General features: G+C 40.7%; 3 protein-coding genes across 4 annotated transcripts in view; 2 read left to right on the top strand and 1 right to left on the bottom strand.

Annotated features, from left to right (window-relative positions):
• The first annotated feature begins 10,463 nt into the window (after nt 1–10,463).
• CD274 (CD274 molecule) lies at nt 10,464–27,358 on the top strand. Of its 2 annotated transcripts, XM_035029158.1 has the most exons (7): nt 10,465–10,557; nt 13,817–13,882; nt 14,194–14,535; nt 21,029–21,319; nt 23,215–23,319; nt 24,915–24,974; nt 26,027–26,643. In XM_035029158.1, the coding sequence occupies exons 2-7, from the start codon at nt 13,831–13,833 to the stop codon at nt 26,047–26,049; spliced, it is 873 nt and encodes a 290-aa protein (XP_034885049.1). In that variant the 5' UTR covers nt 10,465–10,557; nt 13,817–13,830; the 3' UTR covers nt 26,050–26,643. The 2 variants fall into 2 exon arrangements, with proteins under 2 accessions (XP_034885050.1, XP_034885049.1); XM_035029159.1 differs by lacking the exon at nt 21,029–21,319 and having other exon boundaries at nt 10,464–10,557; nt 26,027–27,358.
• Nucleotides 27,359–39,835: 12,477 nt separating this feature from the next.
• LOC118026254 (NADH dehydrogenase [ubiquinone] 1 beta subcomplex subunit 9-like) lies at nt 39,836–40,476 on the bottom strand. The gene is given in 1 exon segment (XM_035028993.1): nt 39,836–40,476. A coding segment is annotated over 1 exon segment (540 nt). The 5' UTR covers nt 40,473–40,476; the 3' UTR covers nt 39,836–39,932.
• A 23,056-nt stretch (nt 40,477–63,532) lies between these two features.
• Nucleotides 63,533–72,089, top strand: part of PDCD1LG2 (programmed cell death 1 ligand 2) — a 57,015-nt gene continuing 48,458 nt past the window's right edge. Inside the window, exon 1 of the mRNA XM_035029160.1 lies at nt 63,533–63,767. Coding sequence (XP_034885051.1) covers nt 63,749–63,767 — 19 coding nt within the window. The 5' untranslated portion in view covers nt 63,533–63,748. The remainder of the gene's footprint in view (nt 63,768–72,089) is intronic.

The following is a 72,089-nucleotide window of genomic DNA, read 5'->3' on the forward strand; positions in this document are numbered from 1 at the left end:
TGTGCTTTGGAAAAATGTCTATTCAGGTCATTTGCCCATTTTTTAATCGGATTGTTTATTTTTTTGGAGTTAAGTTTTATAAGTTCTTTATATATTTTGGATATTAAGCCCTTATTAAATGTATCATTTGCAAATATCTTCTCCCATTTTATAGGTTGCCTTTTTATTTTGTTGATGGTTTCCCTTGCTGTGCAAAAGCTTTTTATTTTGGTGTAGTCCCAATAGTTTATGTTTGCTTTTGTTTCCCCTGCCTAAGGAGACATATGTAGGAAAATGTTGTTAAGGCTAATGTCAAAGAAATCACTGCCTATGTTTTGTTCTAGGAGTTTTATTGTTTCACGTCACATTTAGGCCTATAATCCATTTTGAGTTTGTGTGTGGTGTAAGAAAGTGGCTCAGTTTCATTCTTTTGCATGTTGCTGTCCAGTTTCCCAGCACCATTTATTGAAGAGACTTTCATTTCCCCATTGTATATTCTTGCCTCCTTTGTTGTAGATTAATTGCCTTACAAATGTGGGTGTATTTCTGGGCTCTCTAGCCTGTCCCACTGATCTATGCATCGATTCTTATGCAGCTCCATACTGTTACTACTTATACTACAGTTCTGAAGTATATCTTGAAAACTGGGATCGTAATACCTCCGGCTTTGTTCTGCTTTCTCATTTCAAGTTCTTTTCTTTTGTGGTTCCATATAAATCTTAGTATTCATTTCTTCTAGTTCTGTATAAAACACTCTGGGTATTTTGATAGAGATTATATTGAATTTGTAGAATGCTTTGGGTAGTATGGACATTTTAACAATATTAATTCTTCTAATCCATGAGCATGGAATATATTTCCATTTGTTTGTGTTGTCTTCAGTTTCTTTCATCAGTGATTTATAGTTTTCAGAGTGCAGGTCTTTCACCTCCTTGGTTAAGTTTATTACTAGCTATTTTATTCTTTTTGGTACAATTATAAATGGAATTGTTTCCTTAATTTCTCTTTTTGCTACTTATTAGTGTATAAAAATGCCACTGATTTCTGTATGTTAACTTTGTATCCTACAACTTTACTGAATTTAGTAGTTCTAATAGTTTTTTGTGGAGTCTTTAGGGCTTTCTATGTACAGTATCGTATCATCTGCAAATAGTGACAGTTTATCATCTTCCTCACTAATTTGGAAGCTTTTTATTTCTTTTTCTTGTCTGATTGTTATGGCTAGGACTTCCAGTATTGTGTGAATAAAAGTGGAAAGAGTGTGCATCCTAGTCTTATTCCTGATCTTAGAGGAAAAGTTCTCAGTTTTTCACCACTGAGTGTGATGTTAGCCGTGGGTTTTTAATATATGGCCGTTATTATGTTAAGGTATGTTCCCTCTAAACCCACTTTGTTGCGTTTTCAGAGTTATAAACATTTTAATGGCTTTTCTATTTGCAAAATAGGTTTAATGTTGAAGGTGGACTTTTTTTTTCTGGTTGAATCTAAACACAGTTTAAAGATTATTTATTTGGGAGAGAGAGAGATGGAGAGAACATGTGGATGGGGAGGGGCAGGGGGAGAGTTGGAAAGAGGGTCTTTTTTTTTTAACTTTTTTAATTAACTTTTCATTTTGAAATAATTTTAGACTTACAGAAAATATTTTACATAGTATAATTATTGAAACAATTGAATCAACACTGACTGAATACAATCAACTAATCTATTGGAATTACCCACTAGCATTCTTTTCCTGGTTCCAGGTTTCAATCTGGGATCCCAGATTTCATTTATTTGCCATGTTTTCTTAGTCTTTTCCAATTTGTAACAGTTCCTCAGTCTTTCTTTGTTTTTCATTACCTTGACACTGTTGAGTATTAGCCAGTTATTTTGTGGAATGTCCCTTGGTTTTGGTTAGTCTGTTATTTCTTCATGATTAAAGTTATGTACTTTTTACTAAACTACCCTAAAAGTAATCGATGCCCTTCTCAATGCTTCATATCAGGAGGTACACAATGAAGATGTGTCTTATTACAGGTGATGTTTACATTAATGACTTGATTAAGACAGTGTCTTTTGTGCTTTTCCAGTGTAAAATTACTATTTTTCTCTTTGGAATTAATAAAATTCTTATGGAGAAATACTATAAAAATGCAATTTCCTATTTCTTATTCTTTAATCCACTAATTTACTGTCCATTATTGCTTCTTTTTATTTTTTATTATTAACATATTGTGTATTATTTGTTTCAGGGTACAGGTCTGTGATTCATCTGTCTTACACAGCACACAGTGCTCACCACAACACATACCCTCCCCAGTGTCCATCACCCAGCCACCCCATCCTCCCACCCCCCTCCACTCCAGCAAACCTCAGTTTGTTTCCTGAGATTAAGAGTCTCTTATGGTTTGTCTCCCTCTCTAGTTTCGTCTTGTTTCATTTTTTTCTCCTCTGCCCCATGATCTTCTGTTTTGTTTCTTAAATTCCACATATGAGTGAGATGATATGGTAATTGTCTTTCCCTGATTGACTTATTTCACTTAGCATAATACCCTCTAGTTCCATCCATTTTGGTGCAAGTGGCAAAATTTCATTTTTGATGGCTGTGTAATATTCCATTGTGTGTGCGTGTGTGTGTGTGTGCATATCGATATGTATATATTGATATATGTATGTATGTGTGTGTGTGTGTGTATATATATATATACATATATACATATATATATATATCACATCTTCTTTATCCATTCATCTTTTGATGGACATCTTGGCTCTTTCCACAGTTTGGTTATTGTGGACATTGCTGCTATAAACATCGGGGTGCACGTACCCCTTCGGATCCCTGCATTTGTATCTTTGGGGTAAATACCCAGTAGTGCAATTTCTGGGTCATAGGGTAGCTCTATTTTCAACTTTTTGAGGAACCTCCATACTGTTTTCCAGAGTGGCTGCACCAGCTTGCATTCCCACCAACAGTGTAGGAGGGTTCCCCTTTCTCCACATCCCCGCCAACATCTGTTGTTTCCTGACTTGTTAATTTTAGCCATTCTAACTGGTGTGAGGTGGTATCTCATTGAGGTTTTGATTAGGATTTCCCTGATGCCGAGTGATGTTGAACACTTTTTCATGTGTCTGTTGGCCATTTGGATGTCTTCTCTGGAGAAATGTCTGTTTAGGTCTTCTGACCATTTCTTGATTGGATTATTCTTTGGGAGTTGAGTTTGATAAGTTCTTTATATATTTTGGATACTAGCCCTTTATCTGATATGTCATTTACAAATATCTTCTCCCATTCTGTCGGTTGTCTTTTGGTTTTGTTGACTGTTTCCTTTGCTGTGCAAAAGCCTTTTATCTTGATGTACATAGCAGTACTTTCTCAAGAAACAAGAAAGGCCTCAAATACACAACCTAACCCTACACCTAAAGAAACTGGAGAAAGAGCAGCAAATAAAGCCTAAATCTAGCAGGAGAAGAGAAATAATAAAGATCAGAGCAGAAATCAATGTAATAGAAACCAAAAGAACCGTAGAACAGATCAACAAATCTAGGAGCTGGTTCTTTGAAAGAATTATTAAGATTGATAAACCCCCGGCCAGACTTATCAAAAAGAAAAGAGAAAGGACCCAAATAAATAAAATCATGAATGAAAGAGGAGAGATCACAACCAACACTGAAGAAAAACCAACCTTCTAGGCTTGCCCTGATGCTCTCAGCACTGACCATTTAAACTGTATGCTTACATTATATTCTTGTATGTATGATATCATTCACAATTTTAAAATATAAGTGAACAAAGTGACCATGAGAATATATACCTTGGGAATTGAGAGAAATCTAGGTATAGATTTTGAACATACTTTATAGAATGTGGGATAAGAGGATTAAAAGAAATTATTTCAGTATCAAATGACATATAACTTTAAGGGATAGTGCATTATTTCTAACTGTATGAATTTGTGAATGTATGTGTGTATGTTTTTACACACATAAATAGGTGCTTTTAATCATTTTTCATTACAGCATAATGATTTTCATGTTGTTACATAGCATTCATATGTCCATTTTTAAAAGGTGTACGATTTTCTGCAAGTATGCATACAGTTTTCACTGTTGGATTTTTTTTTTTTTTTGCTATTGTCAATAACACTGTGATGGCCAATTTCATATATATAACTTTTTAATATGTTGATTTTAAATATTGGGTTAAGTAGTATAAATATGTTAGAATTGATGTAGTGATGTAAAATCAATCAGTCTCCCCCAGGACAGTAAAATTATTCAGTATTTCCTTGTACATGAAAAACAAAATTTTTGAAAATTCAAGATATGCATAGTAGTATTTCCTTTTAACAGAGACGATTTCACAAGGAGTGTGAATTTCTCCATTAATCTGGGAACTAGGTTTAGCCAAGAACCTCAGTCTGTGAAGGAGGGCAAGTAGTTGGGCAGTGTGGGCTGAGGCTAGAAGCTCTTCAATATTAAGCTATTCTGGAATTGTTCCCCATGCTGCTGGGAACACAGTCTAAATTTTAACCTAACCCTTCAATCATGGAGTGTGCTTGGAGCTTGGGCACAATTTGAACCAGCAGAACATCAGTGAGCTTTGTACACTCTCCCACTTCCCCCAGCCCCTGGCAAACCCTAATCTGCTTTCTTTCTCAACAGATTTGCCTATTCTAGATTTCATGTAAATGGAGTCATACAATATGTTGGTCTTCTGCATCTGGCTTATTCTACATAGCATAAGGTTTTCAGGGTTCATCCAAGTTGTGGCATATATCAGTACTTCATTCCTTTCTATGGCTGAATAATATTCAAATGTATGGTTAAAAATACAAATAAAAAATAAAAACCACATTTTGTTTATCCATTCAAAATTGATGGACATTGATATTATTCCCACTTGTTGCTGTTATGAGTAATGCTGCTATGAACATCATGTGTATGTTTTTGTACATATGTGTTCAGTTCTTGGGTATAAACGTAGGAGTGGAATTACTGGGTCATATGGTGCCTCTATGTTTCACTTTTTGAGGTTGAACAAATACACAGTGCCACCAGCAGTGAATAAGGATACTAATCTCACTGCACACTTATATAGTAGTTAAGAGCATAGACCCTGGAGCCAGAGGGCCTGGGTTTGAATCTTGGCTGTGCCACCTCCTAATTGTGAAAGCTTAAACAAGTTACTTAAGCATTATGCCTCAGTATCCACATCTCTCAAATAGGGGCAATAATAGTACCCTCCTCACAGGATAACACTTAAATGTGCTAATATATGTCAATTACCAAGACAGTGTCTAACATGTAAAAAATGCTATATGTTTTACTATTACTCTATTAATCTTTACTATAATTATTACATTTTGTTTTGTTAATTTGATAGTTGAAGAAAGTGATGATATAGTTTGCTGAGGTTTGCCACTGAAATGGAGTAATCAGAGATGACAGTTATTTAAGGGGGCAGCAAAGTCAAGGGAAGCTTTTTTGAGCGGGGGGGCAGTTATATTTCAGAGTGCAACGTGAATAAAGCCGAGGCTTCACATGGTTCAGTCCAAGCATGTAATAGCTTTCTAAGGAAACATAAACTGACAGCTGAAATATTGAAAAATAATACTTAAGCTTTCTTAAGGAGTCCCTGCAAATGCTCTGCACAGCATATTTAGCAGACTCCAAAATCTTCTCTAGATATTTCTCTCATACCCAATTTTTTCCACTACAATATCTATTTATATTTCTCCTCCTTCTCAACTATGAGGTCTCCATACCATTAGACTACAGCCCTGTTAACTTCCTTCTCATGCAGCTCACATGACCCTGTTCTCCACCTGTGACTCTCAGCCTTCTGCAACCCTGAGAAATTCAGCATGAATGTTTTTTTTTTTTTTAATTGAGAACAGTTTCTGAACTCTGATGAGTAAAATGACCCACTTTAGTATCTATTCCCTTTCCTTTTCAGCTCTCCACAAGAAGGGTACAACATATGTTTGTGCTAACTTAGTCTTTGAATCACCACCTAGACCAGAAAACAGAAATCAGTTATTCCTTCAAAGGAAGAGCTTCAGAGACTTTTAGACATTTAAGACTCATTGTTCTCAGTTTAAATCTAAGTGTGAATATAAAATAATACTTCTGGAGGCAATTCCACAAGAGACATTTGAACTAAATCATGTCCTTAAATCAAGTGAAATGAACTCGAAGAGGGCTGTTTCATTTTTTTTTTTTAGATTTTATTTATTTATTTGAGAGAGAGAATGGGATAAAGCATGAGAGGGGGGAGGGTCAGAGGGAGAAGCAGACGCCCTGCTGAGCAGGGAGCCTGATGCGGGACTCGATCCCGGGACTCCAGGATCATGACCTGAGCTGAAGGCAGTCGCTTAACCAGCTGAGCCACTCAGGCGCCCGAGGGCTGTTTCATTTGTACAGCATTCACTTAGGTTATTTAGTTCTAGGATATTAAGTCAATAAAATATTTCCTAGTAGACTCTAATAGGGTATCTCTCAATTGTAAACTTTATTTTCAGTGGCCTTCAGTTCATTTATTGAGATTCCTTAGAATTAAATTATCTACCATAGGGTCCCAAAGCTCCACAGCATTTTTTCAAGTCACAATTATTTATGTCTGGGTTTATGAATTCCTGAGGGCAGGGGACATTGTTGGAGGTCTCATCTTTGCTTTAAAGTGCCCACAGCGTGGGAGCTGCCCTTTGAAGGCTGGAGCTCTTCACCTAGCCAGCTCTTCGCCAGAGCTCAGGACAGGAAGGAGGGAGACAAATACAGTGCAAGTGAGAGAAGCCGCTGAGTGTGGGCATCAGGTGAAGACAGCTGTGGCTCTCTGGTCATCCATGCATGTAAATTACTCCTATAAACAGTTGTATTGTATTACCAGGGCAAAGTGTTCTCCATGAAATCTGTTCGGTACGAATCTACAGATTGTGAATAGATGGCGAAGGTGGAACCAACAGAAGGCCAGAGCTGGTGGATGGGGACACAGAGAGAAATGGGCATAAAATAGGGCAGTGGTTTACAGTCCTACACAATCAAAGACAGAATGTGGAGACAAATTTGGATATTGTCTTTGTACATAGTAATAGAATGCATTTTTAAACATTCAATGCAAACAAAGCATGTTGTTGATATTTTTAAAGTATCTTCATTTTACCCTGTTTTTGATGATCAAGAAAGTTAACTGGAAGTTGCTCCTTTACCAGGAAATCGCTAACAACATTTCAAGCCCAGTTGTAAGAAGCTGGAATCTGTCCTCCTTTTAAGATCAGGACAAACAAAGATCATCTTTCTTTTTTTTTTTTTTTTAAGATTTTATTTATTTATTTGACAGAGAGAGACACAGTGAGAGAGGGAACACAAGCAGGGGGAGTGGGAGAGGGAGAAGCAGGCTTCCTGCCAAGCAGGGAGCCCGATGCGGGGCTCAATCCCAGGACTCTGGGATCATGACCTGAGCCAAAGGCAGACGCTTAACGACTGAGCCACCCAGCCGCCCCAAAGATCATCTTTCTTATTTTAGGGGGCAAAAGTGGAAGTGGGATAACCAGAGGTAGAGTGAAGGGTGGTATTGATACCAATTAACAAAATTAGATACAGGAAGGGGAGTTATGACTACACTTGCAAAGAACTCTTGCTCAATTTTTCCTTAAACATCATGCCATCAGTTTTTAAAGCTTTAGTGTGCACATGAGCCACCCAGGGATGGTGTTGAAATGTAGACTCCCAGGACCAGCCCCCAGACAACTGGATTCAACAGGTCTGTGTCAGAAACCTGAATTCTGTATTTAAACACCTACCCCAAGTCAACCATGATTCAAGTGAACCTTGGAAACAGCATGTCTGAGAAAGGACACATTTGCAATGATGAGTTTTTTCCTCTAAAAATGAACAGAGTAAGAGGGGCATGAATAGGAAATAGCAATGGTGAAGATGATCTGGGCATCACTCTCTACCTCTGGCTTCCCACTGGTCCTCTCCTATCTTAGGACTTCTCCATCTACTTTGCCCAAATCGCAAAATCGGGATTGTTTTGATTTTCGTATTTTTTAAGGTTTTTAATCTTAATTTCATTGTAGTTATATACAGATTTTCATGTATTTTTTGAAGTGGTAAAATCTCTTTTTTTCTAAACATGTCCTGTTTTTCTATCTCCAGAGGATATCAAAAACTTCATTAAGAAGCTTGATAAACTGGGGCGCCTGGGTGGCTCAGATAGTTAATCGTCCGCCTTTGGCTCAGGTCATGATCCCAGGGTCTTGGGATCCAGCCCCTCATCAGGCTCCCTGCCTGCTCAGTGGGGAGCCTGCTTCTCCCTCTCCTTCTACTGCTCCCTCTGCTGTGCTCTCTTGCTCTCTCTTTCAAATAAATAAATAAAATCTTTTTTTAAAAAAAGCTTGATAAACTATGGGAAAATGAATGGCTGAAGGGTGCAGACAGGTGGGTAGGATGAACAAAATCAGCAATCATCAGATTACTAATATGCAAATCAAATATGTAAAGCAGCAAGCTGAGTAAATACCTCCCATTACCATCATCAACTTCAAAGAAAGGCAAATTCCATTCACTCTCTGTCTTCTCTGTTGATCATTATGTAGACCCCGGACATTGCTTTGATAAAACAAACATACAAAAAACTAAACACTTGCTCAGTTTTAAAAATTATTCATAGATCATAGAGGCCATCTAAGAGGATATTACTTAGTCCTGGCTACTACTCAGTAAATTGGTTGCTCAGGATAACTCAGCTAGTCAGTGGCAGGTGGCTCTAGAGTCAGTTTTTTCTGACTTGATAGTCATGACCACACTTGTAGGTCATGAAATCTATGTCCTGGGTCTTAACTATCATTTTTAGAAAAATGAAAGATTAAGTAGAAAATACCAGAGGGACTAAAGTTGGGATAACACTTGTATTCCACTATGTGGCCTTAAAAAGAGATTTGAGGGGTGCCTGGGTGGCTCAGTCGGTTAAGCGTCTGCCTTTGGCTCAGATCATGATCCCAGGGGTCCTGGATCAAGCCCCACACAGCAGGCTCCCTCTCCCTCTGCCTCTCCCCCTGGCTCATGCTCTCTCCCTCTCTCTCAAATAAATAAAATCTTAAAAGAGAGAGAGATTTGAAAGAGGGAGCATCTCAGCTGAATCCAAGTCTATTACAACTTTATTGAGGCTAAAGAGAATTTCATGCTCTCTACCAGATTTTTAAGGCAGTATCATCCTCAGTATTTTTACAAGTAAAAAAAAAATATATGTGATATTCTGAGAATGTGAAAATTCTTACTTGGGAAGCAAATGCCATCACCAAGCCAATGGACATCTCAATATTCATTTGTGTTATGCAGTATTTTGAATTGCAGCTGAAATGAATAAGGAAAGTCAAACGATGAAGACTTCAGTTTGTCAATTTAAATTAGAAAGAGAAGGAGGAGGAGAAGAAGGAAGGAGAAGGAGGGAGAAAGAGAAGAAGGAAGGAGAAAGAGAGGGAAGCACCTAGAAGTCCAACAGTGGGGAATGCTTCAGTAAATTATGCCATCACCTTTGTGTGACTCACATGGTTTCTGCCTGGGTCATCTATTGATCTGGAGTTATCACTGGCAGGGTTTTCTTAATCTTCACCTGGAATGTGCTAACCTAATCTGGATCCCAAAGATGGCAAGATAGCAGGGGTCCAGAGCATTCTTAAAAGGTGTAAGTGGTGATAGGAAGTTCTTTTAATGACAAAGCAATTGAAGTTTCATTATGTCGAGGAACTTTGAGGAAGTCCTCAAAATCCACGTATTAAAAATAATTTCCTATTATAGACACACCTACTTTCTAGAATAAAAACCAAAGCCATGCGGACCTGTCATCATATTTTATATATATTGTAGAATTATATCAAGTTATGTCAAGATGTTCCCTCACCTTGTAAAAAGGTTTTTATCAGAGGGGGGCACCTGATGGCAGAATTTAAGGTGTCTGGATCCTGAAGATAAAACTGTCTGTCTGAAATCCTTATGGTAATTTACTTTACACGTCTGAAGTTGGTTTGTTTTAAACCTTTGTTTTTAAAAATATGAGGTGTTGGGAGCACCTGTGCGGTTCACTCAGTTAAGCGTCTGCCTTCGGCTCGGGTCATGATCTTGGGGGGTCCTGGGGTCGAGCCCCGCATCGGGCTCCCTGCTCGGCGGGGAGCCTGCGTCTCCCTCTCCCTCTGCCGCCGCTCCCCCCGCTTGTGTTCTTTCCTTATCAAGTAAATAAATAAATCTTAAAAATAGATGTTGTTTCCTTTAATCCTTGAAGCTTTTCTTTTTAAAAGTTGATTTACAAGAAACCGGAACGGTAAGTTTCACTTTCTGTTTCGTTAATTTTTTTTCCAAGAGTGCGGAATCCGCTAATTCCCCCACTTTAAAGCTGGGCGACGAGGAGGGAAGCAACCAACCCCCCGGCGGGGCTGACCGGGGCAGGGGGCGGGGCGGGCAGGGGGCGGGGCGGGCAGGGGGCGGGGACATCGGCCCCTCCCCCCGCCGGCTCATTAGCGTGTCCCGGGGCCGCTGCCCTGGCCGCCCGGACCCAGCGCGCCGAGCGTCCGCACCCGCCGCCGGTCCCCCCGCCAGCAGGTAGGGAGCGTCCGTCCCTCGAGCGGTGCCTCTGGCCACCTCGGGTGGCCCTTTAAAAAGCAGCTGGTCTGAAGACCTTCTCTTTGGGATGGAGAGAAGAGAAGGGCCAGGGAAAGCGCGATGGTTTCACGCGGCGGTGGAGCCCGTACCTGCTGGGGCTAATATGGACAGCTGAGGCGTTTGACCCTTCTTGGGGGGCGGGGGGATTCGGTTTCGCTTACTATCAGTTTAGTCGGTATATGTTTCCGCGCGTTCATGAATATGGTGCTGAGGTATGTAGCTGGGTCTAGAGGGAAATTCCTAGGCTGGAGGTCGAGCACCTGGGTCCTAGTCCCCCCTTAGCTGCTCCCTGGCAGTTTGCTCTGAGTAAATCATCACACCTGCAGCAGCTCCTAAGGCGCCCTCCTGCTGTAAGTAAGAGCCAGGATACCCCAACCCTATATGTATGATAAGCCAAACATGTATTAGAATTGTTTTTCAAAGATTCATAGGGGGAAGGACCAGAAGAAAAATGTATACTTGGAATGCTCGCAGTGGTTGCAAGGTTTCTCGGCCGTGGCACAATTGACCCCTAGGCCTAGATAAATCCCTGCTGCGGTGGCTGTCCTACGCATTGTCGGACGGTTAGCAGCAACATGGCCTTTACCCACTAGAAAGTAGAAATCCTCGCTCCCACCCCACTGCATTTTGAGAACCCAAACTATTTCTGGGCGTTAGCAAATGTTTCCTGGGTTAAAGTAATGGAATAGTGGGTGATTTTCCCCTCCTTTTCTCATTTTCTATATTGTGTTTCTATTATTTAAATAATGAAGAAAGACATAAAAATAAACAAATATCATTCTACCTCAACTCTGATGTGTGAGTTTCTAGGGTTCTTTCCATTCTACCACTCTGTCTCCCAAACGTTCTGCAGCTTAGAAGGTGAAATGGTTCACTAAATTTGTTTATTTTTTTTCTACTAAGAGGAAAACGTATCTATTTATTTGAAAATGTGGACACAGAAAAACAACAAAGAAATCATTAACAATCTCCTTTCCCTTTTTTTCTTTTTCTCCCATCCTTTCTTCCTTTTAAAAATTATTTTAAAAATGGGGCATCTGGGTGGCTCTGTCAGTTTAGCATCAGACTCTTGGTTTAGGCTCAGGTCACGATCTCAGGGTCGTGGGGTCGAGCTTCTTTTGGGGCTCCTCGCTCAGCATGGAGGCTGCTTGGGATCTTCTCTCCATCTCCCTCTGCCTCTCTCCCTGCTATCTCTCTCATAAATAAATAAATCTTTAAAAAAGTATAAAAAAGTGAAAACCTGCCTATCATCCCTCTGATTTCACTCCTGGAGATAATCACTATCAGCATGTTGGTATGGATTTTTCTGGACATTTCCTATGTCTAAACACACAGATGTTTCTTCCTTTGTTTTTAAACTAAAGTAGATTTCTACATGTACAACTCTGCAACTTTCTACATCTTTGCAAAATCAATACAATTCTGTCCTTAGTGGTATTACATTGTAGGACTATAACAACATTTATTTAACTAGTTAGGCTATCTGGAATATTCCCAGTTTGTGGCTAGAATTATCAATGTCATCACTTCACATGTATTGTTTATATATATGTTTTTGTTTTTGTAGGATACATTTCTAGGAGAGGAAGTGAAAGCTCATATATCATATACATTTAAAATTTTAATGGAGATTATCAAATTGCCTTCCAAAAAAGGCTATGTAACTTCACATTCCTACCATTCCTACCTACCCCCCAGTGAGAAAACCCATTTGTTCATATCTTTACAAACACTAAATATTAGGAATCTTTATAATTTTGGTTAAGCTAATAAGTGAAAAATAGTACCTAATGTTTTAAACTTACACTTTTTAAAAAATTGAGATTGAGCATCCTTTCCGATGTGTAGATGTCGTTTGTATTTCTTATTCTCTGAACTGTATGCTAGAACCTTTTGCTCATTTTCTGTTGGGTTGTGTGTGGTGTTCTTATTGATTTTTTAGGAGCTATTTATATATTAGGAGCATAAATCTTCTGTCTTATATGTGTAGCATAGATTAATTGATCATTGGTGAGTTTTTATATGTATACAAGGGGTCAAAGAGACCTTAAGAGGGAAAACTGACTTCTCGAAGTGTGTAAATATATGTATAACACAAGAGGGAAATGTGTTAATAAACAAACTGAGGGTTTTCGGGGGGGTGGGAGGATGGGTTAGCTTGGTGATGTGTATCAAAGAGGGCACGTACTGCATGGAGCACTGGGTGTTATATGCAAACAATGAATCATGGAACACTACATCAAAAACTAATGATGTGATGTATGGTGATTAACATAACAATAAAATTTTTTTTAAAAAAATAAACAAATTTGCTGAAATGCAGTATAAATCTTTATTTACTCCCCTACTTGAATATAAGGTCCAAAATGAGAGCGATTTTTCTTTCTTGTTCACTGCTGTATTCCTAGTACCTAAAACAGTGCCTGGGACAGAAGAGGTGCTCAATCAATGTTTGCTGAGTTAAAGAATTGGTGGAATTTCAAGCAGAATGACAAAATGAAGAATAGAATCTAGGCAGATACCCCTAAAAGAGTAGCTGTAAGTCATTCACATCTTAGTCTGAATTGGTCAAATTCAACTGTTTCTCCTTCTCACTCCTGCTACTAGTGGAATCAGTTTATTGAGAGAATAGGATTTATAACTTGGAATAAGCCAAGGACAGAAGAGTAGATTTCTGAAGGATGGCACCTGCGAGATAAGGGACATAGCTGGGATGGTGATACGGAAGGCTTGAGTAGTTAAAGATAGGATGAAAATATTCAGAGGCAAGGGTGGAATAAAAGCATTAAAAGGTGGGAGATATGAAGTCAGGTTGTCCTTGCTTTGAAATTTTGCACAGTGCAGGTTTGGATTTCTAGATATGTCCCACTGCAGAAAAAACATGAAATAGTTGAGAGGATTTTAGTGCAATATTTTCTTCTTGGCCTCTTTCGAGTGTTCATTATAAGTTTTTTTTCAGGCCTTGTAATTACATTTAAAGATTCTCATCATAGTAACTTTTTTCCACTTGGTTTTATAGGACTGTGGGTTATAAGTAAGGTATTAAACTTCTAAATTCCATGCTGCATTTCCACACTAACCAATCAGTCATTTTTCTGGTTATCAGAAGACTATTTCATTTAGAACTGCCAAGACCCATGATGCCTGGATGTTCAATTATTGAATAAAGCATTTTTCTTTTTGCACTTTCCATAATTAGGTCACTCGAGAAAGATGAAGATATTTAGCATCTTTGCATTCATGGCCTACTGCCATTTGCTGAAAGGTAAGACACCAGATCCTTTCATTAGGTTCTGTATTTTAAATATTTTAACCATAAGTTAAAAGCTACAATAATTATTTAAGATGGATGTAACTTTTTTTGTAGAGAAAACATTGTTTTTCCTTCTGTATCTCATAAACCCATTTCATTGGACAAAGATATAGGGAATATGGTCAAACTGAAAGAAAGAAAATTAACCCATTATCTACTTGTCCATTACCTGCTATCCATTTCCCAGGGGTAATTACTGAAACTATCTGTAAATTTTTTGAGGAGTTTCCCATCTTCTGAAAATTGGTCATCTTTCTCTTCAGCATTTACGATCACAGTGTCCAAGGACCTGTATGTGGTGGAGTATGGCGGCAATGTGACCATGGAGTGCAAATTCCCGATAGAAAAGCAGTTAAACCTGCTTGCACTAATTGTTTACTGGGAAATGGAGGATAAGAAAATTATTCAGTTTGTGAACGGGAAAGAAGACCTGCAAGTTCAGCACAGCAGCTACAGCCGGAGGGCCCAGCTGCTGAAGGACCAGCTCTTCTTGGGGAAGGCTGCGCTTCAGATCACAGACGTGAAGTTGCAGGATGCCGGGGTTTACTGCTGCTTGATTGGCTACGGCGGTGCTGACTACAAGCGGATTACTTTGAAAGTTCATGGTAAGAGTACATACAGGGGAAGAGGCCCAGTCTTTATGAAAACCATAACCCAGTGCTGAGCACTTTTCCTTCTTGGAAGTCCACCTTGCTCTCCACAGTGGCAATCTGCACATTCATTCATTCATACACCCCTCCAATGAGCATTTTTCAAACACTTCCTCTTTGGTAGTCCCTGGAGATCCAGAGCTGGACATGGTAGGACCATATTCCACAGTATGTTCGGTTCTCCTAAAAATAAATTCCTAGTCTTTACTTTTTTATTCTTATGAAAGTGATACATGTACTTGCAAATCATTCAGACACTATGGAAGGGAATAACATGAATTACAAAAGTGTCCTTCCCCCTTCACTGCCGCCCTCCATGGCATGTCAAGATAGTAGCCACTGTTTGTGTGTCCCTCCAGGAATTTTTTCATTCAACTATAATTTTTTTTAAATTTTATTAAGTCTGCCATCATTTTCCTGCTTTTATACCTCTCTATGTCAAATCCAAATTAATATAGTAAAAACAAACCCCACTGTGAGGTTCACATTCAAAAAGTCTTGAAGTCAATCTATAAAGGCAAAAAATAATATCAAACATAAAGGAAACTTCTTTAGAGACAGTATAAGCTGTGCTCACTGGGCATATATTCATCTTGAAAATCTACACTGCTGTCATCTTGGAGTGTTGTAGAGGAACTGTGAGTATCAAATTCCCAGGTACTGACCCACAAATATGTCATCAGGTCACCTGCGTTCAAAGTTTTGTGTTGCTACTAGATAAGAAAAGGAAAACACCTTAGCTGACCCCCTCTACTTTCACTGTTAAGACTCATAGAATTGAGAGATGAAAGGATCCTAAGTAAGAGCAGCTAATCCAAACTCCTGAAGAACAGAAATCCCCCTAAGGGATCTTCTGCTCACATACTTTCCACAGTGACACCCGGTCACTTGGACCTCCCTTCCATAGCCTTTTGAAATTATTTTCTGAAACTGAGCTGATATCTACCCTCTCTAGTCATAGTTTTGAGATTATCTGCCTGCTTATTTTGTTTACATGATGACCTTTGAATTTGTGATCAGAATCCAGTCATCACTCCTTGTTCTTTCCATTCTGGCTTAACTACCTTCAATCTGAAGATCAATATTACAAGTAGAAGAAGTTTACATTTATCATAAAGGGTTAAAGGATCATTGTAAACTCAGTCAAAATTACAGAGCAACTGGGAGAAATGCATCTCTTTTAATGGCACATTACTGGGTTTCTGATTCTGGATCAATTAATGCTACTGTGGTCAAGAAGATGTCACTTGTATTGGGAAGTAGACTTAATTTTCATTATATTTTGCCATATACTTCTCCACAACAGTGATATTTATGAAAGCAAGCTGGTGGAATCCCAGTTTGGGATTTTCAACTTTTCTCCAGCCCATCAGCAAATATCAGGCACTGACTGTGTTTCATGACCTTAAAGAAATCATCAACACTTAGCTCCATGAATGACTAGCATTGCTGGATCTGGGCTGGGGAGGAAGAACATAAGCCTGGCAGTCAGGTGAAAGGAAGTATAGAGTGTAGGTTTCTGCTTCCAGAAGTGAGGGTCTCTCATCAGCCTTTAGGGAGTATGCGAAGAGTAGGACAGCTGTCCTGTAACAAGGAGGGGTGTTCTTTCAGGTCCTCTGGGCTCTGTAATGTCCACTGTTGATCTGTGATGTCCTTTGTTATGGCTCAACACAGTAGGAAACATTTTGGCACTGAAGGTTTTTCCAAGAAGGGGTTCCTGATAGAGCAAAGCGGATGACCAGCCAGATTTGAGGATCTGATTTGTTTTGACCATTTCGTTTTATATTATAAATTACTAAATTGGCATCCTAGTCCCAGTCCATTTTGTGGTCATTTGCACACAGTGGTCTTGGGTGTTGAGTTGAGCTACCCCGAGAGCAAGCCAGCCACCAGGCTTCACTTGCATTGAGGCAGTGTCACCAATGGAAATAGTCCTCTTGCATGAGCTTCACAACTCAAGGAAGTACAATTCCTGAGTCACCGCTCTATGCAAATGATTTCACAGTAACACTTCTCTTCCCATCACGGCAAACGTGGCAGCACAGCTTCCCCACAGGGAGTTTACTCACCATGGGATTTTATAGGTGAAGCATTTCAAAACTGAAATGTGTTAAGAGTTTAGTTTTGGATTAACTCAATTATTATTATCACTGTGGGTATTATTGCACCTTTTGTGTTTATCAGTTTAAATATCATACTCTCAGGCATCTGACTTCCAATTGAGAATGCTATTTTTCCTTAATCATCAAACATAATAGTGAGGAAAATGAAATACCCATTTATACTTTAAAGACCTTAGATGGAATTAGGCAACTGAAAGAACAAAGTATTGCATAGCTATCCTGATAAAGCTAATTTGTTCATATGAACCCAGGATTAACTGCCATCATTCCCCACCAACACCATCTCTCCCTGATTCACCAGCCAGCCTTTAGACTTTTTTCTATAGTGTTCTTCCCCATCTAATGTATCATGTAACCTATTCCTCCCCATCTAACACATATAAGTGCACCTGTTTTATTATCGCTCTCCTCTTTCTTGAATATGTACTCCACAACGGCAGAGATTTTGGTCTGTTTTATTCACTGCTCTATCCCTAGGACTTGGCATTCAGGAGGAGTTTGACAAGAGCACACAAAAAATATTTGTTGAATGAATGAATGAAATAGTTCCTCAAATAGGATAGGGGAAAATTTTTGAAACATGAACAGGTTTGAATATGTGAAAACTTATTTCAAAGTCTGTTCATGAGGAATTGCCAGTACTTTCTGAAGACTATTACATGAGTACACTTCAGTGTTGGTAGTAAGAAGAGGAGGAGGGGCAGCTCTAGTAGTAATCATAGTAGTAATTAACACTTATGTAGTACTTATTATGTGCCAGGCCCTGTCCTAAGCATTTTGCCTATACTAACTCACTTAATCCTCAGTGACTCTATGGGGTAGGGGCTTCATTATCTCCAAGATGTATGTTTTCACATTTTACTATCTCTGTATCTAAGTGTGTCTTTCAATAGATGGCATCTTAGATTCAATGATGTGTGTGGTGTTATTCTCATTTTATGAAGGATTAAATTGAGGCCCAAAGAAATTAAGTAATTTACCCAAGTTCACTCAGCCATTAAGTGGTAAAGCCAGGTTCTGAACCCAGGTAATCTAGTTCTGAAGTCTGTGCCCATAACAACCAGGTTTTACTCCCAGTATTTATACCTCCAGAGTGTGTATGAAGTTGTATATTGACTTCAAAACTACAGTGAGCTTTTCTTGGTCTTGATGTGACCATTGGATTAGCACATGTGTACTCTACATCTAGTAAACCGGGAGTCTGCAAATGTTTTTGATAACCTGCTCCATCAGTAAAGCATGTTAGCTAATACGTGTGTATTTGTGTATGTGTATAGTTACAAAGGATATACTTGTGCTAATGTAAAGGATATAGCATAAGAAATTGACATTTTTAAAAGGTAAAAGAAGTTGAACATGACTAACTTCATATGGTTCAACCTAATGCATTGTACATTCTATAAATGTATAAAGATAGAAATAAAAATTTAATCGTATTTTAATGCCTTGCTAATTATGATGATTCACTATCAGTAGCTAATACTTCAAGGTGAAATTCATTGTTAACAAAGGTGGATGGTCTTGACAATCTTGAGTTTTTGGTTTGGTTTTTGTCTTTAGTTTCAGGTGTACAGTATAGGGATTCAGCACTTCACACAACAGCCAGTGCTCCTCATAAGTGCCTTTCTGAATCCCCATCACCTATTCAACCCATCCCTCCCCCCACCTCCCTTCTGGTAACCATCAGTTTGTACTCTATAGTGAAGTCTGTTGCTTCATTTACCTCTCTCTCTCTTTTTTTCCCCATGCTTATTTGTTTTGTTTCTTAAATTCCACTGAGTGAAATCATATGGTTTTTGTCTTTCTTTGACTATTTCAATTAGTATTGTACTCTATAGCTCCATCCACATCTTTGCAAATAAAAAAGATTTCATTCTTTTTTATGACTGAGTAATATTTCCAGTGTATGTGTGTCTCTTTGTGTGTGTGTTTATATGCACATACATACCACATTTTCTTTATCCATTCATCAGTCAACAGACAAATGGGCTGTTTCCATAATTTGGCTATTGTAAGAAAACAGTATGGAGGTTCCTCAAAAAGTTAAAATAGAACTACCCTGTGATCCAGCAATTGCCCTACTAGGCATTTACCCAAACGATACAAAAATACTAATTCAAAGGGATACATGCACCGCAGTGTTTATAGCAGCATTATCTACAATCTGGAGGGTTTTTAAACCAATACCTTATCAGGTCCAACTAGGTACTTATTGTTTTAACTTCATAAAGTGGTGGTAAAAATTGTCCCTCCTGCCACTTCCTTGTGGTTTGTGCTTGAAGTATTAGTATTACATCCTCAGTTTCGTTGTGGGAAAATTTTTAATCAGTTCATTTTGTAAGCAGGTGAGTCTAGTTAAAATTAAATAAGAGAATCTGGAAATCTGTAATAAGCCCAAAGGAGTCACTATTCTCCCTTTGGTGTTATAAAACTTCCCTCTTCCCCTAAGACCCTCATGTGGCATACGAAGTGAGGCCCAGCGTCAATTCGTAAAGTTTATTAAGCTTAGATTATTTCTTAATTATTATGATAAAAATATATAAGTGGAAGCTCTAATGTTTTCTTCCAATATCCCAACACATGTGCTCTACTTTAGAGACTAGAACAGTGGATATCTAATCAATGAGTAGAACTATTCCACTCGTTTCTTGGGCCCTGAGAAGTATACCACATTTATACATACGCTTAGGCATGAAGCAACGTTCTCCTTTATTATTCTGTTAAAATTATAAGAGTAAAAAAGCGAACATTTTACCTTTAATACTTTACCATTATCTGTGATTTTAGTCTTGAAAACTAAATTGCCCAGAAATCAAGCTCTGTGCTATGTGAACCAGACCCTGTTATGGTAATACTATTTCAGGAAGTATAATCGGTGGATTTATTTTTTTAAAGGATTCTTAAATATAACAGATACAAGGTTGAGGACTCAAGTACTCATGAGAATCATTATGTGTTTTGAAATTGTAATTATGTTGATTTCCAGTGTTTCTATTGGTGGTTTCATTGATTTAAGAGCACAAAAATATCACATAGTTATTTCAGTCTTGTTTGATTCTTAGTGTTTTGTATTAAATCTCTGTGAATATATCTTGTCACAAAGCCATTGTTATACGTTTTGTAAAGGAATGGAGAGTCAGGGCTCTGGGTGGATCACTGGTGGTTACACTAAAGTAGTAGGAGTAAAATAAAGATTATACCAATAGAATAATGACACGTTACCATGCTTGTCATGAATAAACATTAATAAAGATCTTAGGGGATGTAAATGCATTAAATAATCTACTAAAATAGTACACATGGTATCTTAATCTTAAAAGGGTCCCAAACCAATGAGCTAAATTTTAATCGATGATCTAAAATTTAAACTAACTTTCTTGAGTATAATAATTATTTAAATGATTTATTCAAATAGCCAGCATAAAAAGTTCAAAAAATAAGTATCATAATGTGGTATTCTGGATGAGATCCTAGAATAGAAAAAGGACATTAGGGAAAAAAGTGAAATGGAATGAAATGTGAAGTTTAGCTAATAGTAATGTACTAACATTGGTTCCTTAGTTATGACAAATGCACCATGGTAATATAAGATGTTAACAGTAGGAGGGAACTGGGTGATAGGTATGTGGGGACTTTCTACTATGTTTGCCATTTTTCTGTAAATCTAAAGCTATTTTGAGGTAAAAAATAAATTTAAACTTTAAAAAGTATTATCCAGGAGCACATACCAGTTTTTATAATGATACTATATTCTTTTCATACTTAATTTCTGATCATTGACTTACAGTTGGAAAAGTGAATGCCACATGAAAATCAGATTTTCTGTTTATTAAATAAAGTCTAAGAAAACCATGCTGGCCAGCTGGAGAGGGTCATGTTATGAAGGCAGCATTACAACAACAAAAAGAAAATATCCAGGAGTAAATTTAAGAAGAAATGGGTTGGCCCTATGCAAAAACTATAAAGCATTATGAGAAAGATACAAAGACTTGATTAAATGGACAGACATATTTTATATTTGGATAGAAAGACTATTGGTTTAAAGATGACAATTCTCTTTAATCTGTGCATTTACTTGGAGCCCAATAAAAATAGCAATATGATTTTAGGTAGCTGTTCCTTTGAGCTCAAACGTAGCCCAACTATGAACGGGCGAGTTGAAGCAGAGCTAACAGGGGTTCCTCACTGCTGAGACATCTGAACATCAAACTTATTTCTCTGAGAACCCACCTGAATTGATACTTTTCCTAATGTAGACAACACCAAGCCACATATCTAGTTTTGTCCTAAGTGAAAGCCCTGACTTCTTTTTGCTCATGACCTAGCCCCATACCGCAAAATCAACCAAAGAATTTCTGTGGATCCTGTCACCTCTGAACATGAACTAATGTGTCAGGCTGAGGGTTTCCCTGAGGCTGAAGTCATCTGGACAAGCAGTGACCATCAAGTCCTGAGTGGCAAAACCACCATCACTAATTCCAACAGGGAGGAGAAGCTTTTCAATGTGACCAGCACACTGAGAATCAACACAACAACTTACGAGATTTTCTACTGCACTTTTCGAAGATCAGGTCCTGAGGGAAACAGAAACAATACTGCTAAGTTGGTCATTCCAGGTAATATTCTGAATGTCTCTATTCAAATGTGCCTACTGCTGTCCTATGGCCTCAGCATGGTGCCTGTTCATTGTAGGCATCCATCATTCATTAAATAAGTGAATGCATATATAACACTCTATTTACAAAATGCTTCCTCCTCTCCATTCATCCAAGTCATATTGCTATTTAATAAACATTCAGCAGATATTTATCGAATAAGCCCTATATGCCAGGCAGCAGGGGCTCATAGAAGAGTAAGACACTGTTCACACTCTCTGGGAAATAGATAAGAAACAGATAAGACAATCCGATCCCATGTAGGAAATGGTCTGAGGAAGACTCAGCTCAGGCAGTGTTTCAGGAATCCAGATCCCAGCACATCAGAGCTGCTCCTCTTTCCAGGGTTTCTGTGGTAACAAGCAAATGGATCATACCCCATCTGTCCACCCCACCCCCAAGATAGTCTATGACATTTCAACACAAGGTGGTCTATCTCCTTAGTGTGTAAGACATAAGGTTGTGGTCCCTGCCTAAGCTCCTCAACTTCTGTGTGCTTCACTTTCCCTAGTTATAACAGTTATAAACTCTCAGGCAAGGTTACCATAGGGGCGAATGAGCTACAGCATATGAAAATGATTTGAGGCTCTTGCCCTTACAGACTCAATTATTTTTTTTCTTACTACCCTATAGGAGTGGGTACGGTGGGATGCATAGTCTGATGAGAGGCTGAGACCTTTAGAGAAAGTGAGGCAGGAGAGCATGATGTTAACATAAACCCAGAGGTGTTCTGAAAAGCACTTCTCAATGCCCCCTCTTCTAGCAGATGTTGCCAGTATAGCTTCAGCTACTTCAGAAAAAACAACTAAGAACTCGGGTGGAAAAGTCAACCAATAGGAAAAGGCAATACAGGATGGTCCCGTGAATGAGAAGAGTACAAAAAAAAAAAAAAAGTCGAGAAACTTTAAGAGATGCGCTTACTGGGTTATGAGTCACTTCGGTAGCTAGGGCTGCGTTCATGGGTTCTTGCCATTTAAAAGTTGCTTTATGACAACTTATCTATGGGAAGACTTAGGGTTATTCACCTAACTGCTTGGGGTCTCTTTCCTCATCTATCACCTCAGATTTTTTTTAACATCTTGCATGTCTAAACTGAACTTATTTTGAGATTGAAATAAAATAGATACAAACAGGCTTTGTAAACTGTAAGCTACTAGAGGAAGGCTGACCACTGTTGTGGCTTTAAAGCTTGAACGATGTCGTCAGGGATCATGACCAATGGAGGGAGGAGGGACTTAGCAGTCTCTGAGCATCGTGTGCTAGGGGACCCCTTTTCTTCCTTCATGGAACCACAGACAGATTGGTGAGAAGTATCCAGAATTAGATGTCCCGAGATGTTCAAACTGAGAAAGAAAAGATAGCAAGCAATGGCCCTGAATCGTGGCCACATACATGAGGAGGTGGAAGCTCTTGGGCAGTGCCAGTTGGCCTTCCTGTCCCATCTTTACCATGTACAACAGGCTGCTAGCTTCTAGATTAAAGAATGCAAGGGAGGTCACCGAGCCTCCCATTTAGTACTGAGCGGCAACTACCTGTGTGTGTGTGATAAGCACTTCATAAACATTGGCCTCCCAATAAATTTATTATCATTTCCATTTTGTAGGCAGGTGAAAGGATTTGCCTGAGATCTCAAAGCTAGTGAGTGGCAGCAGAATGAAACCCCAACCCATCTGTCCAAAGCCTGGGCTGCTTCCACTTTTCTGGGCTGCTCCGTTTTCCTGCCAGCATCCCACCATTCCAGCCACTCACTGTAACCCAAAGCTAACCGAAATTCAACTTCAAGGATGATTATTCTCTTGACCCCTTCCCATCAAAATTTCATCTTTAGTTTCTTTTTGTTTTCTTTTGTTTTTCAGAACCCCCTCCAGTTCCACCAAATGAGAGGACTCACTTCGTGGTTCTGGGAGCTGTCCTGGTGTTTCTTGCTGTAACTCTGGCAGTCATCTGTCTCAAGAGAAATGGTATCTCCTTTATTGCAGTGGTCTCCACTGGGCATATGGGGCAATGTACAGGGCTGCTCCTGTTCTCACGGCGGCACTTATAGGCAGCGCCAGGGGTGCTCAGCCTTCTGTAATGTGTCCCAGGTAGCAGGGAACTCTCCTCCCCAGAATGCTGGTGGCACAATCAGGAAACACGGGTTTATAAAATGCTGCCTTCCTATTAGCATTCTCTTCCGTTTATGCAAAGTGGGCTTCAGCTACACTGCCATGTGAAACTGTGTCTCATCTCTTACTCCAGTCATACTCGTTTCATTGTCCTGCAGCATAGCTTGCCTTGGAAGGTGGCAGTGAACACTTGTGGGAGCATTTCCAAGGGGGTGACAGTTGGATCATAGCTGCAGGGAAACCTGATTGGCCTTTGCAAGGTGGCACAAAGACATTCCACTATTCAATAGCAATGACAGTGAAGCTGAGCAGGATTGCTGGGTGAAGATCATGTGTGTGGGGTGAGAGGTGCGAGAATGGGTATGTACAGAGGGTGAAGAAGACCAAACTTCGTACAGTTTCTTTCCATCATGCAAATAACCACAGACTTAGAGTAAGGGACAAAAAGCTAAAATGCCTGTCGGCTTCAGTTGAATTTGAGTCTTGCATTAGTTGCACTGTTATATTGAGCTGGTTTCCGGGCACCCTGAGGAATAAAAATAGTTTTTGTCTGTAGAGCAGTGATGCTTTTACCATAGAGTATTTTACAAGATTTCTGTCAGAGGGTGCTATATAGTTTTCAAAGCAATTTGCATGTGTTTATTTCTCTTTTTGCCCATGGGAACAATTAAAACACAGGAAAATGCATCTATTCAAATAATTTCCTCCCATTTTAAGATGATTCAAAGTAGACATTTCCCCAGTACTTTGAGAAGTATACCAGGGGATCCAGTGATGATCTGTATGTAGAGTTATCTGAGGTCAAATAGGGAAGTGGAAGATGGAAGGGAATTCCAATGGTGGTTGAAAAATTCCCCACAGCCCCTTAAAAGGATGGGTGGATCTGGGAAAGTGGTGTAATTGAGTAGAGGTCAGCTATTTCTAAAGAATAGGTATTTAACAGAACTGAGACAATTAGCCAGAATAGAAAGCTCAAGGTCCAATGATAATGATGATCCTGAGATGGAGTTGATTTGTCCAAGGAGGTAACTCTTGCCAACTTGCATTTTGAATATTTCCCATGAAAAGTAATTAGTCATCATTAGGAGTGGCTAGAAAACTGATGTATAATAAAGTGCCTCAGTATATGGTCTATCTTTGAGGGAAGGATGGAGAAAAGACCATGCGACTCTTGATCTTGGGGTCGTGACTTCGAGCCCTACGTTGGGTGTAGAGATTACTAAAAAAATAGATAAACTTAAAAAATAAAATAAAATCTAGGAGCAAAAGCATATGCCCTAAATTGTTGAATTGACCTCAGGGCTTGGAACCCATGGAATAAATTCAGAAGTCTACCAGATTTCCTAGGGGATTAAAAATGTTTCATAGGAACTTGGAATTTAAACTTGAGTCACTATGTGGGATGTAGAGTTGTATTACATGGGAATAAAAATGACCTTTTTTTCCTCAAGGGAAAATGATGGATGTGGAAGAATGTGGCATCCGAGATAGGAACTCAAAGAAACAAGATGGTAAGAATATTAGCAGGGGTTAGGAAGTTGAAAGAAAAAGAAACAAAAAGTTAAAGTAATAACAAGGAGAAAGCTATCAGCCATAATCTCTCCTCACTTTAAAGAATGCTGGCTATTGGAGCTACTGACCCCTCTTTGCCTCACAATTCTAATATAAGAACTCTCCCTGTAGTCCAAGGAGATTTAGAGATGGCCCTGGAGTGTAGAGTGGTGAGCATCTTTGGGGATGGAGCAGGAGGCATCTTCTCTCTGCTAGATTTATAGCTCTGCATCCTAACACCTCCCTGCAAAAGGGGACCAAGTTGACTTATGTGGGTGAGTAACAGAGAGAGAGAGAGAGAGAAAGAGAGTTAAAACTTGAGTAGTAGGCACTATGTTAACTGCTTCATATGCAGTGCCTCGTTTAATCTCCCCCCAACAAAATCAAAGAGAGAAATACTAGGATATTTCCCATCTTACAGTAGAAAACACCAGAGAGTCAAGAAAATATATCAAATTGCCCAAGGACTCATACCTGACAGAAATCAGGCTTTGGAGTCCACTAGCCTGACCATAAAACTTTACTCTTAACTTATCCACTTAAATTCATTTCACCAAAAATGTCTCCATTTATAAAAGGTCAGAAAGACCTTACCAACCTGATTGAACTAAGAATAAAGTTATATTAAGATTTCTAATTCTTTTTAATACAGTTAGAAACCAAACTTCACAACAAGCCCTAATTTAAAGTAATCTAAGTAGTTTGGATGAGCTCAGGCAGGTTTCATTATGTGGTCAATTCCATTCAACTGTTTTATAAAACTAAATAGTGAATGTTGTTTGGAGTATCCTAGGGTGACCAACCATCTCTCTTGATTTGCCCATAATCAAGGGGTTTTTCAGGACATGGGACTCTTGGTTTTAAACCAGAACAAACCCGGGCAAACCAGATGGTTGGTTACACTTTATTATATAAAGATAATTGGACATAAATATAATCTGCGTCTCTCTCATTGCAAATATATTCTATCATCTAGCAAATATGAGTTATGTTTGTCATTATTATTCTCCAGATATACAATTTGAAGAGACATAAACCAGCATTGAAACTCCTGATCTTAAAGCAGGGATTCTCAGCCTGTGGTTTGAGTTTGGCAGAGCTATGCATGACCAGAGCAGTGCAGTGGGCCAGGCGAGCTGCAGATGCTCTAGGACTTACCAGATCCAATCACTCAACAGCGGAAGCTGGGAGAGAAGAGGAGGAGAACAAAGCAAGAAGGAGCAGAGCGGGTAGCCTGAAAGGAGACCTTGGTACTTCAAAATGACTGGGAGACTCATGGGTGCCTACGGGAGAGAGGAGGGACGCTTCTGAAAGATGAGCCCCCACACAAATCGTCCATCGCTCATCCTAGGAAAACAAGTTGAGATTCCCTGATTTAATGGTCAGTTCCTGCAGAAGTGCCCTTTGCCTTCACTCAACGTCTCTGTCGTCTGTATGACTGAGAGTCCCAGTGTTGCAACAGTATTTAAGTATGTTATTTCTATTTATTTTGAGTCTTTGGAGTCTTGTCACGTGAGTGTGGTTGTGAATGATTTCTTTTGAAGATATATTGTAGAAGAAGTTAAAATGTTGTCACAAAACTGAACTTACTGCTTAGTGAATTGTGCATGTTCAGTAAAATGTGTAGTAGTTATAAGGTGCGTGGTATCCTCCACAGCCACCAGGACGTAAGAAGCGTAGAGAACAGGCCCGTGGTTTGTATAGGATATTACCTTGTTTAACCCACCAGTACTTTGGTTGCCTCGAATAATCTTATTCTCGGACCCTAAGGTAAGATATGTTACTGCAGTATCTGTTCCATTTTAAGTATCAGTGTTAACAACGATGTGATATCCTACACACAGAATCTCACTTAATGCCTAGGCTAGCAGTGTTGTGGTAAGCACTCTTTTCAAACCCGTTTCACAGCTGAGGGAGCAAGAGAGCTAAAGTAACTGGCCTGAGTCCGTAAGTAGCAGACCTCAGATTTCCACAGCTGTCACCCACAGTCCTTTTAGAATAAAGTCTAGAGCTGTGTTTTGCTTTAGGAAATTCATTCAGAAAACATTTAGGAAGCACCCATGTGCCGGGCAGTGATTGAGCAAGACAAAGAACCTCTCTTCTAGGAGCTCATAGTATCATGGGGAGATTGATAAGGAAATTCATTATTACAGTTTAATGCAGTGTCATAGCATAAGGTATTGGAGGAGAATGACGACATGAAGAGGAGAGTCTAGAAAGGCTGCCAAAGGGAGGGCATGCCCTGGACAGCCCGTCAGTGTGTTCCCTGGAAGGTGAAAGTACATTTTTTTTTTTTTTAAGATTTTATTTATTTGACAGAGACACAGTGAGAGAGGGAACACAAGCAGGGGGAGTGGGAGAGGGAGAAGCAGGCTTCCCACCGAGCAGGGAGCCCGATGCGGGGCCCGATCCCAGAACCCTGGGATCATGACCTGAGCCGAAGGCAGACGCTTAACGACTGAGCCACCCAGGCGCCCCTGAAAATACATTTTAATCAAAGTGATTTTAGTTTATGGGGGTAAGTCGGTATTTTTAAAAATTGTGGAAAATAACTCTTGAGTTCCTTTTCTATCATTATATTTATGTCTGATTTATTTGCCTTTGCCATGCAATCTGATGCTTATGTATATGGTGTTGGTATTGTTCAGCAGTTCTCTCTTTTTTTATTTAAGTGCTGCTAAAGTTTGAATTCAAAGCTTTCCATGATTCAAAATTCAGAAGGTCCGAGAGGAGACATTAAAAAGTCCCCATTCCATCCTCCTAGCCATTGGATTTCCTTTCCAGAAGCAGCCACTCTTGTCTTTTGTTTTTGTAGTCTTCTAAAGATAGTCTATGAATATATGTAGATATATATATATAAAGTATATTTTTTATTCACATAAGTGGTAACACACTATTCGCCTGCTGTGCACTTTGCTATTTTTATTTAATGTATTATATCTTATGGGACCATTGGAACAAATGTGAAGTTCCCAGGGGCCAGGCCCTGTGCCTTGTTTATTTCTAGATCAGCATTTCCATAGCCTGTTAGTATCTTTTATAAGACTTAGTACATGCTAAATATGTACTTCATCGACATTTGGACAACCAGCATTTGTTGACTGATTGCTCTATGACTGAGTTTGGATTTGGTTTATTTTGCATTTCCCAAAGTGAGACCGTTGGGTTCTCCAGGGTACACTGGGTCAGCCTACTCCTAAAGGATGACTTTATTACTAATTCTGCATGATAGAATCATGTCTGGAACTTGTGTTTTTTCCTATCTGTTTTCTCTTGAGTAGAAGAACTAGACTTTGATTTTGCAGGTGTAAAAAGACAGGGGTGGGCTTTTTGTTTTTGTTTTTTTGGAAATTCCAGTAATGTACCTTGACTCTCGCCTCTGCTAGAAAAGGCCATGAGCTGTGCCTGAACCCCTTAGTCTGACCAGTTCTCATCACTACATAGATCTAAGATGTTGCATTTCAAAGGCTTTGAGGTTCCCATGCCTCCCAGCGTATTCCTGCTCTCTTGGCCAAACGTTCACCTGGTTTATCGACAAAGAAAACCTTTGTTTTGCCACATGTCAAGGCTGAAGAACCAGAATCTCCAACAGAACTCTTTCTGTTATCTTTTCGTACATGTTTATCTGTACAGCATCCCTTGTTTGTATGACAATATCCTTTGTGTGACGTATAAGGAGCATTCTGGCTGAGCAGGAACAGTCTATTCACTCCATTCCTAAATGTTAATGCCCTCTTACGGTGTTGGATTTGTAAGGCACTTTATCTCCTTGTCTTGTGTTTCACTCTAAATGACATATGCAGAGAGGATATTTAGTTCTGCATTTTAATTGTCATTGTTTACACCTGCATTAATTTAATAAAATATTATTTATTTTGTTCCTTGGTGCACCAGCATGTCCACTGTCTTGTTTTCTGGGCTTTATAAAACCACACCCAGTTTAATGTCCCAGTGGAAAAAGTACTGGGAATGTCTGCAGCTACCTTCCTAGTTCTTTACTTCATGGTTGCTGTTTATGCAGCATACTCTTAGTTCTGTGCGAATACCAAAAAAATATTTTCGGTAAATACCGGAAAAAGTATTTTCTTCAAAAGAATGTATTGAAAACTTTCCTTCCCTCTTACTCTATAGCTTCTTTTAGGACAACACCAATAAAAAAGTCAAAATCGTGTTGTACAAATTGGAGATCTGAAGGAGGGAGGGTGAGAGAGAAGGAGTGGTCCCCAAGACAGCTCTGAGGAAACAAAGGGACTTTCCTCTGAGAGAGGACTGTTCTCAGATCAGTAAGCATGGATATGCAAGCTAATGCGTATAAAGCTGGATGTATTCCAGTCTTCACATTCTGAAAAGGAAGTGAGATGTCTAGCATGAAGTCAAGAAGAGCATTAAGGCCTGGTCTCGGGTGGGACCATAAAAAGATGTATAGTTTTAAGACAAACATGACAACATTTATCATTCATGGAAGTGTAGGACTCTTAATTGCTGAGTCATCAAGCTCACTTTAAAGAGACTTGTGATCATGTCTCTGAATAAGACACTCAAAAGGTGATGATGACTATTCCTAAGAATATATGTTGGATTCTAGATGTTTTTAAAGAATATCAGTATCTTTGTAGAAAAGATACTTACTGCCTAACTGAAGACATGCTACATATATTCAAGAAGAATTAAGTAATAATTCAAGTGCTAGAGAATATGAGAGTTTAAGGAAAATGTCTCAGGACAGTGAGAAGAGAGGACAGCCAATGTTATAAAGTAGGGGAAGGGGGAAATCCCAGGTGCTAGGAGACTCACCAATGAGGCCAGATTCAGCATGGACCTGGGAGAATGGAGAAGACACCTACCTCTGATGGTGTGTTTTTAGTCCATGCAGGCTGCTATAACAAACTACCACAGAGCAGGTGGCTTATAAACAACAAATTTATTTCTGACCTTTCTGGGGACTGGGAAGTCCAAGATCAAGGTGCCAGCATGGTTGTATTCTGGTCAGGATCCTCCTCCTGGTTTGTAACTGGCACCTTCTAGCTGTGCCCTCCCATGGCGAAAAGGGCAAGGGATCTCTGTGGGGTCTCTTTCCCATTCATGAGAACACTAATCCCATTCATGAGAGTTTCACCCTCATAATGTAAGAACCTTCCAAAGGCCCTATCATCTTAATACCATCATCTTTGGGGGTTAGGATTTCAGGATGTGAATTTGGGGGGGACACAAACATTGAGACCATAGCATGTGAAGAGCAGCTTTTTAAATCATATTTATTGGGATGCCTGGGTGGTTCAGTCAGTTAAGCATCTGCCTTCGGCTCAGGTCATGATCCCAGGGTCCTGGGATCAAGCCCTGCATTAGGCTCTCTGCTCAGCGGGAAGCCTGCTTCTCCCTCTCCCACTCCCCCTGCTTGTGTTCCCTCTCTCGCTGTGTCTCTCTCTGTCAAATAAATAAATAAAATCTTTAAAAAAAAATAAAATAAATCTTTATTATTTATTTATTTATTTATTTATTACAGGATAAATGTAATGATAGAAGAAAATCTGTGATCCCTTACATTTTAGTGAAAATGTAAATTGGTGCATCCTCTGAAAAGAATAATTTGGCGATATCTATCAAAACTATACATGATCCAGGAATTCCACTTACAGAAATTCCCCCTACAGTTACAGTCTCACATGTGAAAAAGGACATATGTGTAAGGATTTTCATTGCAGCTTTGTTTATAATAGCAAAACACTGGAAATAACCCAAATGTCCATCAATAGGGAACTGCTTAAATGAATGGGGCGGCAGAATCCAAACAAGAGAATACTATATTAGACAGCCACATAAACAGATAAGGAACTTCTTTCAGTACTGATATGAAACAGATCTCTGAGATACATTTATTGTTAAATTAAAAAAGAAGGTATAGAAGAGTGCAGTGTGTTCACTTTGCACATTATATTAATGTATACAACGTTTATACTATGGACACTTTGCTAGGTACTTCGTATGTATAAAATGTATACTTAATTTGTATATTATATATATATATATATATATATAGTATATTATATCCTTCCAGATATAAATTTTGCATTTTTTGAAAGGGAAAAAATGTAGATACACATTTGCTTGTACATGCAAAAAATGTATATCTGAAAGGATGCATAAGAAGCTGGTTTTTTTTTTTTTTAAGATTTTATTTATTTATTTGAGAGAAAACATGAGCAGTGGGGAGGAGCAGAGGGAGAAGCAGACTCTCTACTGAGCAGGGAGCTCAATGTGGGACTCAATCCCAGGACCCTGAGATCATGACCTGAGCCGAAGGCTGATACTTAACTGACTGAGCCACCCAGGTGCCCACATAAGAAGCTATTTAGACTGGTAGCTTTTGGAGTGGCATATTGGGTTCCTAGTAGGAGACTTTTACTGGTAGGACCTTTGACTTTTGAATCCTGTGAACATGTTACCTATTCCAAATAAATTATAATTTTTAAAGTCTGAGCACAATTATTTGCCTTACAGGAACTTTCAACTACTTGTAAGGAAATGATAACTCATTAATGTATAAGACCAAATATAAACATCAGAGGTGAGGGAGTTTAAACAACTGAATTCAACCACCACTGGATTTTTAATCTGGACTTGAACCCAACTGGACTGAATTATTTTTTTTCATTTACCTTTTCCCTATTTTTCACTGGTTTCACTCCCAATATAGCCTCAACTATGGGGAAGCATGATCAGTTTATTTATGGACTCTGATTTATGCACTGTGGATTTGGATCCACATGATAATAAATGATACTATTATAAAAAATGAATAGACCAAATCAACTCTTGTTTATGGTGCTATAGATATGAAATATGCTTCCATAGATATGAAATAACGAAAACATTTGGACCTTGGGGAAACTTGCTAGAATGATCCTAACATATGTATCCAGTCTGAGAACGAGTTTTAACCCAAGTGAAGTTTTTGCATAACTGCAAGGTGAAAGTTTTGGCCAGCATTTTTGGGATTATTGGTGACTATCAAAATCCCCCAAACTTAGGCTTCCCCTTTCAGCATCTTGGCTTCTCCATGGGAAGCTTTGGCTATCTGCCCGAAGATCAAGCAGCCCGTCTTTGACAAGACACAAAAGCTGTTTTCACCTCAATGCTCTGCAGCTGTGAAAAATGAAAAAAAAAAAAAAAGAAAGAAAAGAAAAAGGCAAGATCACGGAGAAGTTACTCAAGAGACAACAAAATTTACATAAGTGAAACTGATTAGAAGAACTTTTTTGGCTGTGAGAATTAAAAAGCCACGTCAAGCCTGAATAATGAAAAAAAACCTGCTATCCACAACAACAAATGACTGACAGTAGCCTCTGTCAACCAGTCCTCTTAGCAAGGTTGGAATAAGTTACAAATGCTAACATATATGAGATCAAACAAAATGGTCTCCTTCTAGGACATTGAAGAGGCTCAGGGACTTTAAAACTGGATTAAAATGATTCAGGCATCTAGGAGAAAACTGAAAAACAAGGATAAAAACAACAAACCCTGTTTGTACCCACCACTGTTCTAAAAGTTGCTTCATTCTGGGTGACTATGGAAGGTAAAAAAAAAAAAAAAAATCTAGCTGTACAGAGAAATGTACACATTTTTGGGAAGAGTGAGAGGTTGCTTTAGAGACCTGGAGTCAGACCCAAGTTCCAGTCTTATTAACTCTATGACTTTGGGTATGTAGTTTAACTTCAGTGAACCTGTTTCCTTGGGTAAAGTGGAGTGAGGTCTAAATGAGACTCTGTCTCTAATGTGCTTAGTAGAAGGCAAGGTGAAATCAGTTTGTGTATTGATATTATCAATGCCAAGAAATGATTTATTAAATTAAGGTCCAAGAGCTATGAATCTAACCAGACTGGTATTGTTATGGATGACTTTCAAACCATTTTTTAAATCGAAATTAATTTTCCAGGACACCTGGGTGGCTCAGTCGGTTAAGCATCTGTCCTGGGATTGAACCCCTAGGGCTTCCTGTTCAGTGGGGAGTCTGCTCTCCCTCTCCCTCTCCCTCTGCCCCTCCCCCCACTGGTGCTCTCTTTCTCTCTCTCTCTCTCTCTCTCAAAATCTTTAAAAATAAAAAAATCAAGATTAATTTTGTATTTATTATTAAAATTTTATTTTTTAGTTAAAAAATTTAAAGTTGAAATGTTTAATTTTCCTTCTACAAAGTAAAATAACTGAATTAAAGTTGTGCTGGGTTGAAGGTCTAAGTTGGTCATCTTAATAATTTTGGAATTTTTCATTATGTTAAAATTAACTAGAATTTCTTGTCTTTTTCAATTTGCACATTTAAAATTCTGGCACTGATCCCTTTTTGATTCATCTGGGTTTCTCATGTCAGTAAATGCTGAGCTACCATAAAACAGAAATTATTTACATAGGATAATGTAACTTATTTAGGGACCATTTAGAAAATGTTTATTTGGATAGCTGTGTTTTGTTTTGTTTTTAGAGAAAGATGCTTCACACCTTGGTAATTTCAGAACAGACTGTTCTCTAGTGGAGAGCAATTCCTCTTTTTACACCTCAAGTCAAATATTTCTGTCTATTCTTCAGTCAAATTGAAAACAAAAGATAGCAAAACAATGACCCTGTGGTTGGTTTCTCACTAAACAGAACTGAGCACACTGCGAGAACTTGTCCTCTTTATTTGAACAAACATTCATTCAGGGCCTACTGTATCTGCTAGACTTTATGGAGAATGCAGAGAAGACCCCAAGATCCACGCTGTCCTTAAAAACACAAGGACTGGGGGCGCCTGGGTGGCTCAGTTGGTTAGGCGACTGCCTTCGGCTCAGGTCATGATCCTGGAGTCCCGGGATCGAGTCCCGCATCGGGCTCCCTGCTCAGCGGGGAGCCTGCTTCTCCCTCTGACCCTCCCCCTTCTCATGTGCTCTCTCTCATTCTCTCTCTCTCAAATAAATAAATAAAATCTTTAAAACAAAACAAAACAAAACACAAGGACTGAAAATACTATCCTATGGGCGTAGCTCCTCCTCCTCCCAAAATAAAACAAAAGATACAAGTAACAGTGTTAGAAAAGTCACTGAAGCACCAGAAAATAATTAAAGCAGTCTGAACTCAACCTTTTATTTTTTTTATTTTTTAAGATTTTATTTATTTGACAGAGAGAGAAAGCACAAGTAGGCAGAGCGGCAGGCAGAGGCAGAGGGAGAAGCAGGCTCCCGGCTGAGCAGGGAGCCCAATGTGGGGCTCGATCCCAGGACCCTGGGATCATGACCTGAGCCGAAGGCAGCTGCCTAACCCACTGAGCCACCCAGGCGCCCCTGAACTCAACCTTTATACTCTCCACCACTGAAGTCGTATTTTATCAAAGCTTTGCAGTTATTTCATGTGTTGTGGTGCCTCATTGATCCTAACCCAAATGTGATATTTCTGTGGTTTCATCGGTTCTAGTGCCATATCCGAGCACGAGAACATATGAAAGAGATTTAATAAAAGTATTAAGATTTTAAGAAATATTTACTGCATCTTGGGCAGTATTCCCCGTGCTTTGTGTGCATTGATTCAATTGGTCTTCCTAAAAAACTCTGTGAGGAAAGTACTGTTATCACCTCTTCTTGACGGTTGAAGAAATGGAGGAACCAAAAAAGTTTAGATAACTTGACCAAAATCTTGCGTCTAGTAAGCTCTGGCCACAGGATTCAAACACACGTTGGCTTTGGAACCATGCTGTTTAAACTCTGTCCTACGCTACACCTGAGGAATTTATTGAGTCATGTTAATGAAGAGGTTGCAAAGATTGATAGACTATTGGAGCAACATAGTACATCGACACCTACCGCGGCCGGACAATTCCAGAAGCAGTCTGACCTTTGTTTGCCTGCACGTTTTTGTTTTTCCAGGCAACGGGGGCTAATCCGACTAGTGTTGCTGTAGATATTCTAGTATATGTCTTTGATGAATCCTTGAACTTATTTCTGTTCCTGGTAAGTTCCATTGCTGAATCAATCATATATGCATCCATACAAGAGAATTTCTGGGGCACAGTGTGGAAATGTTGGAAAATGTACCAATTTGCATTCCCCGGTCAGTGTATGGGAACTCCAGTTGCTCCACATTCTGGTGGATCTGTAGACGTATCAAATTATGGTTTTAATTAACATTGTCCTGGTGGCTAATGGAGTTGAGCGCCTTTCCATACGTTTATCAGCCTTGTGGCAGTAAACTCATGAAGTGCCTTTTTAAGTGTTTTGTTCACTTTTTATTAGGTTGTCCATCATTGATTTGTAGGAATTCTTATCAGATTCTACATATAAGTCCTTTGTCAGATATATTCTCACACTGTGTTGTCTGTTCTTTCTCTTAATGGGGTCTTTTGATGAACAAAAAGCTGTTAATTTTACATAGTCCTATTTACCAGTTTTTCTCTTTATTTTTTTGTGGGTCCCATTTAAGCAAACTTTGCTTGCTCCAAGGTCATGCAGACCTCTTTCCATATTTTATTCTAAAATGCTTATTTTTCACATTTAGATCTGCAGTCCTTCTGAAATTAATTTGTTTGCTTATCATGTGAGGTAGGGGGTCAAAGTACATTTTTTAAAAATCATATGGATAATCAGTTGTCCCTAAACCAGTTATTGAAAAGATTTCCCTCACTATATTGCTGTGTCATTTTTTATCATAAACCAGTTGACTATCTATATCTGTGTATGTATTTATCTATCCCTGGACTCTTCTGTTATGTTGATCGACTCATTTGTTTTGTTTTTGGAGGTTTTTTTTGGTCTAGAAAATGTTGTTAAAGCAGTATTAATGAGTTTGAAATTTGCCTCTTGGGACTAGGACAACACTTGAGGTTGTGATTTCTCATCTTCTCATCTGCAGTCCTGGCCGTGCTGTGGATGGCACCAAGGCTCCCATCCTGGGGGAATTTACATAATGAAAAGATACTGCGTCTCTTTCTCCTACTGTCTTCCCTTCCCACTTTCACCCCAAATCTTTATTGTCTCTTTCTCTCTGAATGTGTTTGTCTCTTTATAAGTATAAAAGCATACTCACCACTTACTTTTTTATTGGATATCTTCTCTTCCTTGTGCATTATTTTAAAAGCAGATGAATATAGGATTTAATATATTTTTTAAAAATAAGGAAATTAAGTTACACTTATCTATGTATACTTAAATGAATTTTTTTCTACTATGAATTTCTAATTTTAGAAAAATATTTTGCTCTCTCACCCTGAAAAAAATGGGTATTTGAATTCTACAAGGAAGTGATTTTATTCCAATCTGACAATCACTATAAAATGATATATCCTTCCTATATAACTTAAACATCTGTAGTAAAAAATAAATATTGCACATAACTACATTCATGGAATGTTTGTTCACAGCTACAATATTGTAGGATCAAATAAACTTTATCTCATATTCTCATGTTTGGAGTAGAGTCATGTAGCAATATGCAAAGCAAATTCCCTGTTGGGATGTCTGTTGGCCTCATGGGGCAATAACGTGACTAAAACAAAGACAGCGAGCCATGCCCATCATTTCCCCATTTCTATTAATGCATTTTAGGTTCCCAGTCACCAGAACTAAAATACCAGGACCACATTTACTCCTCCCCTTTCCCCATAGCGGAGCTTCAATATTGATCTAATTCCCTTTCACAGATCTCTTGTTCCAACCATGTCTTTTGTGAACTCACTGTTACTCTTGGCCTTTACATCAGGATGTTCATATTGGCTGAAGCAATAGGAAGATCATTATCTTAAATAACAAGAAATATATAGGTAGAATGGCTCTGCCTCTGTTACCTGCAATTCTCTTGGCCCCACTCTACTGGGTGGTTGATTCTATACCCAAGCGTATATCAAGACTAGCTGTGGTATAGTTCCACACCCTGGTCACATGCCCACCCCGAAACCAGTTGTTGGCAGGCATTTACCCAGGAGTCAGGGATGAGATCATCTTTCTCTGGGTCACATGAGGATAGATGCCTTAGCAAAGTCAGGGCCTTGCCACCATGGAAGATGGGGGTTTGAATGACGGCAGACAACCAACAGTGTCTGCTCCGGACCCTAACCACTTCAGTTTGAATAACTGCAGCTTCCTCCTAATCATGCTCCCTGCCTTTTGTTTTTAGTCCCCATTTTCTCAACATGTAGAAGAAAGCCACTATAATTCTCCTTCAACATATTTCTGTCATCCTAGCACTTTCTTAGTACTCTTCTGGTGGCTCCTCGCTGAGTGAAGGATAAAGTCTGAACACCTTGGCCTCCCCTTTAAGATCCCCATAATGAGCCTCCAACCTATCCCTTTATCCTTCCTTCTCCCTACTCCCTTATAACAGGGGTGGGCATTTTTAAATTTTCTGTAAAGGGACAGGTAGTAGATATTTCTGGCTTTGTGGGGCACGTGATCTCTGTTGCAAGTAGTGATCTCTGTTGCCAAGTACTCAACTCGGCCTATTTTAGTGCAAAAGCAGCCATACATAATATGTAAACAAATATGAGTGTGGCTGTGTTCTGATAAAACTTTACTTACAAAAACAGAGAGCACACCAGATTCAGCCCCCAGGCCACGCTTTGATAATCTCTTCCTTTTAAGAAACCCCTTACTCCTCTGGGCCTTAAACTGATATAAGCAACACCCCATTAGAGGTCATATCAAGAGGACAAGGATATGGTTTGAGGCAGTGCCCCACACGCAGGATATCTAGCAGGGTCTGGGCTTCATATCTGATACATCATCAAAATTTACTCTCGCAGCAAGTCTTCTTATCAATGTATTAATTCAATTAGATCATGATACTGATTCAAAGATCAAAACATCCAGTAGGGCTGTATTTCAAATCTTTTCCAAGCTGTGGTACACGGATTTGCTATACTAAGACAAATAAATGGGTTTATTTCTCTACCATGCAGATAATATCTGACCAAGTCATCAGCTCAAGCTCTTCTTCCTACCCTCACTGGCAGTTACACACTGTAACTCATGCAATTTTTTTTTCCCATGATGCTATTGCTTTTTTTAAAAATTGTGGCAAAATATACATAACATAAAATTTACCATCTTAACCATTTTTAAGTGTACAGATATATTCATGTTGTGCAATCACCACCACCATCTCCATAGCTCTTTTCATCTTAAAAATTGACACTTTATACCCATGAAATAATAACTCCCTATTCCCCACCTCACCTTGCCCCTGGCAACCACTAATCTACTTTCCGTCTCTATGATTTTGATCACTCTAAAATATTTCATTTACGCGGAATCACATGGTATTTGTCTTTTGGTGACTGGCTTATTTCACTTAGCATAATGTCTTCAAGGTTCATCCAGGATGTAACATATGTCAGAATGTCTTTTCTTTTTAAGGTTGAATACTATTCCATTCAATGCATACACTGCTTATCTGTACATCGGCACCTACGGTCGCTTGCAAGGTTTAGCTATTGTTAATAACGTGATCATGAACATGGATATACAAATATCTCTGAGACACTGTTTTCAATTATTTTCTGCATATATACTCAAAAGTAGAATTGCTGGATCATATGGTAGTCCCATTTTTAATTTTTTGAGGAATTGTCACATTTTTTTCCCACAGTGGCTATATATTTTACATTCCTACTAACAATGTGCAAGGGTTTCAATTTCTACACATGCTCACCAACATGTTATTTTCCTGGTTTTTTGGCAGTAGCCATTCTAGGGTATGAGGTAGTATCTTGTTATGGTTTTGATTTACATTTCCCCTATGATTAGTGATGTTGAGCATCTTTTCATGTGCTTATTGGCTATTTGTGTATCTGGGAAAGATTGGTATTAGTTTTATTTTAAATGTTTGGGAGAAACCACCAGTGAAGCCATCAGGTCCAGGACTTTTCTTTGTTGGGAGATTTTTTTTTTAAGATTTTATTTTGTTATTTATTTGAGAGAGAGAGAGAGAGAGCACGGGTGTGCAAGCAAGCAGTGTGGCAGAGGGAGAGGGAGAAGCAGACTCCCCGCTGAGCAGGGAGCCTAACACGGGACTCAATCCCAGGACCCTGGGATCATGACTTGAGCCAAAGGCAGATGCTTAACCGACTGAGCCACCCAGGTGCCCCTGTTGGGAGATTTTTGATTACAGTTTGAATCTCCTTACTAGTTACAGTTCTATTCAGATTTTCTATTTTTTCAGAGTTTAGTTTTGGTAGATTTTGTTTCTAGGAATTTATCCATTTCATGGATGTTATCCAACTTGTTGGTATATAGTCGTTCACAGTACCCCTTTATAATCCCCTTTGTTTCTGTAGAATTAGTAGTAGTGTCTCCACTCTGATTTTTGGTTTTAGTAATTCAAAACTTCTCTTTTTTTTCTTAGTTCGTCTAGCTAGAGGCTCGTCAATTTTGTTGATCCTTTCAAAGAAACAAATTTTGGTTTCATTTATTTTTTTTCTTAAGATTTTTTGTTTATTTATTTGACAGACAGAGAGAGAGAGGGAGAGAGCACAAGCAGGCGGAGCAGCGGGTAGAGGGAGAGGGAGAAGCAGGCTCCCTGCTGAGCAGGGAACCCCATGCGGGGCTCGATCCCAGGACCCTGGGACCATGGCCTGAGCCAAAGACAGACGCTTAACCCACTGAGCCACCCAGGTGCCCCTCATTTATTTTTTTTCTATTGGTTTTGTATTCTCTTTTTTTTTTTTTATCTCTGCTCTAATCTTTATTATTTCCTTCCTTCTGCTAGCTTTGGGTTTAATTTGCTCCTCTTTTTCTAGTTCCTTAAGTTATATATAGTTGGGTCGTTGATTGGAGATCTTTCTATTTTTTTTTTTTTTTTTTTTTTTTTACCGTATTGAGTTACTTTTATTAGGGCAAGTGTGTCTATGTGCTGTAAATTATTTCACTTGCAAGTGCGACTGGCTGGTGGGGTGTCTCCCTCTCCCGCTACATGGGCCGCTCCCGGGGCCTGGTCACAATGTGCCACCACAGCGGGGGCAGATCACCTGCCTTCCGGGCCGGGGGCAAAGCTTCAGTGCTGGGACCACCAACTGGGGTTTCCTCCTGCAGCTGCTTAACCTCCCGCTCCCAGCTTTCCATCCGCAGCTTCTTCCACTGCTCTCTCTTGGCAAAGTAATCAGGATACATCGCCTTCTCGGAGAGATGCCAGTCATCTAAGCACCACTCGGGCACCTTGTAACACTCATATCTCTCATAGGAGGTCCCTCCTGGAGACTCAGGGAAGATGTATGGCTGAGGATGCTGATTGTGCCAGAATTCTTACTCCGCCACCCTCAGCAGTTGGGTGGCCTTCACTGTGTCCTTCTCATTCTTATGTTCTTCAAACCGGGCTCTCATCAAACAAGCGAAGTACCGGTATTTGTCCCTGTGGACGCAATATGACTCCAGGTGGCACAGCGCCCGTTTATAAAGCCGCAACACCTTCTGCTGGTGGGTCAGGTAGGGACCCGGCCCGCAGAACGCCATGATGACCCGCTTCCTCCAGCGGCCACTCTTTCTGGTTTTTTAATGTGTTTATAGCTATAGGTTTCCCCTTAGGACTGTTCTCACTGCACTCACAAATTTTGGTTTGTTGTGGTTTGTTTTTTGTGTTTTTTTTTTCCCCATCTATTCCTAAGTATTTTCTAATTCTCCTTATGATTTCTTCTTTGAACCTTCGGTTGTTTAAGAGGGTGTTGTTTAGTTTTTAGAAATTTGTGAATTTTCCAGTTTTATTTCTCTTATAACTTCATCCATGGTAGTCAGAGAAGATACTTTGTATGATAACTTACCATACAATTATACCTGTCGTATCATATACTTAACCTGGAAAATGTCCCATGTGCATTTTAGAAGAATGTGTAATCTGCTATTGTGGGGTACAGTGTTCTGTAGATGTCTGATAGACCTAGTTGATTTGTTATGTTGTTTAAGCCCTCTGTTTACCTACTTATCTTCTGTTTGTTTATTCTATCCATTATTGAGAGTGGGGTATTGAAGTGTCCAGCTATTATTATAGAACAATTTCTCCCTTCGATTCTGTCAGTTGTTGCTTCATGTATTTTGATGGTCTGTAATTAGGTTTGTAAATGTATTTATAATTGTTATATCTTCTTGCTATATTAAATTTTTTATTAATAGATAATATCCTTCTTTGTCTCTTATAAACTTTTTGGTTTTAAAGTTAGTTTTGTCTGGTATCAGTATAGATATCCCGCTTTCTTTGGGTTACTATTTGTGTGGAATACATTTTCCAACTTTTACTTTCCATCTATTTGTACCTTTGGAGCTAAAGTGTCTTATAGACAGCATATAGTTGGATCATGTGTTTTTACCCATCCTGTTGATCTTGTCTTTTGATTGGAGAGTTTAATCCGTTTAAATTTAAAGTAATTATGGTAAAGATGGGACTTAGTTTTGTTATGTTTCTATTTCCTTTATGCCTTATAGCTGTTTTGCCCCTCATTTACTGCATTACTGTCTTCTTTTGTGTTGAGTTGATTTTATTTATTTATTTATTTTTGGTGTATATTCTATAGCTATTTTCTTTGTGATTACCATGGGATTACATTTAACATTCTAAGTTACAACATTCTAATATGGATTTATACCACCTTAACTTCAATAACACAAAAATTCTGATTCTTTACAGCTATGTCCCTATCCATTTTGATTATTGAAATCACAAAACTACACCTTTTACATAACATAAAGTAATAATTCTTTTTAGCACATTAACTTCTTAAATCATTTAGAAAACAAAAAGTGGAATTACAAAATGTTGTTACCATAAAACTAGCTTTTATAATTGCCTGTGCATTTCTCTTTATTCGGATTTTTATTTCTTTATATGGCTTTGAGTTACTGTCTATTGTCGTTTCATTTCACCCTGCAGGACTGCCTTGAACATTTCTAGCAGAGCAAGTCTAGTGGTAATAACTATCAGCTCACTGCCTTCTGGCTTCCAAAGTTTCTGATGAGAAATCTGCTGATTATTTTATTGAGGATCATTTGTATGTGATGAGTTGCTTCTCTCTTGCTGCCTTCAAGTTTCTGTTTGTCTTTCAAAAGTTTGATTATAATGTGTCTTAGCGAAGTTCAGAACTTAAAGTTCATTGAGCTTCTTCGATGTTTATATTCATGTCTTTAATCAAATTTGGTAAGTTTCCAGCCATTATTGCTTCAAATATTCTCTGCCCCTTTCTCTGTCTCTTGTCATTCTGGAACTCACATGATGCAGGTGCTGGCTCATTTGATGGTGTCCCACACGTCCCTTTGGCTCTGTTTACCTTTCTTCAGTGTCTTTTCTTTCTGTTCCTCAGACTTGATTATTTTCATTGTCTTATCTTCAAGTTCATGGATTCTTTCTTCTGCCCATTCAAATCTGCCTTTGAATCCCTCTTGTGAATTTTTCATTTCAGGTATTGTACTTTTCAGCTCCAGATTTTCTTTTTGGTTTCTTCTTAGGTTTTCTGTCTCCTTACCAATCTTTCCCTTTTGTTCATACATCATTTTTTTTACTTCCTCCATATCATCCTTTAGTTATTTGAGCACCTTTAAGAGTTATTTTAGAGTCCTTGTCTGGTAGATCTGCCATCAGATCTTTTTCAGGGATGGTTTCTGTCCATTTATTTTTTCCTTTGCACCATACTTTCCTGTTTCTTTGTATGCCTTATTTTTTTGTTATTGTTGTAGAAAACAAGACATCTGAATCTAATAATGTAACTGGAAATCAGATTCTCCACATTCCCCGGAGTTTGCTATTTTGTTACGGTTTTTGTTTATTGTCTTTATTTTTTGTTGTTATTGTTGCAGGCTGTCTCTTACCAAGATCAAACTAAGGTGTTAACTTAAGGTCTTCTCAGGTCTTACCTGAACCTGTTCATTTCCCTGGCCATATACAGTCACTTTTACATTTTTTCCCATATGTGCCTTTGTTGTAAATGTCCTCGTCTTTAATGTCTGGCACCCCCAAGGGAAAAAAGATAAAAAATGTGGGAGAGGGGGTAAGAAAAAGGGCGCTGACCCATTAAGTCCCCTGGAAGTCACTTCAGCTGGAGGTGGAGGGGGTTGCAGCAGGGAGAGAGGTACAACAGTGGCTACTGCCGCTTGGTCTGCAGCCTGTGATCAGGTGCAGTGATCAGTGATCAGAGCGCAGAGCCTCAACATTGGGAGGACAGGGTCTTTTTTGTCTTCGCTGGCTCCCATAAGCTGTGTGTGAGCTACTCCAGGAGCATGTGCATAGCTAGCTTCCTGCCACAGGACTCAGGGTGGGAGATGGGCAGCTGCTATTGTGCTATGAGCTAAAATGTATCAAAATTAACTGCAATTTACCATGCCTTCCCCTAGAAGTTGCAAGCCTTCGATAGACTCCAGAGTTCTAAAATAGCTGTATCAGACAGATTCTTCCAATGTAATTATTGTACAGGTGGTAGACAGACTCCTGGTGCTTTTCTACTCCATCATCACCGCTGCCCCGACCAACTCATACAATCTTATCCCAGGAGTACACTGCCTCCATATCCCTGGAAAAAACTGAAGAAACAAAAGGATGTAATCCTAGGATTACCTGTTAGACCTACATGTATCAAACACTGGTTGAGTGTGCTTTAGTGACCCATAATAATCCATGCCAAGGGTTAAAGTATTTCCAATAGTCATAGGAATCACAAACATGTCAGAAAAGACTAAAGTTTGGCTTGTTTATTTATTTAGTTAGTTTGCACCTTTATCAATGAAGAATGTAATAAAACTCTATTAGAAAATAGGATGGAGGGGGGCGGAGAAAGATGGCGGAGGAGTAGGAGACCTGGATTTCTTCTCCTCTCAGGAATTCAGCTAGATAGGGATCAAACCATTCTGAACACCTACAAACCCAACAGGAGATCGAAAAAGAATAGCAACAACTCTCTGAGCAGAAAAGCGACCACTTTCTGGAAGGTACAACATGCGGAGAAGTGAATCCGAGGCGATATTCGGGAGGATAGACGGCGGGGGAGGGGCCTCCGTCGGCCACTTCTGGCAAGTGATAGAGCTGCAGAGCACAAAATCGGAACTTTTAGAAGTTGGCTCCGCTGAGGGACGTCACTCCGGTGGCTAAGTGGGGGGTGGAACCATCGTGGGACAGTGTGGACTCAGGACCCTTGGGGTCACAGAAAGACCAGGGGTGCCTGAGTGCAGCAGAGCTCCCAGGGATCGGAGCAGGGAAGCTGGCTGCAGAGACGGAGCCGAGGCGCGGGCTCTCAGCTCAGGGTTTCCATAAACCGTGATCCGTGGCACAGTCGGGCCACTGCTCCTCCAGCAGGGACCCAACAAGCGGCAGATCCGGGGAGACTCCCCTTCCTCCCCCAGAAGGAGCGGCGTGGGAGTGCACTGCAGGGATCTGCTGGGTTTGGAGACTCCACACGGGGTCGGGTGCCAGAGATAGAAACGTGCGGTCACAGGCCGGGTGAGCACGGAGTGCGGCCGGAGACCGGGGAGAGGGGAGTGACTGACGGCTTTTCTCTGGGGGCTCACTGAGGAGTGGGGCCCCGAGTTCTCGGCTCCTCCAGGGCGGAGATTGGGAGGCCGCCATTTTCACTCTCCACCTCCAAAGCTGTACGGAAAGCTTGCAGGGAACAAAAGCTCCAGAGAGCAAACCCGAGCAGATTACTTAGCCGGGAGGGGGCAAGGGCGGGGCAATTCCGCCTCCGGCAAAGACATTTGGAAACCACAGCAACAGGCCCCTCGCCCGGAGGATCAGCGAGAACAGCCGGCCAAGACCAAGTTTACCGATCAATGAGAATGGCAGAACTCCAGCGCTAGGGGAATACTGCACATAGAATTCATGGCTTTTTTACCATGATTCTTTAGTCTTTCAAGGTTAATTTTTTTTTTAACTGTCTTTTTTTTTTTTTTTGAATTTTTCTTTTTCCCTTTTTCAACCAACTTCTTATCAATCCCTTTTTTAAAAAAACATTTTTATTTTCCATTTTTAGAGTCATACTCTATCCCTTCTTAGTAGTTACCCGTATTTGTGGCATATATATATAAATTGTTCTCTCTTTAAAATTTTGAGATAGTTTCTTCTAACAGATCAAAATATACCCTAAATCTCTAGTGTATGGTTTTTTCTACTCCCCTGCCTGATCACATTCTCTCCCTTTTTTTCTTTTTTTTTTTTTAAATCCTCTTCTTTCTTTTTTCAAACAACTTCTTATCAATTCCTTGTATAAAATTTTTTATAATTTCCATCTTTACAGTCATATTCCATCCCTTCATCATATCAACCCTTATTTTTGTACATATATAAGTTTTTCATTCTTTAAAATTTTGGGAGGCACTTTCTTCTACCAGACCAAAATACACCAAAAATCTAGTGTGTGGCACTGATCTATATACCAGCCTGATCATATTTGATCACATTCTGTTTTTGTTTTGTTTTGTTCTGTTTTTGTGTGTTTTTATCTTTATCTTTTTCCTTTTTTTTTTCCTTCTTTTTCTTTTTTCTCTCTTTCCCTTTCTTTTCCCACTGCTTCAGGTCTTTTCTGATTTGTTTAGAGTATATTTTCTGGGGATGTTGTTACCCTGCTAGCATTTTGTTCTCTCATTAATCTATTCTCCTCTGCACAAAATGACAAGATGGAAAAAATCACCTCAACAAAAAGAACAAGAGGTAATACCGACTGCCAGGGACCTACTCAATACAGACATTAGTACGATGTCAGATCTAGAGTTCAGAATCGTCACTTTAAAGATACTAGCTGGGCTTGAAAAAAGCATGGAAGTTATTAGAGAAACCCTTTCTGGAGAAATAAAAAAACTAAAATCTAACCAAGTCGAAATCAAAAAGGCTATTAATGTGCAATCAAATATGGGGGCGCTAACTGCTAGGATAAATGAGGCAGAAGAGAGAATCAGTGATATAGAAGACCAAATGATGGAAAATAAAGAAGCTGAGAAAAAGAGAGATAAACAACTACTGGATCACGAGAGCAGAATTCAAGAGATAAGTGATACCATAAGACGAAACAACATTAGAATAATTGGGATCCCAGAAGAAGAAGAAAGAGAAGGGCAGAAGGTATAATGGAGCAAATTATAGCAGAGAGCTTCCCTAATTTGGGGAAAGAAACAGGCATCAAAATCCAGGAGGCACAGAGAACCCCTCTCAAAATCAATAAAAATAGGTCAACACCCTGACATCTAATAGTAAAACTTATGAGTCTCAGAGACAAAGAGAAAATCCTGAAAGCAGCTCGGGAGAAGAGACATGTAATCTACAATGGTAGAAACATTAGATTGGCAACAGACCTATCCACAGAGACCTGGCAGGCCAGAAAGGACTGGCAGGATCTATTCAGAGCACTAAATGAGAAAAATATGCAGCCAAGAATACTATATCCAGCTAGGCTGTCATTGAAAATTGAAGGAGACATAAAAAGCTTCCAGGACAAACAAAAACTAAAGGAATTTGCAAACACGAAACCAGCCCTACAAGAAATCTTGAAAGGGGTCCTCTAAGCAAAGAGAGAGCCTAAAAGCAACATAGACCAGAAAGGAACACAGACAATATACGGTAACAGTCACCTTACAGGCAATACAATGGCACTAAATTCCTATCTTTCAATAGTTTCCCTGAATGTAAATGGGCTAAATGCCCCAATCAAAAGGCACAGGCTATCAGATTGGATTAAAACACAAGACCCATCAATATGCTGTCTGCAAGAGACTCATTTTAGACCCAAAGACACCCCCAGATTTAAAGTGAGAGGGTGGAAAACCATTTACCATGCTAATGGACACCAAAGGAAAGCTGGGGTGGCAATCCTTATATCAGACAAATTAGATTTTAAACCAAAGACTGTAATAAGAGATGAGGAAGGACACTATATCCTACTTAAAGGATTTATCCAACAAGAAGATCTAACCATTGTAAATATCTATGCCCCTAACATGGGAGCAGCCAATTATATAAGGCAATTAATAACAAAAGCAAAGAAACACATCAACAACAATACAATAATAGTGGGGGACTTTAACACCCCCCTCACTGAAATGGACAGATCGTCTAAGCGAAAGATCAACAAGGAAATAAAGACTTTAAATGACACACTGGACCAAATGGACTTCACAGACATATTCAGAACATTCCATCCCAAAGCAATGGAATACACATTCTTCTCTAGTGCCCATGGAACATTCTCCAGAATCGATCACATCCTAGGTCATAAATCAGGTCTCAACCGGTACCAAAAGATTGGGATCATTCCCTGCCTATTTTCAGACCACAATGCTTTGAAACTAGAACTCAATCACAAGAGGAAAGTCGGAAAGAACTCAAATACATGGAGGCTAAAGAGCATCCTACTGAAGAATGAATGGGTCAACCAGGAAATTAAAGAAGAATTAAAAAAATTCATGGAAACCAATGAAAATGAAAACACAACTATTCAAAATCTTTGGGATGCAGCAAAGGCAGTCCTAAGAGGAAAGTATATAGCAAAACAAGCCTTTCTCAAGAAACAAGAAAGGTCTCAAGTATACAACCTAACCCTACACCTAAAGGAGCTGGAGAAGGAACAGCAAATAAAGCCTAAACCCAGCAGGAGAAGAGAAATAATAAAGATCAGAGCAGAAATCAATGAAATAGAAACTAAAAGAACAGTAGAACAGATCAACGGAACTAGGAGCTGGTTCTTTGAAAGAATTAACAAGATTGATAAACCCCTGGCCAGACTTATCAAAAAGAGAAGAGAAATGACCCAAATCAACAAAATCATGAATGAAAGAGGAGAGATCACAACCAACACCAAAGAAATACAAACAATTATAAGAACATACTATGAGCAACTCTATGCCAGCAAATTAGATAACCTGGAAGAAATGGATGCATTCCTAGAGATGTATCAACTACCAAAACTGAACCAGGAAGAAATAGAAAACCTGAACAGACTTATAACCACTAAGGAAATTGAAGCAGTCATCAAAAATCTCCCAAAAAACAAAAGCCCAGGGCCAGATGGCTTCCCAGGGGAATTCTACCAAACATTTAAAGAAGAATTAATACCTATTCTTCTGAAACTATTCCAAAAAATAGAAATGGAAGGAAAACTTCCAAACTCATTTTATGAGACCAGCATTACCTTGATCCCAAAACCAGACAAAGACCCCATTAAAAAGGAGAATTACAGACCAATATCCCTGATGAACATGGATGCAAAAATTCTCACCAAAATACTAGCCAATAGGATCCAACAGTACATTAAAAGGATTATCCACCACGACCAAGTGGGATTTATCCCTGGGCTGCAAGGTTGGTTCAACATCCACAAATCAATCAACGTGATACCATACATTAATAAAAGAAGGAACAAGAATCATATGATCCTCTCAATAGATGCAGAAAAGGCATTTGACAAAGTACAGCATCCTTTCTTGATCAAAACTCTTCAGAGTATAAGCATAGAGGGTACATACCTCAATATCATAAAAGCCATCTATGAAAAACCTACAGTGAATATCATTCTCAATGGGGAAAAACTGAGAGCTTTCCCCCTAAGGTCAGGAACACGGCAGGGATGTCCACTATCGCCACTGCTATTCAACATAGTATTGGAAGTCCTAGCCTCAGCAATCAGACAACAAAAAGAAATAAAAGGCATCCAAATCAGCAAAGAAGAAGTCAAACTCTCACTCTTTGCAGATGATATGATACTTTATGTGGAAAACCCCAAAGACTCCACCCCAAAACTGCTAGAACTCATACAGGAATTCAGTAAAGTGGCAGGATATAAAATCAATGCACAGAAGTCAGTGGCATTCCTATACACCAACAACAAGACAGAAGAAAGAGAAATTAAGGAGTCGATCCCATTAACAATTGCACCCAAAACCATAAGATACCTAGGAATAAATCTAAACAAAGGGGCAAAGGATCTGTACTCAGAAAACTATAAAATACTCATGAAAGAAATTGAGGAAGACACAAAGAAATGGAAAAACGTTCCATGCTCATGGATTGGAAGAACAAATATTGTGAAGATGTCAATGCTACCTAGAGCAATGTACACATTCAATGCAATCCCCATCAAAATACCATCCACTTTTTTCAAAGAAATGGAACAAATAATCCTAAAATTTGTATGGAACCAGAAAAGACCCCGCATAGCCAGAGGAATGTTGAAAAAGAAAAGCAAAGCTGGCGGCATCACAATTCCGGACTTCCAACTCTATTACAAAACTGTCATCATCAAGACTGTATGGTACTGGCACAAAAACAGACACATAGATCAATGGAACAGAATAGAGCTCCCAGAAATGGACCCTCAACTCTATGGTCAACTAATCTTTGACAAAGCAGGAAAGAATGTCCAATGGAAAAAAGACAGTCTCTTCAACAAATGGTGTTGGGAAAATTGGACAGCCACATGCAGAAGAGTGAAACTGGACCATTTCCTTACACCACACACAAAAATAGACTCAAAATGGTTGAAAGACCTCAATGTGAGACAGGAGTCCATCCAAATCCTAAAGGAGAACACAGGCAGCAACCTCTTCGACCTCAGCCGCAGCAACTTCTTCCTAGAAACATCGCCAAAGGCAAGAGAAGCAAGGGCAAAAATGAACTATTGGGACCTCATCAAGATTAAAAGCTTTTGCAAAGCAAAGGAAACAGTCAACAAAACCAAAAGACAACCGACAGAATGGGAGAAGATATTTGCAAATGACATATCAGATAAAGGGCTAGTATCCAAAATCTATAAAGAACTCATCAAACTCAACACCCAAAGAACAAAGAATCCAATCAAGAAATGGGCAGAAGACATGAACAGATATTTTTCCAAAGACATCCAAATGGCCAACAGACACATGAAAAAGTGCTCAATATCGCTCGGCATCAGGGAAATCCAAATCAAAACCTCAATGAGATACCATCTCACACCAGTCAGAATGGCTAAAATTAACAAGTCAGGAAACGACAGATGTTGGCGGGGATGCGGAGAAAGGGGAACCCTCCTACACTGTTGGTGGGAATGCAAGCTGGTGCAGCCACTCTGGAAAACAGTATGGAGGTTCCTCAAAAAGTTGAAAATAGAACTACCATATGATCCAGCAATTGCACTACTGGGTATTTACCCCAAAGATACAAAAGTAGGGATCTGAAGGGGTACGTGCATCCCGATGTTTATGGCAGCAATGTCCACAATAGCCAAACTGTGGAAAGAGCCAAGATGTCCATCGACAGATGAATGGATAAAGAAGAAGTGGTATATATATAGAATGGAATATTATGCAGCCATCAAAAGGAATGAGATCTTGCCATTTGCAACGACGTGGATGGAATTGGAGGGTATTATGCTGAGCGAAATAAATCAAACAGAGAAAGATATGTATCATATGATCTCACTGATATGAGGAATTCTTAATCACAGGAAACAAACTGAGGGTTGCTGGAGTGGGGGGTGGGGTGGGAGGGATGGGGTGGGGTGACTGGGTGATAGATGCTGGGGAGGATATGTGCTCTGGTAAGCACTGTGTATTGCGCAAGACTGTTGAATCTCAGATCTGTACCTCTGAAACAAATAATGCAATATATGTTAAGAGAAAAAAAAAAAAGAAGAAGGTAGCCGAAGGGGAAGAATGAAGGGGGGGAAATTGTAGGGGTAGACGAACCATGAGAGACGATGGACTCTTAAAAACAAACTGAGGGTTCTAGAGGGGAAGGGGGTGGGATGTTGGGTTAGCCTGGTGATGGGTATTGAGGAGGGCACATTCTGCGTGGAGCACTGGGTGTTATGCACAAACAATGAATCATGGAACACTACATCTAAAACTAATGATGTAATGTATGGGGATTAACATAACAATAAAAAAATTAAAAAAAAAAATAGGATGGAGCACCTGTGTGGCTCAGTTGGCTAAGTGTCTGACTCTTGATTTTGGCTCAGGTCATGATCTCAGGATTGAGCCCTGCGTCAGGCTCCACACTGGGCATGGAGCCTGCTTGAGATTTTCTCTCTCCTTCTGCCCCTTGCCCCACTCCTCTCTCTCCCTCACCCCAGAAAGAAAGGAAAGGAAAGGAAAGGAAAGGAAAGGAAGAAAGAAAGAAAGAAAAGTGAAAAGAAAAAAGAAAAGAAAGAGAAAATAGGATAGTAGAGTGATTGAGAACAACAGGGACTCTAGAGTTAGGCTGTTTGCGCTTGAATTCTGGCTTTGGGGCTTCCTATTTATTTGACCTTGGGTAAGTTACTTAACTTCTTTGTTTCTTCATACCAAAATAGTTGTGTTTCCTCAAGTCAGAAGTTGTTTTGTTTTACTACCCAACCTTGGAAATATTGTTTAACTGTCCAGTGTTGGCTTGGAAAGCTTAGAGCCAATTTTATTCTTCCATTCAACGGATGTTTACTGAGTATTTACTACATGTCAAGCTTTGAGCTAGATACTGAAGATGTAAGAGAGAACAGAACAGACATGTTCTGCCTCATGGAACTTGCTCTAGATGAGCGTCTGGAGGTGGAAATATATAATAAACAAATATATGACCGCGTAACTGCAACACCACCAATAACTAAGAGACCAAGGTAAAATTAGAGAGTCAGGAACTGATTTTGAACACAGTGAGTAGGGCAGGAACTTCTCTGAAAAGGTGACATTTAAACTGTGCTGCACCCAAACTGGTATGTTTCCAGTAGGAGGTACAATTTGTACAAAAGTTTCGAGCTGGGACTGAGCTTGACGTGATCAGGGGATAGAAAGCAGGCCAGAGAGACAGAAGAGTAGCAAGTGAGGTAGGGAGAAAGGCATGATGTTGAAATGCGAGCCATACAGGACTTTGAGTGCATGGTAAAGAATTCGGTTTCCATTCTAAACTTAATGGGAGGTTGTCAAAGATTTTCAGGAGAAAAATGATTGATCCTGCTTGTGTTGAGAGATCACTTTTGCTGCAGTGTAGAAGAAGCATTGAAGGGGCATGGAAGCAGGGAGAATAGTCAGGCGATGGGTGTTGTAAGTCTGGAAAAAAGCAATTGGTAGCTCAACCACAGCAAGCCCACATATTCTGACAGAGATCATGCATTTCTGTCTTGTGCCCAGGGAGAAGAGGAGACTCTATGGTTTGGCTTAATTCTTATTTCCCTCCCCTTTCTGGGCTCACTTTTCACTTGTGCTCTTGTGTTATATGTTAGAGACACTTAAATTCTTTTTGGATATTCTATGTAGTCTTAGAATCCTAGGATAGAGATGCCTCTTTGTTCCAAAGGTGATTCATTATATTGCTTAGAAAGAATAAATATTGTTTCTCAAGGGGTTTGGTGTTTCTGGGTAAATAAGAGAATTAAGTTGGGAGGACAGTTGGGACTTTTAGAGAAAGTGGATCCAGAAAACCCAAACTGCTGCTAAGAACAATTTGTAAATGTAGGTCATGGAGCTCAGAAAGAAGTTTCTCTTTGACATTTCTCCTGGATTAAATGAAAGAGAGATACTGGGGAATTCTGTGACAGTTAGGGAAGCCTCCAGTTTGGTGCCTACAAAGAGAGGAGTTACAATTGTGGAACCAAGGGGTAAACATGGAGAGAGGGAAGTACGGCAGCAGACTGCTTCCTCAAAATCAGGATGGTTATGAGAGTGCTCTGGTTTGAACTTCAAGAACTTACTGGAAATTAATAATGTCATACACACATGCGCACACAGGCATTTATTGAAAAGACATAGCAAATGTCTTTTGCAAGTGAGCTTGTGGCAAGTTGAAGTTCCATGATTATCCTTAAATCTGCTGTGGAATAGAGGCATTGACTGCCCAGTGTGGGTATGGACAGGGAGTGAATATCTGGCTGCTGTATCCATAATAGAAACGTACTGCTCCCCCTCTTCAGGCCAGCCCTCCCAGCCAGTCCAGTTTCCTTCCTTCCCAGCCAATGCGCCACACATGCTTGCTAACTCTGTCCACTCTGTTTGCTCACTTACCCCAGAATCTCTGTCTCTTCATTCTTAGTATCATGTCATAGCTCAGGCCTCTGACTGGGCCTTTGACAGCCTTGGATACTTCATTTGACTCAACTATCTTCCTGTTTTATTGAGCAGTGAGGTCATAATTTAATGACCTTAGACATACCGTATATGGAGTAAAATGTTTGTTAAATTTGATTACTTACTAGCATTTTTAGAAAATTAACAATTTGTAGAGATATATATTTGTATGCATGAAATATGGATGTATATATATAGAGATAGATGATATAGACATAGAGATAAACACACATATCAGAGTGTTTGCATGGGAAAGAGATCAATAATGCCTGTATGTCTATTGGATATAAATTAGCTGTAGCCTATGAAGAAGGGACCGAGGAAACAGGAGAGGAAGAGTAAAGAACTAGAGCTGACAAAGAGTAGAAGCAAAGATGCCCACATACCTCCGACTTTTTTTTAAATTTTTTATTGTTATGTTTATCACCATACATTACATCATTAGTTTTAGACATAGTGTTCCATGATTCATTGTTTGTGCATAACACCCAGTGCTCCATGCAGAACGTGCCCTCTTTAATACCCATCACCAGGCTAACCCATCCTCCCAACCCCCCTCCCCTCTAGAACCCTCAGTTTGTTTTTCAGAGTCCATCGTCTCTCATGGTTTGTCTACCCCTCTGATTTCCCCCCCTTCATTCCTCCCTCCAGCTATCTTCTTCTTTTTTTTTTTCTTAACATATATTGCATTATTTGTTTCAGAGGTACAGATCTGAGATTCAACAGTCTTGCACAATTCACAGCGCTTACCAGAGCACATATCCTCTCCAGTGTCTATCACCCAGTCACCCCATCCCTCCCACCCCACCCCCCACTCCAGCAACCCTCAGTTTGTTTCCTGAGATTAAGAATTCCTCATATTACATACCTCCGACTTTTAATGCAAAGCACGTCACTGTCAGATCCTGCCACTAGAATCCCCATTGTTCTGCCCCTAAAGATGCTGTTCTTCTCGTCTATAACCCCAGGCCAGGAGGGGCTCCATTCAATCCTCTTTCATTTGTCAGGTTTGATACTCTTAAGAGGTCTCACTTTGGGACACCTGGGTGGCTCAGTCGGTTAAGCGTCTGCAGCTCAGGTCCTGATCCCGGAGCCCTGGGATTGAGCCCCATGGTGGGCTCCCTGCTCAGCAGGGAGTCTGCTTCTCCCTCTGCCTCTGCCCCTCCCCTTGCTCATGCTCTCGTGCTCTCTCTCTTTCCCTCTCTCCAATAAATAAATAAAATCTTAAAAAAAAAAAAGAGGTCTCACTTTGACTAACAGGCTAAAGAACTCTCATTGGCTTCTCTAAGGTTCTCCCTCATATATATATATATATATATATATATATATATATATATATATATTCTGATTATTTTGGGAGTGTCTCGTTGAAGATAGATGCCCATTATTACAAACATGAAGAGGAGCAATAGTAAATAAGAGAACTTGGAGCTAGACTATGGGAGTTCAAACTCAAGTTCTCCCATTTACTCAATATATGACCTCCAGCAAATGGTCTACCCTCTAAGTGCCTTGGTTTCCCTATTTATAAAATGAGACCAATGAGCGTGCCTACCTTCTAGGGTTGTTGTGAGAGTTAATTGGGTTCATATCCATAAAGCACTTGGAACTGCCCTGGCAATATTTAGACCTCTGTGAATGTTAGCCTACATTACTGCTTTCCTCTCCAGCTAGGAACTACTACAAGTAGGAGTAGACTGCTCATTCCATTCATTCCTCCTGATCACGCCTCTCCTACACCAAGCCAGTATGATAGAACGTCCCACCCTAGAACAGGATCCGAGGTAGTCAGGAAAGGAGGCTGGAGTGAAATGTGTGGCTGGCCTCTGGTTTAGGGTGAAGGGCCAGGTGTTTCTTCACCTTCCTCCACCTGTAGGAAGAGCTAGTCTGAACTGGCCAAGTCTAGATGTGGTCCAGCCTGTGTCCATGTCCTTTCCACACTCGATTCATCTTTTATTACTCTCGGGGCAGGAGAAGGTGCTGAGTCTCATGGCCACCACTCACTTTTCTTGCTGCACATCCCAGCTTTATTTGCTAAGGAAAATGCTCGAGATTATTGGCCAGGTGATGAGGAAAGCTTGAGGCTAGGAAAAATCTTCCCCAAACGTGATTGGAGCAAAATACCCTTGGACATTATACCCTCAGAAGGTTCCTCAAAAGTTAAGTGACGTTTTCAACGAAATGAACTTCCCTATTTGATTTCCTGGAAAAGCCAGATATTCAAAGAAATTGCATGCCCCTGGTGGCCCAACAAGATCAGTAAATTCTCCCACTGAGTTCTTTCTCAGGTCTGAAAAATTACCTGCTGGCATAGGAACATGTTTGAAATTTGTGGGAAGGGACTGCCTCCAAATATTTGCCCTCCTACCAACTGACCACTGGCCCACTTGCCCTCCCAGAACTAGGTCCTGAGTTGCTGCAAAAACCACAAGTTGGTGGCTTCGTAAGTGCCATTAAGCCAGGTGACTAGCCAGTCTGTTTTTCCACAATATGTGTTACTCTAGTGGGACATGTGTCTTCAGGTATATACCCTTTGATCCAGAGATACCCCTTACAGCAAGTTTTCCCAAGGAAGTAATCAGACAAGGGCCCAGAGCTCACTGGGTGGGGTCATTTATGGCACCATTGTTTTGTAGTATCAACAATACTGGAAATAACCTAAGTGACCATCAATAATGATGGCTTAAATAGTGATGTACCATACAATGAAATACTCATCAGTCTTTACAAAAAATCATGGGATCTATAATCACTGACATGGAAAGATGCTCACAATATCTTTGATGAGTGATAAAAGCAGTTCAATGAACAACATCCTAATATAATGACATGTACTAAAATTACATTCCTATATTCCTGTCCAGAGAGCTCTAGAAAATTATGTTCACCAAAATATTAGCAATTATCTCAGGTATGGGTATTTGGGTAATCTTTACTCTTTTTTAATTTAAAGTATATTTTATAATGATACAATGTGTCATTTTGCAATTAAAAAAGGAAGCTTTCTATATTTTAATTCTGAGGGGGGAAATGAGCTAGGTTTTAATCATATTTTTGCAAATATGATCTTGGGTTGACCACGCCAATCAGGTAATAGCGTAAGAATAAATAACATTTATTGAGCACTTACTATGTGCTAACAGGCCCTGTTCCAAACACTCTCCATGTCTCAAACCATTTAATCTATATAACATTCGACATTTTAGGTTTACCCCTATTTTACAGATAATGAAACAAGTACCAAGAGAGAAAGTCATTTGTTCAAGCTTCCACAGCTGGCACAAGATGAAACAGAGAGTTGGACAGAGGTCTCTGATCATGACCCCTGTGCTGTTCCATGCCCAGTTCACCTGCCCTTTATCTGCAGGGAGGAGCAGAAGGTGTAGCTATCTGAGAAGGAGCGAGCGGTGCTAGGAGTAGGACTCTGTCCTCTTCCCCTGTTGTGCTGAACGCTCTTCAGCAACCCCCCCCCCCCCACCTATAGGCTTAACTCCTGTCAGCTTCAGTTTCCTCTTTTGTAAAACAAGACTTCTTGGACCTCCCAACTTAAAATGACTGAGTCCCCTCTATACCATATATGGACCTAGTAGCTACTTCTATTGTGGCACTTACACTGCCCCCCACTGTCACCACCAACACCCCATCTCAGGATGAGAGACAGACTCCAGTGTCCCTCAGTGGGCAAGTTGTCAAGACAGGCTAGAAGATAGTTGGGTGTTTCTGTGCCTGCATTTACCACCCTCTACAATAATTCTGTTCATTTGTCATTCTCCCCACTGGACGTGGGCTCCTCAAGGCAGAGACAATGTCTTGTGCCTCCCCAGTGCCAGGAACATAACATCATTTAATTAATAAACACCCTTCTTAGAGTGAAACACTGGAAATTACAGCCATGTGGCCTTACGATTTCAGACTAATAGTCAGGGAGAGCAATGCTTGCATATTAATTTCTTTTGGTTTTCTGTTTTCTCCCTCATCTGGCACCATGTTCAGAGTAGAAATGATCATTAAGTAAAGCAGTCACTAATTTTTAACATGCCACTTATGCAACCTAATTCAAGAAATTATAATTTACTATGTAATAATTTTCTATATAAATTAGAAAATACCATTTACAAAATTCCTTCTGCTGGTTCAGGCATTTTCCCACCACCACTCAGAGCAGTCAAGTTACACAGCTAGTGTGAGTGGAGCCCGATCCAGCTTTTCTGCCCTTTGTGTCCACTGCTCTACTTTCTACACAGTGTCTACTTTCTGTCTACTTTCCACATAGTGCCTCCCTCCTCTGACCGATTACTATGGTTTCTAAATCCCCACATGCCACTAGCTCTGGCATCTTAGGAGAGTCCCTCATATCAGAGTGCTTGCATATTCCCCCCGTGGGTAAACTGAGGATCATGAAATCAGCTCGCCTTACAAGAGAAAATCGAAGAAGCAGAGGCAGATATAAAGCACATATTGCAATAACCACTGTTTGGTTTTGGGTTCTCACCTTCCTTTCCTCCCTTTTACTCACTTTCCTTCGCGAGGATGGCGGTGACCAGAGGAATCAAACCGTGGCATTCTCTATTCCTGAGCCATCAGTTAGGGTGTGCTGGTGACATCAAAATCACTTGATCAAAGTTTCCCCCTAAATGCCTATTTCTGCACCCCAACGATGGAGATTTTCAATCAGGAGGTCTGCGGTAGTGCCCAGGCACCTCCAGGCTTTTAAAGTTCCCCAGGGGATTCTGATGTGCAGTCAGGGTTGGGAAAAACTCATCTGGGTCAGAGTCTCCTCAAAACATGAGTCAGCTGTCTTCTCCTATCTCTGACTGCCTTTGAAAAGATGAATCATCACTTCACTTTCTTTTCTTTTTTAACTGAGTTGAAACCAAGAGTCAATGTGAGAACTTATTTCCTTTATCTGAGGTTGAGTTCAGATGTCCCCCCCACTTTGTCCAAGCACTGCGTCTTCTTCTAAAGATCTTAAGGAGAAAGGACATCAGTCCAGGACGTAGGAGAAAGATTCCCTCCTCCATTCAGTCCTGGGACCATGTTGTAGTCTTAATGAGCCATGGCTAGGGAGTCCCTGGATGAAAGGGCTGTATGATACTGTGATTTCTAAAAGAAACAAACATTTGGTCTTTGGCCCAGAGCTCTGCAATCCCTTGGAATTTCGCACGTGACAAGAGCTATGTTTTTGTTATGTCAGGGAAGTGACTTTTGGATGCACCTAAGTTTGGGGCTGGTTGCCAGGAGAGCAAACTGTGTGATTACAGGCTTGGAACTTGGAGGCTTAACCCCCTGACCTCCTGGCAGGAGAGAAGTGTCAGAGGTTAAATCACTCACCAATGGCCAATGATTTCAACAATCTTGCCTATGGAAAGAAGCCTCCATAAAAACCCAAAAGGAGAAGGTTCAAAGAGCTTCCAGGTTGGGGAATCAGAATGCTTCCACATGCCACTGTGCTGGGCCCACAGTCTACCAGGACAGGAGGGCCTTTGTTCAGGATCTCACCCTTTGTATCTCTTCGTCTGGCTAGTGATTAGTATTTTTTAATATCCTTTGTAATAAGTCGGTAATCTAGTGAGTAAATGGGTTTCCTGAGCTCTGTGAGCCTCTTCAGGAAATTAACCAAACCCAAGAAGGGGTCATGGGAACCTCCAATCAGTAGGTGCTCCATCAGAAGCCTGGGTAGCAGTGTGGACTTGGGACTGGCACATGAAGTGGGGTCAGTCTTGTAGGACTGAGCCCTCAACCTATGGAATCTGATATTATCTCTGGGTAGGTAGTGTTGGAATTAAGTTGAATTGTAGGATGCCCAGCTGGTGTCCAAGAGCTGCTTGGTTGGTGTGGGAAAAACCCACCCCCAACACACACACTAAAACTGGGTGCTGGCTCTGGGGAACCTTCCATCCTGAGTTACCGAGACCATACCAGGTGCATCTTAGAACGGGCCTCGATGTCTGGGGCCGACAGTCTTATCTTCCTCTGTCCTTCCAGAGATGAGCCAGGACCAGGAAACAGGAGAAACATTGGGATGCATGTAGACTATTTAGTTCCGTAGTTCTACCTTGTCCTTCTCCCCCAAACCACCCTACAAATGAGGCCAGGCCTGTGTCAGCATGCAGCAGTGAGGGGATCTCAGATTCCTCTGCTCCTTTGTGTTATTAGAACCGTCTGATGTAACACTTCAGCAAAAATCATAATTCCACCAGCTGTCTAGGCAAACCTGATGCTGAAACCACAGGCCCGACTGCAGAAGGGACTGGAACAAGGACCAGAATTCTAGTCAGGACTGTCTCTCCCTTCTCTGCTGCTTTCTTCCATTTCTCTCATTTCATATCCATGGAATTATACAGTATGTGGTCTTTTGAGACTGGCTTCTTTCGCTGAGCATGACTTTGTCAAGGTTCATCTACACTCTACACTGAATTAGCACTTCAGTCACTTTTGAGGCTGAATGCTGTTCTGCTGGGTGGGTACACCAAAGTGGATTTATCCATCCATCAGCTGCTGGACAGTTGAGTTTGTTCCATTCGTGGCTATCATGAATAATGCTGCTACGAACATTGGGGCACACGTGTTTGTATGGACATGTATTTCATTTTCTCTTGGTTATATTTCTTCCTAGGAGAGGAGCGCTTGGTCATACAGCAGCTCTAGGTTTAACATTTAGGGGAACTGACAGAGCCCAGTCCCCCTTGAAATTCCAATCTCATATCCTTTTCAATCTCCCCCCTCCTCTCAGAATAGTGTAAACATGTGGTTCAGCTATCTTGCAGTGGGAGATACAAATACTCCCAGGCTGGGTCTGGTTCAGGTCAATAAGTGTTGTCTCTGATAAGGTCCTAGGACCCCTGTGCCTGTGGCTTAGCTCCCTTCTGTGTCCCCTGAGGACACAGGAGCCATGGAGTCTTTGATGGTCACTGAGGGCTCCAGGGCCTGGGATGAGGGGTGTCCCCATTTTCTTCATCTCTGAAAACAACCCTGCAGCCCTTCCCACCCCCAGGCATGGGGTACTTCAGGGAACCTCCCTCCCACCTTCAGAAACTCCAGGCAAAAAGCAGGTGTCATGTTTTATTAAGAGCACTGTCAAACCTCAGGATATCCAGCATCCCTTTTTTTCCCCCAAAGATAAGAGGGGAAGAGAACAGTCCCCATTCCCTTCCCATTCCCAGAATGTCCTCCTTGTCTCTGGAATCCCTCTCTTGTATTTCACATTAGAAAGGCTAGTGAACCAGGTCAGCCTCCGCCACTCCTCCATTCTCCACCCTCATTTCCCGGCCCTAGACCTCAGAGACTCCCCTACTGAATCTGACCTTTGTGACTGCGGTAACTTTGTTGTCTAAGCAGCTGTGTCCCAAGTGCTTTGTCCAGATGCAGTCACCTGGGGCGAGATGGGGCAGGAAAATACTTCATCAGTAACTTACGTCAACCCATTCAACTTCCAATAAACCTCCCTTTTATCTGAGTTGCTTTCAGGGAATGAGCCAAACCTTGACTTCTTTCCTTATAAAAACAAACGTGCATCTCTGTTGCTCTGGCCAGAACACCTTTTCCGCACCCTCCCTTTCCTCACATGAAGGCTAGGCCCTCCTTCAGGGGTCAGGGCAGGGGTCAAGTGGGATCCAAGCCACATGCGTGACTTCTGTAGGATCACGAGAGGCTGATCTCCAGCCCCTGGGCTGATCATGAGTCAAGGAAAGCCGGTTTTTAGGGTGTCCCCAGGTGGTCTCCTCGCCCTCTCTGCCTCCAGGTGCCTATGACATTCTCCATTTTCAAGAGAGGGGGCTAGCTATCATTGCTTCTCATCACATTCCAGATAAACTCACATCAAAACCTTGGTTGTTGGCTTTGGGGAGGTTGCTAAGGCTGGTTCCAGATAACCTGCTGGCTCCTTGCAGTTCTCACCCTTCCTGAGCTCTTGATCTCTTCTCATTTCCCCCAAACCCTGGCTGCACTTTTTTCCTCACTCTTAGGCTATGTTCTCTCTCTCTTTTTTTTTTCTCTATAAGGCAAAGCAGGGTGGGAAAGATTGGACTTGTTTTTTGGATCTGCACTAGTGAACGCTGATTTAGCTCCTGCTCTTTGACAAGGACTCTTCTAGGGGCTTTCCATGAACATTTACCTCACATCATATTACATTATATACATTGCATTTGGAGGAAAATATTTGGGGAAGAAAGGATAGAAATGACTTCTGCCCTGAATTCACAAGGTGATCCTGGTGAAGACGTACAATCTCTCTTTGCATCAATTTTCCCTTCTACAAAATGGATGGATGGGGCCTTGCAGACTGGTGGTCATGACTATGCTTATCATATTGCAATATTTTTGACCTAAATTCTAATGTTCCATTATCAAGTATCAGTGCAACATGGAGTGGTCTGTATCCTACCCGCACCTGCACGCGCACACGCATGTACAATTCAGCAATGTCTCTCCAGGATCTTCTATTATAAAGGAAACAACACTAAATTAAATAAATTGGAAACAGACATAAGCCCTTGGCCAAATTATTAAAATGTTTTCTTGTTGCCGTTGGTTAGCAATTGAACTGTACTGTCCATTACTGATTTTTAAGGATTATTTCTGTGTCTTTACAAAAGTCATTTGTGTCCATGGCAAGTTATTTAGGAAACAAGATATAAGTAAAAAGAAGGCACCTTTAAAAAATCACCTGCAAGTCCTCCACCCAGAAACGCCACTGTTAACACTTTGGTATCTATCCCGCTGGTGTTTTGTTGAGGCGTATGGATTCAGGAGGCAAGCAAATGTGCTGAGATACCAGTTTGAGTTTTATTTGGGTGCTGTTGTCAAAACACCCCAGGCTTCCCTGGTCTGAGGTGAGTCTCTTTTCCTAAACCTCAGTTGCGCAGAGAAGAGCCTGGAGCAAAGAGTGGAGAGAAGTGGGCAGAGAGGGAGGGGCTTAGGCCAGACCAAGGAAGGCATACAGTGGGGAGTGCAGCTCCCTCCTCATGACAAGCAGGAATGCTGGTGGGTGGTGTGGGAATCCTAAAGACACTAAACTGAGAACCACACAGGGGATACAGCCCACTCCTCACACTATCACGGTAGCGGGGAAGAAGGTCAGGTAAGAACAAGCATCTGCCCCGAAACCGCCAACCTGGAGCTGTGGGTGGAGAAGCAGGTCCCCAGGGGCAGGCCGGCTTCCCACAGACACAGCCCTGTCCTTGGGGTCTAGGCAGCCAGTCCCATTTGTAGCCAATACAAGTTTCATTCCTTCTTGTTTGAGGGGTGCAGTTAAAAGAACAAGGAGGAAAGGAGAACGGTGCTTTTTCAGAAGAAAACCAATTAAAGGCAAGGCCTGGAGAGAGGACAAGGAAACATTAAAGAAATGTGGCTAAGAAAGCAGGTCCTCTCTGAGCTTCAGGCCCTGTCCCTGCTCATCCCATCCCTATGAGCCCAAGGGGATGGGGCCATAGGAACGAGGTTGGTCATCCAGACTTGCTTTCAAATTGGCCTTTTCTTGCACCTGCTTTGAGTCTTACTACTGAAAAGCCTCACAATGTAGTGGGACCACAGAGGCCTACGTTCAAGAAACCTGCAGCCATTGTTCTTTATTGCTCACTGCCTGGGTGCTGATGGTAGAAAAGAGATGACCATGGATTCTTGTGGGAGAGGGTTGAAGTGAGCAGCTTGAGTGAAATTGCCTACAAATAAGGCCTTCTAACCATGCAACTGAGGAAGGGTTGCTAGACCTCGACACTTTCTTCATGTGTAAAATGGGCCTAACGGTGTCTAGACCACACATTGCTTCAAGAATGAAATGAGTTAAATAATGTTCTCCTGCAGCCTCAGAATATGACCTTATTTGAAGTAGGGTATTTGCAGATGTAATTAATTAAGAGGAGGTCATCCTGGATTAGGGTGGGCAATAATCCAATGGCTGGTGTCCTTCTAAGAAGAGGAAAGGACATTCAAAGATACACATAGGGAAGGTCATGTGAAGATGGAGACAGAGATTGGAGTGATCAGCTACAAGCCCAGGAGAATGCCAAAGCTTGCCAGAATCTACCAGATCCTAGGAAGAGGCAAGGGAGCATTCTTCCCTAAAGCCTTCAGAGGGAGTGTGGGCTGATTTCACACGTCTCTGGCCTCCAGAAATGTGAGAGCACTGTGAGCACAGGGTCTGTTGTCTGAAGCCACCCAGTCTGGGACAACTTCTGACGACGACCCTGGGAAACTCACAAAGGTATCTGTGTAAGGTCCCGGGCGCAGAGTGAGAACATGCTGGTGTTCTTTCTCTCCCCTTCCTCTACCACTAAGCTTGTACCAGCTTCCCCAGGGACACAGTTCAAGGGATACCTGAGGGCAGAGAAACCATGCTTAAAAGCAAAAGCAAAACTTCTCAGTAGGTTGGGCTTCGGTCAGTTCCTCAGAACCGGTTTTGGTTTGAATTACCCTCATGTTATAAGGAAGCCTGAGCTGGATGGAGATGATATCTTTTCTTCCCTTGCTTCAAATACCTTAAGGGACAGCTTCTTATGACCCATCTTCGTATGTCCCTCTGCCAGCCAGGAAGAGTCCTGGTTTGGAGCTGCTCCTTGTTGTAGTGCTCAAGGCAGTAACCTACGTTTGTTTGGTTTTGTTTTGGCTGTTTGTTGGCTTCTAGGAGGGGATCTGACGCAAGAGAAACTGTATGGTTTTTGTATTTTCCTTTCCGTCTTTCCCTGAGGAGTGGTGCCAAGTTCTGCTGTATTTAGTAGGTTGAGATTTTCTCTTACCTTGAGTAGGTGTTGCAGACAACGATGAGGCCGCCACGGTTGGGTAAGTGTGGGCAAACTTTCACTCCATATCACTGGGGGCAGGAGGAAATCTGCCTTGGCAGTTGTGCTCAGGCGCACCAACAAGCTCATTTCTGGCTGTCGCCAAAATAGTGGGATTTCTCCGGCTTGCTCGTCTACCTATTACTCGTGTTGGGAATTTTTAGGAGAGGAGATTTTTTTTTTCTGCACATAATAAATGCGCAGTGGAAAAAAATGAACTATCTTGAGATTGTCTCACAGCCTAGAATTGGGGAGGGTTATTGGAACTTAAAAATTTGTGTCTTTTTTTGTTGTTGTTTACGTTAGACATCTGTTTGTGGTTATTCTGTTGGCAGGCAATCACCGTCCCAGGCGAGCCAGTGTTTACAAGCTATGCTCTAAGAATAAGCTGATTAAAACACAGAACAACAACAAAAAAAGCAACTAAAATTAAATTAACTTATAATACAGGCAACCATTATTTAAAAAAAAAACCAAACATGATTCGATTAGAGCAAGTTTAGCTAAATGAGAGAAACCTGCAGCCATTTTCTTTATTGCTCACTGCCTGGGTGCTGATGATAGAAAAGAGATGACCATGGATTCTTGTGGGAGAGGGTTGAAGTGAGCAGCTTGAGTGAAATTGCCTACAAATAAGGCCTTCTAACCCTGAACTCCTACGGTTCTGTGGAACGGAATCACAGATATCCATTGACAAAATGCACAGCAAGAATACTCAGTGTCAAGAGTGATCAGACATAGTCTCAGGAGTCAAATGCCAATTGACTAGATGTTCTCCAAGCTCCCTTCCAAGCCGAAGGGTCAATGAATGGATAAACCATATTGCTCTTGTCTCTCAGAAGTAGTCTATGTGTGTTCCTCACCTGAACTCTCACTACCAGCCCCTCTTCCTTACCTGCAGCTTCCAGGTGTCTTCTCCCCATATTTCTCTTGTGTATGAGCCTTTCCATTCAACCAGAGTTCTTCCTGGGCAAGGACCGCACCTTTAAGTTCCCTCAATCCCGGGCACCTGGGTGGCTCAGTTGGTTAAGTGACTGCCTTCGGCTCAGGTCATGATCCTGGAGTCCCTGGATGGAGTCTTGCATCGGGCTCCCTGCTCGGCAGGGAGTCTGCTTCTCCCTCTGACCCTTCCCCCTCTCATGTGCTTGCTCTCTCTCATTCTCTTTCTCTCAAATAAATAAATAAAATCTTTAAAAAAAAAAATAAGTTCCCTCAATCCCAAGTGCCTGGCACAGTGCATAGGCGCTCACTAGGTGCTTGTTGAGTTGTAAATGATTTGATTTGATGAGTCCGCAGCTTGAATCCCCGGATGTGGGAAGTTTGTGGAATATACAGGGGGCAGTTTGGAGTTGATTTGAGGAGACAGTGCAAAGGAACTCAGAGACAGGACTTCAGATCATGCTTCCGAGTTCACTTGGTTTAAGATGCATGGGACAGATTCCATAGATTGTTGTGTGATGTTTTTATTCCACACAGCAGTGTCCAAATACAGCATGAGCCTTCACTGGGGCATACTTGGGTTATCATGGAATGAGGCCCCTGCAGCCTGACCTCCTCGTGCCGCAACCTGCTCTTCTGCAGCAGGGCTTCCACAGGTTATGTTCCCCCAGTCTTTCATCAACCAACAGAATTCCAGGATGGATGAGGGAATATGAACGTTTATCCAGCCCTAGTCAGCTCAATGCCTTCCAGCCCTCTCTAACCCCTCTAGGGGCTGGTTCCTAGTTCTTATTTTCCAGACCTCTGTTAGCAACCCCCTCTGCTTCTTGGAGTTTTCCTCCCTTGGCTCTGAGATACTACAGTGGGGGAACTTCTCATACTCTTAGGACCATTTCTTCTTTGCCTTCTTCTCTGGTCTCCTATGCCTGCTCTCCTAATTTGGGGGCATTCATCAGACTTCAGACCTTTTTTCTCTAACCTGTGTTTTTATAGTCTCCCCCTAAGAGAGTTAATTTATTCCCCAATGTCAATTAACATTTGCATATTGGAATAACTTTTTTATCTTTATCTCTATCACTGAATTGTGTCCCAAACATTAGACTTTCATTTTTCTTGAACTGTTTCAATTACTTCATGACTCAAACCCAATTCATTTCGTAGAACCTAGCACTAAAACTTGGCTCCTGATCTAGTATTTTCTTTGTCCCACCCTTCTGCAATGGCATCAGTATTGTCTTGATTGTCAGGTCTCAAAACCACAGTCCACTTGTTGCTTCTCCTTCTTTCCTGAATGGATGATCGCTTGTTAATTGCTTTGTCAATTGTTTTGTCAATTGCTTTGTAATAAGTTTCTCCTTCCTCTGCCTTTCTTCCCTTTTCTGACCCTGAATCAGGGACTTTACCAAATATCTGGATTAATACCATGACCTTCTAATTGAGTGACTGGTGTTCCATTTCACTCCCTCAATTCTATACGGATAAAAACAAAACAAAACAAAACAAAAAAACCCCACCAGCCTTAATCTATTTCAAACACTCCTTTGGTATTGTCATTCACTTGTTGAGTTACTGTCACTATCTCCTCCTGGCAGATCTACCTGGCATTAAGCTCTTGACATTTTTGTCTCAACCTGTATTTCCAGCATAGATATGCTACTCCCAGTCTCCCTCAACAAGCCCTGTGTGTGTGAACCTCTGAGATTATTTCTAATATTTCTGCAGGAGCCTCAAGAGTAGCTCTGACTCGGGATGGCTGGGTGGCTCAGTTGGTTAAGCAGCTGCTTTCAGCTCAGGTCATGATGCCAGGGTCCTGGGATTGAGTCCCACATCAGGATCTCTGCTCGGTGGGGAGCCTGCTTCTCCCTCTTCCTCTCCCCCTGCTTGTACTTGCTCTCTCTCTGACAAATAAATAAATAAAATCTTAAAAAAAAAAAAAAGAGTAGCTCTGACTCTCTAAATCCCACTCATCTTGGAAGTGTCCTTCCACCAGTCAGCTTCCATGGTTTGGGCATTTTTATGCAAAACCTTTCACATCACTTCTTACCATTTTTCATGTGTACAGAATTTTAGCTTTCTGATTACATTATCATGTCTTCAAGGGCAGGAACCCTTTCTTACATGAATCCTTTTCTTGGTTCCCCGCTTTGATTTGAATTGATTCCCTAATTCAAAGACTTGCAAAAAGTGGGAGCATAGTATTTATTGGCTAAAACGTTGAGATGCAATTTGAATTTAAGTTAAACTTGAACGGAGGTTAACTAGACTAATGTCTCCTAATGCCTAGCTCAGAGACTGTGCCATTAAGAGAAGCACCTTCACTAGTGACCTGGGGGAGGGCAAAGGCAGGGCAGCAGTCTGAGCAGGACTTTTCACCAATTGAAAAAGAGTAGCCTTTGTTTCTTTTCTCTCTCAAGCCTGAGAACTCGTGACTGAGAGGCCCTTCATGACTCTTCGTAGAGCCACCAGAAAATGTTCTTGAATCTTATATCCTATGCTGTTCTGCTCCGTTTCATACCATGATGACACCTCAACCGCTAGGGTGTGTTCATTGGCAGAATTGTTAAGAATTACCCAGAAATTCATTAAGAATTATCCAGAGATTAAGAAATTCAGCTAAACCGATCATGTGATTGAAAATTGTTTTTTTTTTCTGCTCATGATCCAATGTGTCCCTTCAAGGGTAGCTTGCCTGAGAAAAGATAGCTACAATGAGCATCCTCTGCCTGATGGAAGCTCCAGCACAAGCAAATGCATACATAAGGAATATACAATTAAGATAAAAATGAAAAGCCATGCAAGCCTGGATAGTAAGAGATACTTATATCCAAACAAAGGTGAATTTTAAAAGGGGAGGCTAAGGAGGAGACATGGTTGAACACATTCATTTCATCTCATGGAGAGAAGTCATCTCTATGTGCTTTTGGCCAAAGGAGAGCCTTACATATGGATGCTCTGTAAATGGTCCTTGAGTTAATTAATTTTGGCAATACGCTCCATAAGTTCTCCAAATAAACTCTCTCAGGCTTTGCCAGCCTCAGTATAAAAGAGTTCATACTTCCCTAATACTGAAGGTTTCCAGAACCTACTCTTCCAGAAAATTTCATCTTCCAGAGCTACCCAGAGGGCAAAGGTCTCCTTGAGGGGAACTGGCCTTCTGAGAGAGCTTGGGGAGGGGCTTGAGGTACCCACGGGAACATTCTTTGGGGAGACAACCTTGTAAATAATCCTACTAAAGAGATATTCTTTTAACCTTCCATCTCTTGTGGAAACACTTCCTTCAACATGCACCTTTGCTTAAGGAATTCCAGGAGTGATGACGTCCCCACCCCATTAGCAGCCCATTCCGCTGTCAGTGACTTAAACTGATGAAAATTTCTCTCTTATTTGGGGCCAAAATTATTAACCAAATTAAGTTTTGTTTCTCCAATAGAGGAAGGAGTCAACTGGGGGGCCAGTAGTCTCAGAGTATGATGCTAAATTGCCACGCATGCATTCGTTCATCTGTCCATTCAGGGAACAGTCATAATTGGTTATAAACACTCATAAATACTCATGAAACACACACACACACACACACAAACACACACAAAGAAAAAGAAAATTGTTATGAGGACCAAACACAGTTCAAAGAACTCTTGTTCTAGCATGGAAGACAGATGTATAACCAATTACTATACCAGCAAGGAGGTAAGTGCTAACACTAGTTAATAGCAGATAACAACTGAGGCAGGAGGAACAGCTTAAGAGCAGTTAGGAAAGGCTTATCTCCTTCTGTTGAAGGCAGAAGAATGTAAGGCCACTTAAGGAAATATTTATGATTCAGGACAGTTTCTTTGAGCCCAAGTAGAACCTGAGATGGGGGTAAAGTAAGATTAGACAAAATAAAATAAGACCAGATATGAGAGATTGGAATCTCAGAGCACCTGTGAGGACCTAGTCATGGAAAGCGCATGTAGGATTTCTGTGGCTGAGGCAGGAGGGACCAGATCACAAAGGGTTGTGTAGCCCATGTTAAGGAGAAGTTTACCTTATAAATCATGGGAGCTATTTAAGTCTTTTAAGCAGGAGTGTCATGATCACATTTGATAATTCCATGTTCCGGAGATTCTTCTGCCTACCAGGTAAAGGGCTAATTCATTCAACCAGTATTATTGGAGTGCTAGCTTCCTGCCAGACACAGTTCTAGGGACTGAAGGATATTAGTAAGCAAAACAAAGATCTCTGTCCTAAATAATCACTAAAGTGATTATATTCTTATGGAAGACGGCAGCTGATAATCTAATATAAACAAATGAGTACATTATATGGTATGTTAAGTGGTAATGAGTGCTTTGGGAAAGTGAGAGAGTAAGGAGAGTTGGGAATGCTGGAGAGGTGGTGCTTTTGCAATTTTGCATGAGACAGTTTCACCAGAAAGAGCAAGGAAAGTCTCTGGATGTAGGGAGCTGCACACTGGCAGCAAGGTCAACCCTTGAGGCAATGGATCTGGGGAAGAAGCCCTGCAGGCCTGGGAGCAGGCTTAGGGCCATTTAGAGAATTCCAGAGCCCCAAGAACCCAAATTGTAATGGGTGGTGGGTCAAGAGCTCCAGAGGACACTCTTAGCTCTGCAAACACCTCACACTGCAGCAAGAGGCATGGCCACCCTTGGGTCCTCTAAAGCGTGGGGCTCAAGGCAGATGTCCCTCTTGCCTGGGCTACTAGACGGACTTAGGATTTTATTCTCAGTGAAATGTTGAGCCATCACAGGATTTTGAGCAGGATGCTCTGCTACAGTATAAGGAGGAGTGACGAGATGCCGAATTAAGGTCATAGCAGTGGGTGGTAGAAAGAAAAGGCATCATCCAGAAGTATCCCGACACAGAATTAACAGGACTGGGGGATAGACTAGATCTGCAAGATGAGAGATGTGTAGGTTTAAGATGACACACCCAAGATTCTGGCTTGAGGTCGGTGTTACTATTATTGGTATTATAGGAAAATGGGGCACAAAGAGTTTTCATAAAGTGCCCAGGGTCTTAGAGGCTCATAATTTCTAGACCCAGGATTTGAGCTCAGATGTGTCTGACTTTAGAGTGTGAGATCTTATCCATTGCACAGAAGATACTATCCCTAGAAGGAAGAAGGCAGCTGGTTGGAAAGTATCTTCATAGCAGTGTCTATCTCTCTCTTGGACAAAGGAGGCAGTGTACAAGGAAAGTCCCCTTTGATGGGCAAGGAAGAAAGGGAAGTTACAGCCAGAGGTGGTGATCCAGGCATCCTTTCTGTTGCCAGAGCATGTTGCACGCTATCATTTTGAGCTCCAGAAATAAGGATGCTGGGTAAGTACAGCATTAAGATGATACCGTGTCTGGGTACATTTATTTGCATTTTCAATAAGGGAGAGGGTCTTCAAGTCCAGCTAAGTCCAGCATTTCCCAATGGAAGGCATTTGATGGGGCCCCCAGTTGTTGCCCAGTAACATGTCCCTCCCTAAAGTGTGAACAAGACTACAGCCCACTGTGGACAGTCCCTTCTAGCTACTGCCTCATTGCTCGCTCCCTTTATAGCATTCTGAAGCACTGCTTATATTCTGTTGTCTCTGCACCCTTACTCTTATTTTCTTTCCACTTTACGCAGGCTTTCATTTGCACCAAATCCCCGATGTCCTGCTTGGCAGGCTCACTCATGCCCTCCACACTGCTAATACCAACTCTCCACAGCATCTGGCTCAACTGAGCATTCTCTCCTGTAGCACTGCATTTTAAACTCTAGCTTTCATTACAATCGAGGTATGGCGAGGCCAACAGATCAGGAGATAACTGCCATTGAAAAAAAAATAGTTTGAAGTGTTCTCAGATCCTGAGAGAAGGAGGCATGCCACACAGCAGGGGCCACACAGGGAAGCACCAGGGTCAGACAGGAGGCAGAGCGGAAGGGGAAATGTGGCCAGAAGTCTTTATTGTGGTTTCCACAAGAAGGAATGGGTAAGGCCGGGTTAGCAGGCTGCAGTTGTCTAGTTTGAAATAGTTCATTAGGATTTAGAACATAGGGGCTGTTCCTTGTATGGTACCTGGCCCTGGGGTGGTTAGGGCAGTAAAGAAGGTGGTTGCAGTTAGGGGTTCTGGGTTGCTTCTTTTGCATTTGAAAGGCCTCCCCTGGGTGAGTTGTTTACTATCTCTAGGAACTGGCTAATCCTGGGAGGGGCAGTCCCTGTAGGATCAGCAAGCGTCAGATATCAAAGCATCAGAAAACAGAAAATCAAAGACTTGATTAATTGCCTTTTTGCCCTTCCCCTCAATCTTCTTTGCTAGTGCCCTCCCTCCCAGAGATCCCTAAATGTTGGAATGCCCCACATCTCAATCCTTGGACACTTTTTCTCCCATGTGTATCTTGTGGTAATGTCATACAGCCCCCTAGCATTAAGTAACAGGTAGACATTGAGGACCCCCAATTTATCTCTACCCGAAACTCTGGACTGTTATCCAACTGCTTACTAAACATCTTCATGTGAATGACTAGTTGACATCTCAAACCACATACTGATTTCCGCTCCTTAATCTGTTATTCTCTGTCTTCTCCAGTTTAAAATTAGTACTTCCATTGCCCTAATGCCTCAAGCCTCAAATCTGGAAATTTTCCTGGATTTCTCTATTTTTGTCAAACTGCATATCTAACCTGACAGCAAACCCCATAAGTTCTTATTTGAAAAGATAGAAGACCTGGGGATAAATCCCACTTGGTCGTGGTGGATGACCCTTTTAATGTATTGTTGGATCCTATTAGCTAGGATTTTGTTGAGTATTTTGGAATCCATATTCATCAGGGATATTGGTCTGAAATTCTCCTTTTTAATGGGGTCTTTGCCTGGTTTGGGGATTAAGGTAATGCTGGCCTCATAGAATGAGTCTGGAAGCTTTCCTTCTGTTTTTATTTTTTGAAACAGCTTTAGGAGAATAGGTATTATTTCTTCTTTGAATGTTTGGTAGAATTCCGCAGGGAATCCATCAGGCCCTGGACTCTTGTTTTTTGGGAGGTTTTTGATCACTGCTTCAATCTCGTTACTGGTTATTGGCCTATTCAGGTTGTCAATTTCTTCCTGTTTCAGTCTTGGCAGCTTATAGGTTTCCAGGAAGGCATCCATTTCATCCAGGTTGCTCACTTTGTTGGCATATAGTTGTTGATAATAATTTCTAATAATTGTTTCTATTTCCTTGGTGTTAGTCGTGATCTCTCCCCTTTCATTCATAATTTTATTAATTTGAGTCCTTTCTCTTTTCTTTTGGATAAGTCTGGCCAGTGGTTTATCGATCTTATTAATTCTTTCAAAGAACCAGCTTCTAGTTTCGTTGATCTGATCTACTGTGTTTCTGGATGAAAGACCTCAATGTGAGACAGGAATCCATC

Source organism: Mirounga leonina, unplaced genomic scaffold, assembly GCF_011800145.1.
Source record: "Mirounga leonina isolate KUSES-001 unplaced genomic scaffold, KU_Mleo_1.0 Mir_224, whole genome shotgun sequence".
Lineage (NCBI taxonomy): Eukaryota > Metazoa > Chordata > Mammalia > Carnivora > Phocidae > Mirounga > Mirounga leonina.

Excerpts from the sequence above, each read along its gene's own strand:
- CD274 (XM_035029158.1), top strand. The coding sequence starts at position 13,831 with ATGAAGATATTTAGCATCTTTGCATTCATGGCCTACTGCCATTTGCTG. Across the intron at positions 13,883-14,193 it reads CTACTGCCATTTGCTGAAAG|CATTTACGATCACAGTGTCC; the intron begins GTAAGACACCAG and ends CTTTCTCTTCAG. Across the intron at positions 14,536-21,028 it reads GATTACTTTGAAAGTTCATG|CCCCATACCGCAAAATCAAC; the intron begins GTAAGAGTACAT and ends CTCATGACCTAG.